This window comes from Cynocephalus volans, chromosome 3 (genome assembly GCF_027409185.1).
Source record: "Cynocephalus volans isolate mCynVol1 chromosome 3, mCynVol1.pri, whole genome shotgun sequence".
Classification (NCBI taxonomy): Eukaryota; Metazoa; Chordata; class Mammalia; order Dermoptera; family Cynocephalidae; genus Cynocephalus; species Cynocephalus volans.
Window position 1 is genome coordinate 144,099,064 of NC_084462.1, and position 72,089 is coordinate 144,171,152.

At 37.9% G+C, this 72,089-nt stretch overlaps 1 protein-coding gene across 1 annotated transcript; it reads left to right on the forward strand.

Annotated features, from left to right (window-relative positions):
- Positions 1–3,591: 3,591 nt before the first annotated feature.
- On the forward strand, positions 3,592–28,248 carry SNAPC1 (small nuclear RNA activating complex polypeptide 1). Its single transcript, XM_063091274.1, has 10 exons — positions 3,592–3,778; positions 7,486–7,645; positions 7,808–7,948; positions 8,628–8,732; positions 12,737–12,895; positions 14,316–14,384; positions 15,115–15,177; positions 17,988–18,138; positions 26,856–26,954; positions 28,055–28,248. Exons 1-10 carry the CDS (start codon positions 3,651–3,653, stop codon positions 28,087–28,089), a joined length of 1,110 nt encoding a protein of 369 aa, XP_062947344.1. The 5' UTR covers positions 3,592–3,650; the 3' UTR covers positions 28,090–28,248.
- Positions 28,249–72,089: the final 43,841 nt, after the last annotated feature.

Here is a 72,089-nt window from a genome sequence, read left to right on the forward strand (position 1 = left end):
GTATATATATATATATGTATATATATATATATATATAAATAACAGGTATATAACAAATTATACATATGGAAAATAAGTATATGAGGGTACTTCACAAAGATCATGGAAAGATTCATATTACCTTTTAATTCTACTTTTCCATGAACTTTGTGAAGTACCCACGTACATACATATGGTTATACATATGAGAAAAAAGGTGAAATGGATCCTTAATTTATACCATACATAGAAATCATTTTTAGATGGATTATGGTGGATTAAAAGTGAATGGCAATACTTTAAGATTTTTGGAATAAAATTGTGGCAGATATGTTGGCAGTCGGCTTTGGTCTGAATGTCACCCCAGATTCATGTTTTGAAACTTAATTGCCAATGTGATAGTGTTAAGAGGTAGCACTGTTAGGAGAAAATTAAATCATGGGGTCAGAGACCTCATGAATGGCTTAGCAACTTTATACAAGGGCTGGAGAGAACTATCCTGACCCTTTTTGTCCTTCCACTCTTCCACCATATGAGGACACAGCAACAAGATGCCATCTTGGAAGCAGAAAGCAGCCCTCACCAGGCACCAAATCTACTGGTGCCTTGGTCTTGGACTTTCCAGCCTCCAGAGCTGTGAGAAATAAATTTTCATTGTTTATAAATTACTCAGCCTGTGGTATTTTGTTATAGCAGCAGGACTAAGACATAGTCCTATAAAGATGTGTGCCCATCTGTCATAGATTGAAACTGTTGCAGGGAAGAGGTTGCCCAGTTAGGGACTATATTTCCCAGCTTCCTTTGCACCTGGATGAATCCATGTGACTGAGTTCTGGTCAATGGCATGTGGACTGAAATGGTATATACCAGTGGTTCTCAGACTATCTGTGTTAATGGACAATTTCCGTCCAATCTATTATGAACCGATACTTTTGTAATCTATAATAAAAATAAATTACCAGAAAAATGAAATTGAAAAAGTCATACCAAATACAACCCATTTTTATTATTAGATCCAACAGACATAAATTTACTGTATCAAATTGCTATAACAGTTTACAAACATTTGTTCCCAATTTCAGTACTACTGTGAGATGCAGAGGTAGTAAACAGTTTGCAGACCAGCAGCAGTCAGTGAACCACACTTTGAGTGCACACCACTTGCGGGCCTGGCCCATAAAAACCTCGTGCAATTTTCCACATTCTCTTTCTTCTCCTGTCTACAGGCTAGATGTCTGTGCATCTAGACTTTGAAAGCCAATGACTGAGGATGGCAGTGGCTTCATAAGACTGGGTCCCCTAGTTACTGTTTGTAGTAGAACCCTCCGCACCTGATCCTGTCATTAATTGGACTTAATGTGAAAAAAATAACTTCATTTGTGTTAAGCCACTGAACATTCAAGGTTTATTAGTTATACTATAGGTATTAGCTTAACTGATAATGAAATATAGGGAAAATATTTATGACCCTAAGATACAAAAGCCCTGAGTAGGAATGATTAAAAAATCGACTATGCTAAAAATAAGAATTTCTGCACATCAAAAATCACCACAAATAAGTCAAAAACTGGGAAAAGATATTTGTAATACATTAATACATATAACAAACATCAGTTTAATATCCAGAATATAAAATGTAAGCCTACAAATCAACATGAAAAAGTGAAACAACTCAATTGAAAAATGGACAAAATAAATAAATATATAAACAGGAATTTCACAGTAGAGGAAGTATGAATAGAAAATTACAATTTGAAAAGATGTACAACTGTATTAGTTTGTTTTCTGTTGCTTATAACAGAATACCTGAATCTGGGTAATTTATAATGAAAAGAAATTTATTTCTTACAGTTTTGGAGACTGGAAAGTCCAAGGATCAGGGGCACATCTGGTGAGGGCCTTTTTCTGGGTGGGAACTCTTTATACAGTCCCATGGTGACTCAGGGTGTCACATGGGGTTGTATCACAGGGTATATCATGGCAAGAGCTCTCTCATGTGCTCTTTATAAAGCCACCAGTCCACACCTATAATAACTCATTATTCCATGAATGTATTAATCTAGTCATGAGTGTACAGTCCTCATGATCCAATCAGCTGTCAAAAGACTCACCTTTCAAATATCATAATCTGATTTTCCACCCTCTTAACATTGTCATAGCGGGGATCAAATTTCCAACACATGAACTTTTGGGGGGCACATGTGATCCATAGTAGCAATCACATTAATAAACAGAAAAATTAAAGAAATCAAATTTAATTGGACCTTGTATTTTTATCTGACAACCCTGCAAATAAGGAGACATACAAAAGTGTTCAAAGTAGCGTTGTTGACGAAATAATGGATAAACTGTATATTCGCACAATGAGATATTAGACAGCAGTGAAAAGGAATGAACTATAGCTATGAGTAATTACACAAATGAATCTTAGAAACACTAAGTTTAAAAAGCAATTCAAAAAATAAATATTATGAATTGCAATACCACTTTCATAAAACTAAAAACTAATCACAACTAAAAAATATATTGTTTAAACATACATACACATGTGATAAACATATGCAAGAGAATGAGAAACAATTTTCAAGGCAGTTGATATAAAAGGTAAAGTAGAGGCAGAGGAATGGGTAAAGAAGGAACTCGCAGACTGATGTGAAGTTGTTGGTAATGTTCTGGTTTCAACACAGGTAGAAGGTACACAGGTGTTTGCTTAACTGCTGTGCTTCTTACCTAATACCCGTCACATAAGTTTTTCTATGCAAAATATTGCATATCATTTTAAAAATAGATCAATGATCAGGAAAGCTAAGTGAGTTGATTTTCCATCTACAGACATAAAGCCCAATGCTCTTCTATTATATCTCCCCTAAAGATACCTCCCCTAAAGAATAATAGCGTACTTTGCAATCAGAGAAATGGTCTAATGTACAAAATGCTACTCCATAGTTAGCTCCAGGGAGAAGCTAAGCGGTAAGGTACACGAAGAAAGTCAATTCAGCCAAAAAATAAAACTATACTAAGTAGGTACTTTCTGGTAAGTATTGTGGTACGTTGTAACATGGGGGTGCGGGCCACTTACAACAGCGTATGAACTAGACTCGCTCCTCTTCTCAAGAGTGGTTGCAAAACTCTCTAGAGCTCCAAAACAGCCACACATTAAGCACCATATTATGTGGGTATTGAGACTATTGGCTCTCCACTACCAGCAGAATGAGTGCAATCCATTTTCTAGTAAGCCCTCCTCTTTAGATTCTCTTTCCAAGGGGTGGGGAGGGTTGGGACTATTCTTATGTAGCTCAAAAGTTAATTTGCGTCACTCTAGGGTCACTTTAAAGGCGAGTGACAAAAGGGTGAAGCCACTTTCCATAAGCTGCGGAAAATACAGACCTAAAATCCTTTCTGGGCTCACGGGAGCCTTGAGATGTGAATCTCTTCAATGAAATTAAAAGGGCAGACTTGAGCACTCTAGGTAAGAGAGACCTCAGGGGATAAAACAGCGGGACGCTTTCACGCAGGTGCAGTACACCACGACCGCTAGCACGGGCCCGGATGAAGGCGGAGCTAAAGGTGCGGGGATACGTCACGGAGCGCGTGTGCGTCACGTCGTACGGGGTGGGGATTTCGGGCATGGTTTTCTCCGCAAGCATCGCGCGGGTGGAGGCCTTGGAAACATGGGGACTCCTTCGGGCCTGCAGACCGACTGCGAGGCGCTGCTCAGCCGATTCCAGGGGACGGACAGCGTACGCTTCGAGGACTTCACGGAGCTCTGGAGGAACATGAAGTTCGGGACCATCTTCTGGTGGGTGTTTCTCGTCCGCTACACGCCTCGCTCCCTGCCCGCGGGCGGTGTGGAAAGTGGCGTCCTTCCGTATTGCAGCGCGTGGGAAGGGCTGACAAGCGACGGCCTCCGAACGCTACCTCCCTCCCTCTCTCCTGCACCTTCGCTTGTGCTCAGGCTACTTGCCTTCCCTGGGCGACTTCATTGTGTTTCGGCTGCATCTTTGTGCGCCCTCCTCCTGACCCTGAGCCAGGCTACTCCCGTGGGCCCTCCTTCAGTCTTGTTCTGCAAGAACCCCATGTTTATAAACAAAGCAAATACACAGAGACAGCCATGCACGCCTGAATTCATTTTTCATACAACCATCAAAGTTGTTTTCTAAAATCACTCCCCTGCTTACCTCTCTTCAGTTGTCCCCATTGCCTTCGGGATAAAGCTCGCACTCTTTCCTAAGGTGTCCAGCAAGACCGTTCGTGGCTGGCCTGTGTCCATCTCTCCAGCCTCGTCTACCAGTCCCCTCCTTGCCTTCACTTGCTCTAGCATCTGTTTTTGGCTGTCTACAAGCGTTTTGTAAACCTGGAGCTTTCCCCCAACTCCCTTTTCTGCTCCACCTTGTTCTACACTCACGTTTAGCTCAAGTGACAATTCCTCAGGGAAGTCGTCTTTTTGCCATTCTAGAGTAAGTAACGTGTTCATGCTTTCCCACAACGCCCCGTAGCATCCTGCGCTTATTTTACCTCACCACTTAACCACATTTTATTGTAATTGTGTCCCTGGAAAGGCAGTATAGGATAGTAAGGGCACGTAGATTGTGGAACTCAGCTGTCTGAATTTAAACGCAGCGTCCACTAATAACTTTGGTCAAGACTTTGCTTGAGCTTCCTTATCCGTAAAACAGACACAAAGGTAATACCTGATATAGTTGTGAGGATTAAATGAGCTAGTATATCTTAAGTGCGTTCTAAGTGTTCAATAAATATTCATTATTACTACTTTTTAATCCCCCCATCCCCCACTTAATTGAGCTCTGTGAGGACAGCGACTGGATGAATGTGGTATTTCCATTAGCATAGTACACATAATATTGAAAAGGCTAAATAATCGAATGAGAATTTGTGATTAAAACTTTTCGAATAAAATTAAAAGTTCTCATTTTTCCCTCCTGTCCATGTAAACTAATTGTGTAGTTTTTAAATTGCAGAGGATGGAGAATGAAGAGCTGTTTATTGTTCAGTTAATGAAAGGAGAGAACCTGCTTTTTAAAAAATGGCTGTTAAATGTAATGCATTTATTATACCTTTTTTGGCGGCCGATACAGGGATCTGAACCCTTGACCTTGGTGTTACTACCACCACTTTCCCAAATGAGCTAACCGGCCAGTTCTGCATTTATTTATAGCTTAATTTGTTTAATACATAGGATACCTCTGAAAAGCAGGTATAATTATCCTTGTTTTATAGATGAGAAAATTAAGGCTTAAGGAGGTTAAGTGATTTTCCCAAGATTACACAGCTAGTTAAGTGGTGGAGAAGATATTGGAACCTATGTCTGCCTGTTTCTAAAGTCCATAACTTTCCATTTACCCGTTCTTGGGAATAAAAGGCATTTCAGGAAAATTTTGTTAGGATTACCACTATTTTTAGCCAATAGGGAAAACGTAAGATGAGAAAAGAAGCAAGGACCACTAGAGGAATGGTGGATTTTCTTTAGAAATTGCTTTGGTTATCAATACTATAGTAGGTATTTTGCATTCTTTTAGTGTGCTTATTATTTGAAGAGCAAAGGTGTCCTGCCCTCCCCCCTCCATTATAATCAGGTATAGTATAGCCCCAATTTACTGGCAACAAAGCTAATTTCTTTATTGTTTTATGCTGCTGTTTTTAAATGAAAAGTTCTGTATGTTTATGTTTGTATAGTTATCAATCACTTGTATCTGTTAAATAATACACTGTGAGACCTTTATTTTAGCTAAGGTTTTACTTAAAAATAGGCCTTTCTTATCTACTAATTTCAGGACTTACATATAGAAAACTGTCCATATTATGCACAAATTGTGCCTTCATTGTTTTATCCAAAGTTGTAAGAAGGAGGGCTGGCCAGTTAGCTCAGTTGATTAGAGTATGGTGCTGATAAGGTCCATGTCCAGGGTTTGATCCTTGTACTGGCCATCTGCCCCTGGTCCCCACCCCCATCCACCTGCCCCCCCAAAACAAACTGCTTATAGTTGAAAGAAGGGTGTTATACTGACTTTTTTTTTAATGGTCTTGCTGTTTTTTTTAAAGATTTTTAGTTAACTTAGTACAGCAAAACAGTTTCACATAGTTTATAAATTATGCTATTTATATCCACAGAAAATATATTTCCTATCTTGTTATATTGATTGAATGACCGACACAAAAGCTTTATTGCTGTGTTGGATATTTGAACAAAGCTTTTGGGAGTATGATGGAATCTGCTTTTCTACCCTGCTCTACTTTCCTATGATGAGCTTTGCAACACTGTGGAGAATTGGGAGGGTGGATTTCATTGTACAGTTTCTCTAACTTTTCCAACTAGGCTTCCCAAGGACAGAGTAGGTTTAGTGCAAATCTCTGAGAGTATTGGGGAAAATGTCTATTACATATTAAAATGCACATAGTTTTTGATTTTTTAACATAACGATGGTTATTTTAATATTAGATGTTTTGAATACATATCCAGTAGTAATTTGAAACCTCTTCCTCTTTACTCTCTGCTGTGGATTGAATATCTCCCCCAAACGCTTTGAAGCTTGACCTCCATTGTAACAGTGTTAAGAAGGTACGAAATCCAATTATGTATTTGAAAAGTAAGGCCTTTAAGAGGTGATTAGATTGTGAGGGCTGTGCCTCTTGAATGGATTGATCCATTCATGGAATAGTGGGCTTGGTTCTGGTGGCTTTGAAAGGAGAGCAAGTGGGAAGGTTAGCTCTCTTGCTCAGCCGGTTTGTTATTTGACATCCTGGTTGCCATGGTACCCTATAGACATATCCCACCCAGAAGAAGGCCCTCACCGGATTTGCCCTCAGAACTGTGGACTTTCCAGCCTCCAAACTTTGAGAAATAAATTTTGTTTTCTTTGTAAATTGTGCAGTTTCAGGTATTCTGTTATAAGCAACAGAAACGGACTAATAATGCTCTCCAATTTGGCCAGTAAAGTTGATGCTTTTGGAAACTGCATCATGTTTGTCTAGCAGTTGCCTGTTCCTCAGTGTGGGAAGCACAGCAGAAAATTACGTCTTTGTGCTTGAATCATGAAAGGATCAGATATGGAATCCCTGTCCAATGATTAGCAACTGCTATTTAAACAAGTATACAGTCGGCCCTCTGTAGCCATGGGCTCCACATCTGTGGATTCAACAAACTGCAAATCAAAATATTTGAAAAAATTGAAAAATAATAATACAACAATAAAAAGTAATACAAGTAAAAAAACCCAACAAAGTATAACAACTATGTATGTAGCATTTACATTGTACTAGGTATTATAATTAATGTAGAGATGATTTAAACTATACAGGAGAATGTGTATAGATTATATGCAAATACTACGCCATTTTATATAAGGGACTTCAGCATCTGTACATTTTGATATCTGGGGGTCCTGGAACCAATCCCCTGCGGAAATTGAGAGATGACTGCATACCTCTCTGGCTTTTGTTCATTACTTATTTGTTTAATGAGTCATATATTTTCTCTTTGTTTTCTAGTGGTAAAATGAGAAATTTAGAAAAGAACATCTTTACAAAAGAAGCTTTAGCTTTGGCTTGGCGATATTTTTTACCTCCATACACCTTCCAGATCAGAGTTGGTGCTTTGTATCTGCTATATGGATTATATAACACTCAACTGTGTCAACCAAAACAAAAGGTAATACTTGGTGAGTTGTTTTCCCCCCAGCAGAAATGTGAAACAGGTAACATATTTTTACAATAAACTGATTTAACTAGGAATGCCAGTGTTTTAAAATTATAATACGTTTGTGAAAAGAGATTTACATTTAATACATCTTTTTTACTCTTCTGTTTACAGATCAGAGTTGCTCTGAAGGACTGGGATGAAGTTTTAAAATTTCAGCAAGATTTGATAGATGCACAACATTTTGATGCAGCTTATATCTTTAGGAAGCTACGACTAGACAGAGCATTTCACTTTACAGCAATGCCCAAATTGGTATGTTGCCCAAGATCATTTGTTTTTTCAAAATGTAGTTATACTTTATTGCCCATAAAGCACCTTAATCTCCAGAAAATGGAAAGAATATTAATAGTGTTCAAGACTTGTAGCCTTTTTAAAATAGGAGTAGAAAATGTTTTCTGGTTACTTTTTTCTGCAAACAAAAATTTAGCCTCTGCTTTCAAATGCAGTGTGTTTCTGGATGCAAATTGTGTTTCTTATTAAGTGAATTGTTATGAGAGGAAAGTAGATTTGGCATCTGCATTTGCTCATGCCTTTATTTGAACATCAGAGAGGTTACTGAAAGAGGACCAAGGAATTTTTATAAATCATTTGGTGAAAAGTTCAAACTTTTAATAAAATATGTTATCTCTTCAGTCTTGTGACAGTTGAGACACTAGGTTGGAAGAGCACTAGTTTCAGTTCTGCCATTAGCTGGCAAATTAACTTTTCTGAATCCCATCTCAATTTGTAAGCACGTGGCATGGCATCTAAAGGGATAGTTCAGAAATCTAATAGTCTTTGGAAAACGGATATTTAATAAACACACATTTAGAGCTGCTTTTGTTTCATCCATGTTTACTGATAGGCAATTTTTATAGCTGGCTTGTATTTCACCACCTTGAAAATGTCCTTTAAAAGACATCTATTATAAATGACATTCATTATCATATAGCTGTCATATAGAATGAAGAAGAAAATTCAGCGCCCTGAAGTTACAGAAGAATTTAAGGATCCAAATGATCGTGTAACAAAACTTATTACTTCTGATGTACTAGAGGTAACCTTACTTTTATGCTCTTGAAGTTTTTTAAAAATTGTTTTATTGCCAACTGTATATTGAGGTTATATCTTCAGCTACTGGATATTGACAATTTTTCTAATGATTTTAAACAGCCATAGAATGCTATTTTTCTGAAGTAGCAGGAAGAAAACACGCTAAATACGTCAAGACTTATAAATCTTACCAATTTTACAAATCTTATCAAGATTTATAAATCTTGAAGCATAGTGAGAAACAAAGATATAGAAGACTGGACTTGGACTCAGGCTATGTGGATTCATATACTAAAATCACAAATTTGTATTTGACTTTAGATGGGTCATAAAACAACAGTTTAAAGTGACTTTTTAAAATTTCATTTCTTAACAATATGTATTTATTTCCTAAGTTCCTTTGATAACACTTATTTTAAAACCAATCATTGAAAACAATGAGCCTATTTTGGTAAAACACAATTTGAAATCGGGAGTTATGGATAAGAGTTACAGCCTTAAAACAGCTTTACCCTCTAAATATTTTGGTATTTTTGTTTGAGTTGTATGGTATTGAGAAAACTCTTTTTTTGCACAGCTGAGTAGTGGTAGTCACTTACCAACTCTTACAAGAGTGAGAAAGCATTTCCCTGAGGTTAAAACAAAATCTCACTATAGAGTTACAGCCTTCTAATCAATGACATTTCAAAAAAATATATGTAGGGAGGTTAGGGAGGGATACTTTAGTCATGTTTTTTAATCTCTGAACCTCAGTTTGTCCCTCATTAATATTAGGATTGCAATCTTTATTTCATCCAGTTGTTATCAGAATTGAAATGAGATGATGCCCAGATAGTGCTGAGTGTGGCATGTGGCACATAGTAGGCCCTTAATATGTGTTTCTTTTTTTTTTCCTGTCCTATCCATTCTCTTTCTATATCAGTAGTAAAAGAAGGATCAGATCTTTAATATGCTCAAAAGTTTTTCTAGATGCTCCCATATTCTAATAGCATCAGCTCGTCAGGTTACATATGATGATTGTAATACAGGTGGCAAGTTGACTTTCGAGAGTACTCTGGGCCTGCCCTGTAAAGTGACTATTTTTGGGCAAGATTCTTAATCTGGTGGTTCCTTGATGGCCTTCAGATGGTTTGTGCACCACCCACCCCCACTCCCACTGAATTGTATGAAAAATGATATCACACATGCAGGCATTTTGTCATGGTGAGTTACCATAACTATTCTTAAAGTTTCAAAGGTGTTCATTTCCCAAAAAAGGTTAAGAATTTTTTCATTTCAAATAAATTAATGTCTACTAAATGTCTGAAAACATATTATAATGCAGGAGGTATGTAAGGTATCTAGATTATTTTACTCCTACAACATTTCTGCAAAATAGGCATTTTTAACAATTGAAAATTATTTATTATTTTTTAAAGTAGGTGTTTTTATTGCTGATTTAAAATTGAGGAAACTGAGGTACAGAGATATTATGTTAGAAAGTAATGGAGCTAAGAATCATACTCAGTTCCGTATGGTTACAGTGCTCATTCTTTGAACAGCAAGGACATAGTCAGCTGGTACTGAGGTTAGAAATTTATTGTTCAGGAAACATTTGAGTGTCTTAAGTATAACAAGAACTAGGATCTTTTCACTCTTGCAGCTTAGCAAGAAAGAAGTGGGAGGGATTATATATACAAAAATGAATGCAGTAAAAGTCCATTACAATAGAATTTGTATTTTGTCTTTTTGGCAGAGGGAAATCATGAAAAAATTTTAGAGATTGGAGAGAGTTAAAGTATATATTAGGCATAGGGTAAGGAGCCAGCCAGTTAGAGGGAAAGATTATGTAAAAGAGAAGGAGCAGAGCAAGTTTCCTGCTGTAGAGGAGATGGGTGGGTCTATGATCAAGAGCCCAGTGAGGAAACTAGCCTTGAGCAAAAGAAGGCCTATTTCTTCCTTCGAAAATCAAGAGAAATGGGTGAGAATGGATTCCTTTAATTCTTTGTGTAGGTGAGAAATAATAGGCAAACAGACCTGATAGCCTGAACTTTAAGTGAGAGCCACGGGGGTTCAAGGAACTGAGAGCTGAGAAAGTTCAGAATAGCCAGTTGTGAGAATGCAAGAGAGATTTAGGGATACAGGTTGAGCATCCCTAATCCAAAAATGCAAAGTGCTCCGAATCTGAAACTTTCGAGCTTTGATATGACACTCAAAAGTCATGCTCAAAGGCAATGCTCATTGGAGAATTTCAGATTTTCTGATTAGGGATGCTCAACCAGTATGTGTCTGCAAATATTCTAAAATCCAAAACATCTGAAACACTTCTGATCCAAAGCATTTTGGGTAAGGGATACTCCACCTGAACCAGACAGGATTTGGTGAGAAATGCTGATATGAATCATGAAGAGAGAGACAGAGGATGTTTTAGAACAGGGAGACATTATTTTTATCAATATTCTTCTTCAAGTGAATAAGGATGATTTGAACTGAGTTGGTTATAATTTCTGACACTTGACTAACTTGGTAGTAGAATGTGAATATTTTTTCAGTGTACCTTTTAAACTGCTTTTTTATTTTAAGCTTGTTTAAGCTGGGGGTGATGCACAAAGGCCTACTCTTTTAGGGTGACTGGAGAGGAGGGTCAGAAGGGCGAGGGTGTGAAATGCCTAGAATCCTCTAGGAATGGAGTAGTCTATGTGAAGTCATCCTGCCTCTATCTAGGATCTTTGGCTTGCCATAGGTCTGCTTTGAGAGCCTTCTCCCTTAGTACCTTTGCTGACTCTCTTTCTCTTGTCCTAGTATAGCCTATGACCCATTCTTTCTCACTGATAATTCTTCAATTTAATACTTTCTGTTTTCTTTCTACTGCCTGTAACTGATATTAATTCTCCATGTCAGAAGACCTGAACTCTGGTCATTATTTTGTCACTTATTAGTTGTATTTTTTGTGGGTAAAGAGGCATAATAAAATGAAAAGAGAATAGGATATCAAATCAAAACATCTGATTTCCAATTCTAGCTCTGCTACTTAAATATGAATTTTAGCAAATTGTTTCATTTCTGAGTCTGTTTCTTCACTTATATCATTATAGTAATGGCCACTACATGCTGTACTCACCCTGTGCCGGGAACTATTCTAGATGTTTTACATATGTAACTCTGCAGAGGAGGTAGTATTTCCCCTATTCTGAAAATAAGGAATCTGAGGTTCAGAGAAGTTAAGTAGTTTGACTCAGAAGTTGCAATGTTCGTTTATGATGGACATGTCAGTAGTTCTCTGCTGGTCTCAGAGCCATATCCCTATGTCAAGTTTTATGTGGTTTTTAAGTCTGTCTGCAATGTGCTTTCTTTCTCCTTACCTCACAGACCTGCCCATTTATTTATTTTTTTCTTGGTGCCTGCCTGGTATGAGGATAGACCTGCCCATTTGGCTGGAGGTTTCTGGGGGAAGAAGGTCTAATGAATAAATGATGCCACAAATAGTGTCATAAATCACCCTTTATTTCTTTTAATCCTGAATCTTATCACTGGAGTAGTGGTGAAGCTTATGGGGATGGGCACACAGTCTGTGGGATTTCTGTGGAGGGTTGGGTGAGAGTAGTATAGGTATTTCCAGCAGAGTATAAAGAACGATGTAAATATTCTTGATGTAATATTATGATGTAAGATATGATCTTAGTTATCAGTAGTGATATTTAATGATACTTTATGCTACAAATAATTTTTGTTATATCCCAGAATGTTCTTTGTTAACTAATTGGTTTTTCCCCAGTGTCTGCCCGTAACAGTGTATCTTAGTTAATGCTTCTCGAGTTGAAATCAGTGAATCCATACCTCTGGAAAGCAGCCTCTTCATTAATAAGTTTTACTGTTTTGCTTACATGATTATGTTATTTTCAGTATACTGTAGCATGTTATTTCCTATCAACTCATAGTCACTTTGGAACATGATTTTATTTTGCACTGGTTTTGTCTGTAAGTTTCTCCTCAAATATTGAAATAAAGGACTCATCTTTTCACTTTCAGGAAATGCTAAATGTTCATGATCATTATCAGAACATGAAACATATAATTTCAGCTGATAAGTCCAAGCCAGACAAAGCGCTCAGCTTGATAAAGGATGATTTTTTTGACAATATTAAGAACATAGTTTTAGAGCATCAGCAGTGGCACAAAGATAGACAGGTATGTAATTGCTTGGTACCTCACCTTGCATTAAACGTGAACGTTTAGACATGGATGGGAATGTTGAGAGGCATCCTAGTTTAGTGGCTATATTCCTGTGGAGATAAGAGTTAGAGGGCTTTATTTTTCAAGTTCCGTCTTTGCCACTTCTTAGTGATGTGATGTTATTTAACCTTACATATGGAGTATACAAATATTTTTGTAGAGTAGTAAGTAATCTTGTTATACCACAGATTTATTATAATCTTTATAATTTCGCATTTTCCAGGGGTCGCACACTGGTGGTCTTTGGGCCAAATCCTGCACACAGATGTGTTTTGTTTGGCACAGAGTTGATCCTAACATTGTTTTTAAAATTTGAATTAATTACCAACATTTAAATATTTGTGGACTTCATCTAAAATTCCAGACATCCAACTTCTCTGAAAAATCAGAAGGTCTCATAACGCTGGTCCCACTTTCCTACATGGCAGCAGATGGACCTGGGTGGTGACTTCTCCCACTGTAGCAGGGCATGTGCTTCTCTGTTTACCATATTCCCTACCTGATATGGTTTATCCATTTTCAAGACTCATCAACATAAATCTTCAGTTTAGTTTTCTTAAACAAAAGTATTGATGCTAGAGCTGCTCATATTTCACACTAACCTTTTGAGCTACAGAAACATTTTACTCTGGAAACCTAAAGGCCAGCCTTGCTAAATTCACCTTTGAAACTACTACTCCATCTTATTTTAGTAAATTCTTCAGTAAAAAGTAAAAGTAAAAAATAAGCAATTTTTGTTTATTTGCTATATGTCTGATAATGTGTTAGTGTTTTCACAAATGCTATATAGATATCTATATATTGTCTTTTAGAAAAATTTGCCACATTTTGGCTTTCCATTATTTGAAGGAAGTTGGCTTAAAACTTAATTTTAAGAAATTTTCAGACAAAGAAAGTGATAAGAAGATGACAGTCTTGGGGAGAAGAAAATAATTTGATTCCTCTACGCACATTTATTTAGTGAGAGATAACAAGTTTTAGAATGTTTGAATACTTTAAGTGCTACAAATAGGTTACACAAATGACCCAGGCATTTAATGTAAAAATCTATTAGTGTTCTCTTTTAGCGTATAAACTCTCTTTACTGAGCATTATTAAGTTCTCTGAAAACCCAAAGGAAAGGAGAATAAACAGATTTTCACAGCATCACTTAAAGTGCATGCTTTCCTTACGTAGGAGGCTTTAAGCATTTTATTGATATATTTTAGAACTATTCTGAAACCTGACTGTGATATTAATGACAGGTGATGAACAATGTTGCAATAATGTGAAATGATCTTTTAGTTTTTCAGTAATTAATAGATTCTCATTGTTCTGAAGTTGAATTGTAAATCCATATATTTGTATATATGAAGTAACTTTTTTGCTCTTTTAGAATCCATCCTTAAAATCAAAAATTAAAGATGGAGAAGAAAAGAGGGAAGGAAGTTCACAAGAAACAGAGGTCAGAAAACTTTGCTATATGATTGCTTATTGGGCAGTAGTTTGGATAGCTTTTTTTTCATTTTATGTGTGGCTGTGAATCTGTATAGTAAGCATTATGACCCTTTGTCAGTATTATAATAAATATCAGAGAAAAATCAGAATCATGGTTCTCTGAAAAGGTAGTTTGTTCTTTACTGGAAACCTTGTGAAAGACCACATCAAGTGTAGGTTGGAAATGAGGGTGTTAACAGTTTTCAGCAGGGTAAAAGGTACGCTCACACCTTAGAGGGGCAGGGAAAAGCTTTTGTAATATGTCTTTTCCCACTTGTCAGCCTTTCAACCAGTGTGGAGCCCAGGCTACTATTTACTGCTTCCTGCCTCCAGAGTTTTCATCCCTCTTGGTGGGTGAAAGACAAGGAGCTGTTTTTGGGTATAGGCAGAGGAGGAGGGAATGGCAGTCAAAGGCTCTGCCTAATCACCAAGGCTTTCGTTCATTTTATCCTCCTTAAATCCTGAATGAAAATGATCAGTAGCTGTGGGGATGATATTATGGCACCTGCTATGTCTGCTAGAGAATGCGGTGTGGATTTATGTCTGTACTCAATATGTGCCCAATAAACGTTAGTTTCTTTTAAACCCTACCTTTTGTCTCAAATCTTACTTCTGATAACAAATACTTGGGTATTCATAATTTTACCTAACGTTTGTGTGTTTTAACTTTTTTTCCTTTTTATGTATTTTAATTCCAGAGATGTGAAAGGGCAGAATCATTAGCAAAAATAAAATCAAAGGCCTTTTCAGTTGTTTTTCAGGTAAGTTATTTCTTTAATAAAGTAATTTGGAAATTGACTGGATGCTTTTTAAATTACATTTTAATTTTTCATGTAAGTAATACATGTATATAGATTAGTAAGGCAAATAATACTGCACAGAGTATGTAGCCCAGCAGCTCCCTGCTCTGCCACATCCCGCTCTTGTGTTCCTGACCTTGGGAGGCAGCCCTCTTCACCATTTTGTCTTAAAGCTATTTCTTCTATTTACCTAGAATTTGATACCCTTTTCATTATTATCATCCGGTTTCTAGTATTCCTGATCCTGGAAGGTTTTAGGGTTTGCTCTCTATCCCTAGAATTCTGAAATTTCATGACAAGGTAACTTGGTGCAGATCTTTTTCATTCATTGTCCTTAGCACTCGTGGTGGCCATGCTTTCAATTTGATAGTCTTCAGTTCTGAGGAATTTTTTGTATTGTTTCTTTAATAGTATTCTTTACTGCATTTTCTCTTTCCTTGAACTTTAATTTTCTTATTTTTCTCTTCTATTTTCAGTCTCTGTCTCTTTTTCTGTTTTTAGGGAGATTTCTTAAACTTTATCTTATGAACTATTATATTGTTTTTTTAATTCTGCTGACTTTTATTACTAAGAATTTTTCTTGTTCTCTGAATGTTTCTTTTCTTACTTTATAAAATGTATATTTCTTTTTTCATAGTGCAGTGTCTTTTTCTCCTTAAGGATATTAACTACAGTTTTTTTGAAGTTTCCTTCTATTTCTTCTGAGTTTTTTTTTTTCTGTTTATTTTGATTTCTGTATTCCATTTTGTTGGCTTTTTTTTCAAATGATTAAAGGTCCTCAGATGTCTATTCATATTTAAGAGTGGTCAAGAGGTGATACATGTTTTTTAATTTCTACAGTTCTTTTTCTTGATCTAGTTATTTTTACCAGAGAGCAGTCTTCTGTTCCCTTGTCTGAGGGAGAAGGGTGGGAAATAAGCCTTATTGCCAATGTTTTGGGAGCCTACAGGAGAACCTCCCAAGAGGCTCACTATCCTTACGCTGGCTTCACTGTACCTCCGTATTTTCAGTAAGAGACTTCATCCCCTTCCTCAGCTGTACCAGTTTCCTTAAGCCTACCTACAGCCTCTCAGGTTTAGCCCCTCCAGAGAGCAAGCAACCTGTTTTCTACACAGGAGGTAGTTAGTTGCCTAACTTTGAGGCTGGGCAATGGGACACTATTCGCTATGTAGGTTTTCATTACATCTAACTTTTTTTAGTCCCATTTCTGATGACTTCAGTTCCCAATCCACTTGGACCAGCTTGTTTTTACTAACTTCCTCAGTGCAGGCAATTAGGTTTCAGCCTTCTTCATTCTGTTAAGTCAGCTGCTGCTGCTCACTTTTCCCTTTCCATCTTTATATATGTGTTTTATCTCTGTTTTTTGTTGATTTATGCATTTTTATTTCCCTACTGTCTTTTTAGTGAGTTTTCAGGAGGGAGCAGTAATAAATTCATGTGTTTAATCCCAGGTTTTTTCCTCATGACTCTAAGAATATGTTTATTCTCTTGGAAATAGTGTACTTTTATTTTCTAGTTGTAGAAATAAGAAGTGATGAATAAAAAAAATTAAAAGTGACTCTAGATTAGTTAGGTGTTACATATTTGGGAAATATATTATGTCTGGGAAGATTCCTATTATCGTTTAACTCTATTTTTTCATGAACTTTTTAAGTACTCTCATATAATGTGACACTAATTGATGTTTAACATATATCTTAAAGCATTATGAAATCATTTTTAAATCATTAAACAATTAAATTATGTTCCCCATAAATTGATATGTGTATGTCATTGCTTGGTTGTTGTTTTTTCCCTTTATTGAAGTACAATTGACATACACTACATGGTTGCTTTTTAAGAATTGTTAATACCTGTACTGCATATACATTAACTGAGAACTCTTTGCTTAAACAAATAAGGAAATTTATTGACTGATGTAACTAAAAAGTCCTTTGGCTAGCTGGCTTCAGACACACAGATTTCTTTAGGACTGGCCTTCCATTTTCCACCTTCCATTTGATACCTTCACTGACTCAGGGAAAACATGTAAGGCTGAAGCTGTTGTAAATAGCACTTAAAGACAGTGAAGAGGGCCGGCCAGTTCAGGAATTGAACCCTTGGTGTTATCAGCACCACACTCTAACCAGCTGAACCAACTGGCCAGCCCCCTTCACTGTCATTAAGTTCTATTTATCATAGATTCAGCTTTGTATGTGCTTTGGTGTAGATTCATTGGAGAGAATTTTTCCTTCCTAATAGATAAATAGCTCTAAATAGAGTTCTGTTATCTATGATATAGATCACATGCCCACCCTTGGAGAAATCACAGTGGCCATGGGGATGTACAACTCATTTTGGCCAGATCTGGGACATATGGTTATACTTGGAGCCAAGTATGAAATAGTCAGACTCAAAACACATAGTGGTGCTGTGGAAAGTAAAGTTATTATTAGAAGAAAGGGAGGATAGACTGTTAAGAATAGGATTAAAATAGTATTTGCCTCTGTACCTCCATTCCCAGCCATGCCAGGTAACAGAACCACTGTATTTTAACCGAGTATGAGTAGATGGTGGGTGATTAGAGCTGCAGAATACTTTTCATGTTGTAAAGACTATGTACATGGCACAAGTAATTATATTAAGCAAGCCAGTGTAGTAGTAAAGTACTTTATGACAAGTATTTCTGTAAATCTTTCCTCATCTTTGTGTATTTTGTCTTTGTGTAAATTATCTAACAGTTGAATTCATTTTATAATTAATTGTGATTAACTGGATTTTTAACTCTTAAGGCATCCAAATCAAGAAGGCATCGTCAAGTCAAACTTGACTCTTCTGACTCTGATTCTGCATCTGGTCAAAGACAAATCAAAGCAACTAGGAAAAAAAGAAACAAAGAAACATCAAAATCAGCAGGAAGGAAGATGTCTTCCAGAAACAAAGGTAACTTTTTAAAGTCTTACTCAACAAGGGAGAATGGGTCTTTCTTACAGCTTCCCCTTATCTTTATTTCTTTATCAAGAAGGATTAGAACTTGTTTAAGAACATTGTGAGATTTAATATTAAAAATAAATTAATTATTTTAGATTTTCTTTTTTTTTTTTTTTTTTTTTTTTGTCTTTTTGCGACCGGTAAGGGGATTGCAGCCCTTGGCTTGGTGTCGCCTGCACTGCGCTCAGCCAGTGAGCGCACCGGCCATTCCTATATATAGGATCCGAACCCGCGGCGGGAGCGCCACTGCGCTCCCAAGCGCTGCACTCTCCTGAGTGCGCCACGGGGCCGGCCCAATTATTTTAGATTTTCAAAATTTTTTTGCTGAAAGGATCTCTAGCAGTCATATCAAATTTATCATTTTATAGATGATGAAATTTAGGCCCATACAGATTAGATAACTTGTCCAAAATAATACAGCTAGATAGTAACAGAAACAGTCTATAGTTATCCAATGCATACTTTATTGGTAATTTTTGTGTGTGAATCAAACTTATGTATAGAATAAAGTATCATAAGTAATGTATTTTATAAACTATATTTCCCTTGAGCTGTATTAATTAAACTGCCACTGCTTTTCTTTTGAAATAGTGTATCTGTAAAATTACCTTTGGTATTTGGTATATCATTTAAAAGAAATGATTATACATTTTAATAGTTTGACTTTTAAAAATTACACAAATAATGTATATTCACCGTACATAAAGTTGGAATTTGATTAGTAGGCTTAACAGAAGAAAAAGGAGCATTAGAAACATGAGTAAATATTTATTGATGCAAATAATACCTAATACAAATCACATTCCTAGCTACTGCAGGAGTATATGAAGATAAGTTGCAGCCTTTAAGCGTTTTTTTTTTTTTTCTTTTTATGTTGCAGTGGAGGGAGAATTAAATTTAAATACCATTAATATATTCCCGATATGATGAAGGGCTGTAACAGGTGCTTCAAGTACACTGGGAATTCAGAGGAGGAGATACTATTATTTATTAAGGGTGATCAAGAAATAACTTCATAAGGAAAATTTTCTACTTCTTTTTTCAAAATTAGCAGATATTGTGAGGAGAATTGTTAGACCAAATTCACTTAGGTGTTACTGAAAAAATCATGAATCATGTATCTAAATCCCAGATATGAAACACCTTGATTAAATGTTATTCCAGGATGCAAGCAGGGTGCAGTTGTTTGGAATCTGTTAATATAATTTACCATTATAAAACAGTTAAAGTAGAAAATGTAAATTCATTTTAATACCTACCAAAGAAGACATTTGATAATATCCAGCATCCATTGTTGATTAAAAAAAAAAAAAATCCTCCAGATCAAGGAGTCAGCAAACTTTTTATAAAAGACCAGATAGTAAATATTTTAGGCTTTGTGGTCCTTTACAGTTTCTCTCACACTGTTCAGCTCTGCCATTGTAATGTGAAAGTAGCTATAGATAATACAAAAACAAATGAGTGTGGCTGTGTTTCAATAAAACTGTATTTACAAAGCGGGTAGTGGGCCACATTTCACCCAGGTGCCATAGTCTAAAAGAAACAGAAGGTTACTAATTTAATCTAGTTTTAGAAGTGTCTGTGTGTGTGTATTAGACCACAAACCACCTATGTTTAATGGTAATGCATTAAATATATCACAGTTTTATTTATATTGTTCTTGTAGAGCTAGTAACTGTAATTAGACAAGATTGTAAAATGAGATAATTAGATAGGATAGTGAAGTGAGATACATCAGAAAGAGAGGCTACACAGTTATCATGATTTGAGAATGATTTTATGCCTAAAAAATATTGTAAAGATAATTACCTGAAAAAAAATAGGAACAAAAAATCTGGTAGCGTAAGGGATACCACTATGGACCTTACAGAGATTAAAAGGTTAATAAGGAAAAATTGTGAATTATTTTATGCCAGTAAGGTAGCTTAAATAAAATGGATAGATTTATTAAAAGATACAAGTTTACAAAATTGACAGGGAAAAATAGAAAATCTGAATATTCCTATGACTGTTGAATAAATTCCCAGACAACTTCACTGGAAATTTTAGCAAACATTTAAGAAAGAAATAATGTCAGTCCTATATAGATTCTTTCAGAAAATACAAGAGGGTTATCATTGAAAGAAAAGAAAACTAAAGACCAATATCCCTCATGAACATACACGAAAAAAATCTTTACAAAATATTAGCAAATTGAATCTGTCAATACATTAAAAAGGCAATATATTATGAGCAAATAGGGTTTATCTCAGGAATATAAGGTTGGTTTAACACAAGAAAATAAACCAATGTAATTCATCATATTGGCAGAGTAAAGGGGAAGAACAGTGTATTCATTTCAATAGATACAAAATATTTGACAAAACCCAGCATCTATTCATGACAAAAACTTTGAGAAAATGAGGATTAGAAAGGAACTTCCTCAATCTAATAAAGAACTTCTGTGAAAAACAATAGCTAACATCGTAGTTAATGGTGAAATCATGCCTTCTTCCTAAAATTTAGAATAAGGGAAGAACACCCACCTGAATTGCTCCTATTGAACATTATACTGGAGGTCCTAGCCAGTGTAGTAAGGCAAGAAAAGGATTTAATAGACATTCAGATTGGGAAGGAAGAAGTAATACTGTGTCTGTTTTCAAATGAAATTAATTTTTATATAGAAATGCCCCAAAATCTACAAAATAGCTACCAGAACTAATAATGGAATTTAGCAAGGTCACAAGGTACAGGGTTAATATTTCTCTACACTAACAATGAGTAATTAGAAATTGCAATTTTTAAAAAAGTGCAATAACAAAACCACAAACTACTTACATATATAGGTAACAAAATATGTACAGAATCTGTATGCTGAAAACTACAAAATAATGATGAAAGAAATCAAAGAAGACCTAAGAAAAAAAAAATCAAAGAAGACTTAAAAAAAGAAATCAAAGATGACCATGGAGAGATACATGGTTTTTATGGATTGGAAGACCCAATATTAAGATGTCAACTTATACCAAATTGTTCTATAGAGTCAATGCAATCCCAGTAAAAAATCCCAACAAGGTTATTTTATATAAATTAACAAGCTTATTTTTAAGTATATATGGAAATGAAAAGCAAGTAGAGTAGCCAAAACAGTTTTGAAAATTAACTATAAGGCTTCAGAAATCAGGACATTGTGCTATCTGATAGACATATAAGTCAAAAGACAAAAGCTAGTGAGGATTTGGAACAAGTGGAACCTTTATATGATATTTGTTGGGAATCTAGTCACTTTGGAAAGCTGGCAGTCTTTAAAAGTTAAACATATACTTCCCATATTAACCAGAAATCTTGTTCCTTGGTATTTATTCAAGAGAAATGAACTTATGTTCACACAAAAATTTGTACATAAAGTTTATGGTGGTTTTATTCGTAATTGCAAAAATTGCCAATAGCCTAAATATCCTTCAACTGGTATTTGGATAACCAAACTGTGGTATATCCATACAATGCAATACTACTCAGCAATAAAGGAACTAGTAGTACATGTAACAGCATGGATGAATCTCACAGGCATTGCGCTGAGTGAAAGAAGCCACATACAAAAGACTACATACTGTAGGATTCTATTTACAAGTATATGATATTTTTAAAAAAGGCAAGTCTATAAGAACAGAAAACAGATCAGTGGTCGCTAGGCACAAAGGGCAGGGGAAGGTGTTGACCGCAAAGGGGCTTGAGAGAAATTTTGGGAATGATGGAAATGTTTTGTATTTTGATTGCAGTGCTGACTGTACAACTAAGCATTTGTCTAAAGTCCTAGATCAGTACATTAAAAATAGTGAATTTTATTGTTTGTTAATAATTCAATAAATCTGACCAACAACCAAACCAACACAAAACCAGAGGACATGAGGAAAAGATTGTTTAATTATAGTTTAAAAATTTTCTGAAGCATCAGAGATACTTAGGTTTAGAAACTCACACAAGCACTTTTATTAATCATCAATCTTCATACAGGCACAGCAGGGAAGTAAGCTGGTCGAGCTGCTCTCGTAAACACCTGAAAAACAGGTTTTTTAAATGTGGCTGAGGAACAAAGGAAGAACAAGTGCAAGAAAGGAAAGAAGAGAAATTAAATGAAAGTTCCTTTCTTCTTAAATGTTTGCCACATATAATTTATGAGCTATCACTTCCTTCACTAGCCGTATTTCATTACTTAATTTAGTTACTGAAAATGTTGTTTTGTAAACTCTGAAATTAACTTAAGTACAAGCTCTGTAGCACATCTGAGATTTGTTATTGCACTTACCTAGGGTATCAGGGAAGATTTAACCTATGAGAAAGAATAAAGTATAATAAAATACAATCTAAATTCAGATCTCTGGACATGGCTTAAGTATTTCAGCTGCCAGCTTTGTAGCTCATAAGGTATTACAGATACTCTGAAGTAGAGGTAATAACTTGAATTAAGATCCAAGTGCTTATTATTTCATAATTTGTCTTTAATCAAAAGTTTCTTTCCTTAAAGTGGAGAAGGTATTTTTGATTTCATGGGGTTTTTTTTTTTTTTTCAAAAAGAGGAGACATATTTTATAAAAGGCAAATGATGTCGCAGAGCCATTTGTGGCAATCATAATAATGTTAAAATTTGTAATTTTAGAAGAGCTCTTATAAATTAATAAGAAAAATGGGCTTAGGACATGAACAAACTATTCACAAAATATAAGCAGTCAATGCACAGAAGAAGAGAGATGTAATCGCAATAATTGAAGAAATGTGAATCAAAACATGATTTTGATGTAATTTATTATATTGGCAAATATTAAAGGTAACTGAACACCCATTGATAGTGCAAGTATGAGGAGATACAATCTCTGAATTTAAGTGGCAGAGTAAATTGGTACATCCATTTCAGAGAGCAGCTTGGAATCATCTGTCAAAATTTCAAATGTGCATGTCTTTTAATTTAGCCGTTCAATTTCTAGGAATTTATCCTGTGTAAATGACAGACACAGAAGGCTGTTTATTGCAGGATTATTTGAAATGGCAAAGACTGTAAACAACTCAGATGTATAACACTGAGAAAATAGGTAAAAAAAATTATTGTCAATTCATGCAGAGGAATACTTTGCAGTTATTAAAAAGCTGGAGAGAATTCTATATATCCTGACATAAAAATATGTCCAAAATAAATTGGTACATTGCTTAGTGAAAAAGTCTTTTTAAAAAAGAGTATGATCCCATTTCTGTTAATAAACATACACACACACACACACCACAAACACACAATAAATAGCACTGAAGAAACCTAGAAACTTTGAAGTCCATAAATTGCACTAATGTTTGAATTTTATACGAAACCATGTGTTACTTTAGTAATGAAAGAATCCAGAGACCTTAAAAAAATAAGATAAACATAAGCTACGACAAGTAGAAGGACTGGCATGAAAAAAGTCAAAGTAGCTGGGAAGTCTAGAGTGGGGGGGGGGGTCCATTTTGGCTGGAGGGTAAAGGATGTGTTGAGGAGTTAACTGTTAATAATGCTGGAAAAATATGTCGAGGATTGTATTGTGACCAGGCCTTAAATGTGGAATCAAGAAGTTTATATTTAATTTGGTAGGCAGAGGAGAGTCATCTGAAACTTTTGAGCAAGAAAGTGGCATGACCAATTTTTTTCTTGAAGAAAATTAATCTGGGAGTAGTATGGTAGGTAGGTGGGGGCAGACTGAAAATAGGAACACTAAGTGCAAGGCTGTTGCAGTAATTCAGGTTTAGGAGTAGTGAATATCTGTCTAGGTGGTTGTAGGAATTATGCAAGCAGGCTAACAAACATGAGAGCCAAATATGGAGGCTGATAGAGAGGGATGAAACAAGAGTGCTTAATTCCAAAGTGCTGGGAGAATGTTGGTGTCTTTAATGTTGGAGAAATATAGATGACATGAGAGGTTTTCATTTGGGGGAGAATTTGCTCCAATCTGCCTTTCTAGCCTCAATTCCTGTAGTAATAGCTGTCTGGCACAGCATATTGATTGAATTTACTTATTTGTATTTCTGAAGCTTCTGCTGTGTACATTCACCATTCCTAGAATACAAAATGCATCTTGTCGGAAGGACATCATTAATAGTAATGATATGATGGTGAAGATTATAGCAGTTACCATTTATGTAACACTTATTACCTGCCAAACTTTTCTCACGTGTCCAAGGTCACCTACCTGATTCAGTAACAGAACTGAGGCTTGAATAAGAGTTTGTCTGAACCCAAGGCTGAGTCTTTAACTGCTGTACTGTGCTCCTCTCAGGTAATTGGAAATGTGGATCTGGAGCTAAAATTAGACATACACTTAAGTAAGCTTATTCTTAGTTGTGTTCTAGCTGCATGTCTAGTAATGGTTTGTTTTGAGAAGAAGTAACGGTCTATTATGATAATCGCATCACACAATTAGCTTTGAACATAGTAAAGCTATCTACCTGAGACCCTCTGGGAATTTAGTTTTGTGGCTAATTGAGGTTAATGATTAAAATGTCAAAATTTACTTTTTAAAAATAATTGTTCTGGTTGATTTTGTTCTAAAATATGTTGCATTCTTTATATGTTTCTTGTTTTCTACAGTGTTCATTTATCACTTTTATAATTAGAAAATACTAGAGTAAAATTTATTGTGCTCTCTCATTTTCTAGAACACTGTATCCTGAATATAATTTAATTTTCTCCTGATGGCTTATGGTTATCATCATGAGCATATTTTACTGGGTTTTATAATATAATGATCTTATCAAGAAATAGCTTAAGTTTGTGGGACAGTTTATACTAAATGGCTTTGTGCTGCAGTACTATATCAGTTCTTATGTCTTATTTTTTTTTAAAGAGTTTCTGTGACATTTACTGTAAGTGGGTATCTTTCTGTTTTCAGTGTGCAGACTTGTACCAATATTTTTGGCCTTTTGCTGCCTCTAAACTGTAATGGTCTAGGAAACTGGTTGGTCATTCATTACATTTTTATGTACAATAAATGAAATTAGATTCTGGATAAAAGCCTGAGGATAAAAACACCTGTGACTAAAGTTCATGAGCTTTATTTAATATGTGGATTTTGAGATAAATGTTATAACATTTATGTGCTCACTTCTTGATTCCTGACTGCATTCTAGGTGGATGAAACATTATATTTGTTCTTAAGGTCTTTCAGAGAACACAGGTTCCCTTAATGTAGAAATAGATCTCTAAAATGTAGTTAATTGTCCTGTGACTAAACGAAGTTTTGTTTCTCAGCAGTCAGTTTTTAACTCAGAAATCATTTCCTTGTCATTGTTGGATAGATTCTGTTGGGTTGTAAATACAGACTTATAAAAAATCATTAATATTGATATAGATGGGCATGGCTAAAAGATTGTGGAGAATAATATTAGTAATTTTGGGTAGATGATATTAATTATAATTTTGTGAACAACTGAAAAAAAATTAAGTTCAAAGTATAAAAAAAAGATATATGATTAGCTATGGAAAGAGTTTTCCTAAAAGATTATCATATTAAAGACCATGTAAAAAAGACTTTTGGAGTTGCGGGTAAAGGTAAAATCCTATTTTAATGACTTATTGGGAAATTGGTATTATTTTATTAAACTTGCATTGTGTTTAAAATGGGAGCATATTGCTACGGTTTACTTAACTCTGTCTTGGAGCTCTCTGTTCATTCCGTAAACTCTGCACCCCATAAAGACTCCAGCATATATGCGTTCAGAGCAGAAAGCTTAAACTCATTTTTGTTTAATTTCTTGCATCCTGTGTTGACAGGTACTTATTAACATATCTGCTCTATGAAATATTGTTATAAAATAGTTAAATCCACATTTAATAAGTTATAAATACTTATTTATTAAATCAATGATAAGCCCCTACCATATGCCATGCACTTTTATGTGCCATGGTGCTGGGGATCATCATGTAAACAAACCAGACTCTATCCTTGTAGCCCTTACATTCTAATGGGAAGAGGCAGACTATAAAGAAACAAATTCATATACAACATATAGTGGTAAAAGTGTTGGGAAGAAGAAGGAATAAAGAGTGGATAGGGGTTGCTTTTGGGACATGGAAATTGTGTGCTGAGTGACACCTGATGTGACAGTGTTATTTGATAAATTTGATTAGGATATTTCTTCAGGCAACAGAAGGCTGATGTAGAAAACCTCCAGTGTTTTTGAAAATGGAATGTCAGTGACAAATTATGGCTAGAGGAATATATGTTATAGAGTTTATGTGGTGACAAAAAAAACTGTGTTTACATTCAGAAACAAGAATGTTAAACTTTAAAGTTATATTTGTGATTAATTTGATAAAGTTGAAGTAAAACACATGATTATTCCCTAATGTCTGTAGATATAACTCCTGTTGTGTGTGATATTGAATAAGGTGTCTGTGTTTGGCTAATTTTGTTTTTTCCTCTTTTCTCCATTTTCTTTATTTTAGTGGAAGAATTAGAGCCTATATTCAAAGCACAAATGCGAATATATTAATACATAAAAAAAGATGTGTATTGTAGATTGCATATTTCTGTTTACCATTATAATTTGTTTTTAAACACTTAATTTTTATGTTGTAATAATAACATTTGTGTAAAATGTTTCCTCAAAGATTAATATTCTTTGTTTTCATGTAAAATCATTTTTCAAATATTTCTAAATATTTTCAGGTAACGTGCAGAACGTACATAAGGAAGATAAAACTTTAAGTCTGAGTATGCCTGTAATTACAGAAGAGGAAGAGGAGAATGAAAATTTTAAGGAAACAGGTATAGATGAAATTTTGTCAAATTGATGAAGGAAACTTACACTCATAGAGCATCATGGTTCAGAACCCTCAAAGAGCATGGCAGTTGGCTATGTGTTCTTGTGATCTTTTTATCTTTGACTCATTGGAGAATTTCAGTATTAATCATATCATTCATTATGATACTTACAAGTGAATGATAATACAAGGGTACTTCAAAAAGTTCATGAAAAGATTCACATTATCTTTTAATTCTATTTTTCCACGAACTTTTTGAAGTGCCCTCGCATACAATGAATACTATCAGTTCATCTTTTTAAAGAAGTCTCTCCGAGATCTCTGGCCTGCTTTCCTCTGAATAATGTTTTATTGGCCTGTTGTACTGTTTATCCTGGCTGCTGCTCTCTTACGGGAATCTGTTTTCTTTTTCTTCTTAATTTTTTAATTTGTTTTTTCTCTTTTCCTTTATCTGTTGTTCCTCTTTTATTTTTCATTGGTGGGAAATATTCTCTTTAAACCCTTCATAATTTTCATGTTTTTGTGCCTTCTATTACTTTCTTTGCCTTTAGGTTCACAGCTGTTCCTAGATGGGTACTTACTTGAGTATTGGTTATAGCATCTGCTGTGGGAGCCAGAAATATGCATGGCACTAATGTTTTGGGTTGCATTTTCAGGTTTAATTGAAATGAAATTGAAATCTTAGTCACTTTATCTTTCTTAGCACTTTCCTAGATAGCTTTCAGATCTGGCACACCGGGTCCATGCTAATTTTGGGTAGGGCACACCCATATGAAACAACGTCAACATAACTTTTTAATTATTAAGCAAGATTTAGGATGACTAAGATCCACTATCTCAATAGATTGATATTGCAGTAAGATTGAGGTCTCACTATCTCAGTGTATAGTAAGTTTTAAACTGCAATATCATTTTGAAGAAAATATTCATGTATATGTCAAGTTTAAGATTTCTTGTTGGATCTTTGCTTCATCGGCATTTTTGTTGTATTATAACAGTTGAACATCTATATAGTTTAAATGTGTATTATCAATTAAGTATTATCATTTAAGTGTCAGTTGTTTTTTTAAAATCTGACAGACTTTTTTAACTTTGTGTCTTTAGAGTTCATTGTACCCAAGAGGAAAAGAAAACACTGAATGAAGAGCCTGGTGTAGTTTTTAATTTGGGGCTGACAGAAGGAAAGATTTATATATTTTGTGTATTGGACAAGAAGACTGCCAGTATTAAAAATAATTCTTCTGGGAAACTAGTTATTTCTTTGAAATGACAGCACCTTAACATAATTCTAGAATAAAAGTACAAAAAATTAGAGTAAGAATTTACTCTTAAAACTTAATTTTAACATTTTCTTTTATGAAATCTGCATAGAGATGAAGTTTGTATTTGGAATGTAATAGAAATAATTGTTATTTGCAGATTATTACTATTTTCTATAACTTTTCATGATGTAACAGTTCTGGTAACACTATTCTGTTCTATTTAAAATTTTTTTCTTGAAGTATTAATGTTTATTACATGTAAATGACTATTTTGTATCTGTAGTCTGGTAGATTTGTTTATGATGTGTATTTACTATTTTGTGTATTGTATGGTTAAGTCTAATAAAGTTTTTGCTTTATTTGCTTTATTTTTTAATATATGAAACCTCTGTGGCCAATAACTTATGTGACTAATAACTTAGGAAGTTCACAGCTTATTTTGTACTGCTGCACTGCACTTAATTAAATATTTTTTAGTGCTCGTTTTAAAACTCCCTTTGGTCTAATATATACTTGTATGTGTGTATACATGTATGTTTGTGTATGTGTAGATATATGTATTTGTGTTCATGTTTATACATGTAAGATTAGTCAATACATTATGTAAGTACAGTACTTGAATACTGATTATTTCTGATAAAACCTTAGGGGTTAGTAATGTAAACTTCAGAGTGTGTCTCAGGTACAGAATAATTAGTATGCACAGGAAAAATTCTATAGCTTCATGAATGTGCCTCTCTGTTAATTTCTCTTTGCATACCTTTAAATAGAAATTGCTTGAGCCATGTTTGAACTTCCTGCCAATAGCAGACTGTCTCCATGTCATGTGCTTGGCTCAACCTATCTTACTATTGATTATGCTTCATATAGTTTTCCAGTATTGTATTTTTGAGGGATTTAAAGTATGGGTTGAACATTAAACCCAAATCTGCAAATGTCCTGTGAGTGAAAATGTGTGATATCTATAATATATTTAATTTTTAAAAATCAAAATACTAGTACTGACTGACCCATATAAAACTTTAATTTATTCTAATTTATGCTGTCATAATTGCTACTGAAAGCAATTGTTTCCCTGAATGACTTCAGATGTCCATACATAGGGCAGTTTTCATAATATAGGCATTGGGTGAAGCTTCTGGGATTTAAACATTCTAGGGTTGGGTCGCTTGGAGGTGTACGTTTGTTATTGGCCAGTTGTATACCAGGTTATTTGCTAGAACTTTTCTGATCATTAAAGTTTACAAACATTGTACAGCTAACACAGTGAATTGCCCTCTATTTTTCCACAACAGTACTTATAAAACGCATGGTACCATTTCACTTGTACAATGAAGAAATGGTACCTCAGGATAATTGCCTTGCCCACATTCACAAAGTTAGTAAGTGATGCATCTGTGATATAAACACAGGGCTTAGGCGTATAATTTCAGTATCTTCTTACATAAGCCAACAAAAGTGGAAATCCACAGGAATACTTTTGACTGTAAGCAGTAAAACCCCACTTCAAAATTGGTTAAACAAGGACATTTTATTTTATAGCAAGTTGAATCGCAGTGCAGTATGGCTCTGGTCTGTATAGTACATCAGTTCTGTGATGGCTTCATATACCCAGGTTTGGGTTTTTAGGGAAAGCTTTTATGTCAGTATAGGGAACAGTTTACCAGCCAAGTTCCAGCTGCTAGCCAAAAGCCAGCCTTGCAAGCAAATCTTCCTAAGGATAGCATTCTCAGGCCTGCTGTGTTACCTCTATTCTGCACAGATTCATTTCATTTGTCACTATTTCCAACGATATTTCAGTGAGTTTTGTGTCTAGATGTTGGTTCAGTTGTGTATTTCAGTTGGATGAATCTACACACGAATTTGCTTGGTCAAACTGTAAAATTTTGTTGATTGTTGCCAAATAGATATTCACACTGTAAGTGACTTCACATCCCCATTATCAATCTTTGTAATTGTCAATTGAATACAGCCTGACTCTTAGAACTACAGATAAAAATTGTGTTAAGCAGATGTGGGTTGTTATATGGTAATCTGACAAAGTGCAGGGCTTAAGCCGTAGTGAATTTTTTCATAAGTATATTTTGAAGATAGGGTGTAAATTACATGACGGATATGCTTTAAAAGTGAATTTGACGCTTATTGAACAGATTTCAGATAGATCGTATTTGTGTTTAATAGCGGGTTTTTATAATTAAAACATGATGTCCAAACACTAGGACCGATTAGATTAGGCTATTTGTATTTCCAACTTGGTTATAATAACATAACTGCACCAAGTCATAAATACCTGATTTCAATATTAAATATTTACTAAATTAATGTTTTGTGAGGTAAAAGGGGTTGTGACAGTATATATAAAATAAGCTGTATTTTAAAACCTTACTACTTTAATTTCAGAAATCTCAATATACGAAAGTATTGTTCAAAGTAGAGAATTGGAATTATAGTAGTTTTAATGTTATATACCAGGTTTACTTGGGGTATCTTAAAAAAACATGAATAAAAGAATTAGAATCATAAAATATGGCTTGTATGAATGCTTAATTAGGGCAATATTACTTTGAAAATAATGTGCAATTCTCTATAAGAAATCATAATGTGTTGTCTTTGTTTTCTTTTGTAGTACTATTACAGGTTGTAAGCACACCTAAGATCTCATCTGCATTTGTAACCCCTTTCTCTTAATGCCTCAAAGGTTTCCTGTAAGTGGATATATTCAATAAGGGGTCATATACCTAGTCTCTTTAATACCCAATAAAGTGCTTGTTCCCCGAGACAGACACGGTTGTACCATTTGCAAACCAAAGGAGAGATAAAGAACCAACTTTCGGGCAAAGCTTTTGTCTCCTATAGTGATTTTCCAGAACAGTGAAATAACAAGGAAATACATTAAAAACTTGTACAGAACCAGTTTACTGACTAGTCCAAAAATATTAGGAACTGCATAGTGCTTTGAAAATGCAAAGAATGCTGAAGTTCAAAACAGTTACAGCTGGAAAGTGTAAGCTTGTATAAAGTACTTGCATGTCAAGGAAACAGAGTGGTTATTTAAAATTAACGTGGTGACTTTAGGAGTGATTTTCTTTAGTCATAATAATTGAAAGCTTATGTGTTTACCTACATCCTCAGATTGATATGAGACCAAGCTCTCATGGCTCAACTGACAACTTAAGGGTACCCTGGCTTTCCTTTCTTCAAGTTTAATTAGATACAGTTTATCCCCTTTTCCCAATAACCTATTTTGGTTTAACAAAAAGATTCACATGTACACAGAGGGTTAAAATATCTTTAAGAATGAGCTTTTTGGGCTGAAAAATTACTTTTGTTTGATGTAAAGAGCCTAGGAAAATAAGCATAGTTATTAATGCCTTCCTAACTTACCCTGCGTTCTTGAATTAAAATTACAGTTTGAAAAATGTTTGCTTTTTAAAGGGCATGGAGAGAACTCCGAGTGCTTAACTATTCACATTTTCATTCATCTTTTGCAACTTCGTAGTAGTTTTTCTTGCACATTTTTCTTATTCCCTATATTATAGTAAGTGTCAAAGCCTACACTTCAGGTTGTATAATTCCTTTTTATGTGTGCGTGTTTTTTTTTTTTTTAAAGCCTGAATTATTTGTTTTAGTGTGCTGTATATTGCAGGTCTGGATTATGTTTTAAGATAAATTTCGACAGGCTCCTTTAAGTTGTAAGGAGGCACACTCACATCATATTAAATGCTGGAGGCTTTTAAAAATACAGAGGCAAGTAAGGCAAGGGCCTCTCCTCATCAGAGGCACAGCTTCTTGGAGACTTAGAAAAATGGCTCTTGGTCACGCAGTGAACACCAGCAGCTCAGATGGCTGGATGTGTGCTCACTTTCGAAGTGGAGGTCCGTTGCTGTGTAATCACAATATGTGTCCTCTAATGTGCTCTCCAGCTTCTGTCTGCCCACTTCCGTCTGCTACTTCTGCTGTTCTCTACTATTCCTGAAAGAGGATCTGATTGATTCTATTAGTTATAATCCAAAATAAAGCCCCCTGATTGGGCAGAGATTATTCAACTGGATCATTCTGGCCACTGGCCTTTCTTATGTCCAGCCAAAAGTATGGTTGCCCTTCACTAGAGAATAGATACCTGATACAATCACTTGTGGCCAGTGTAGCAGGGTCACACACCACAGGGCACAGCAAATTATGTGGAAATACCTATTTTCTCATAAGAGGTTGTGAGCAGGGCAGGACTTCAGAATCTCAAGAATTTCTTAGTCCAATCATGGATTTGACTGAAATGATGATGATGCTATTACATTATTCTGAATACTGTAACTTCATGACATCATGAAGTGGTGATCAAATTATGTTCACTTAAGAAACAGCAGCTTTGCATAGTGTTAAAGTGCACCAGCTCTGAGGCCAGAATGCCTGGGTTTGCTCTGGGATTACACTGTGCATCTGTGCCTTAATTTACGGATGCATATTTTTAACTCAGTGTAATTCCATTTGGGCCCCTCCCATCCTTTGTGATATTGTTGTTATACATTTTACATCTATATTATAAACGCCATTATACATTTTTATTCTTGCTTTAAACAAAGAAAAAAATAATAGTCTTACATTTACCCACATATGAACCTTATCTGCTACTCTATTCCTTCATGCAACTCCGTGCTTTCATCTGTAATAATTTTCCTTTAGCTTGAAGAGCTTAATAACTTCTTGAAGCCCAGCTCTATTAGAGACCAATTCTATCAGATTTCGTTTGTCTGAAAATGTCTTTATTTCACCTTTTTTTGGCAGCTGGTTGGTATGGGGATTTGAACCCTCGGCTTTGGTGTTATGAGCACCATATCACCCTCATTTTTGAATGATATTTTTGCTGATTTGAAACTCGAGATGGAGAGCTTTTTTATCCCTTCTGATAAGTTAGTTTTCATTCTTACGGTTTCCTTGTATATAATGTGTCCTTTTTCTCTGGCTGCTTTTGAGTTTTTTTCTTTACTTTTGGTTTTCAGCAGTTTGGTAAGATAAGCCTAGTGTGGTTTATTTTTCCAGCATATTATATGTTTTTCTGCATGTGCTGTTACTTGCTTCTCTTTCTAGGGCTCTAATTACATGACCATTGACTGTGTAATACTGTCCCATAGGTTATTGTGACTTTTGTTCAATAGTTTTTCTCTCTGTGCTTCAGATAGGATGATTGCTCTTGACTTACCTGCAAGTTCATGAATCCTTTCTTGTATTCAATCTGCTGTTAATCTCTTTCAATAACTTTTAAATTTTAGATGAACCATTTTTCAGTTTTAAGATTTCCCATTGGTTCTTTTTCATGGTTTTCCTATCTCCACTAAATGCCCCATTTCTTCACCTATTATAACCATTTTTTTCCTATAGAGTCTATAGATTTATACTATGGTATAGTATAGAGTCTATAGATTTATACTATAGACACTATAGATTTAACATATTTATCCAGCTATCTTGAAGTCTCTGCTATTTCCAACACTGGGTCATCAGTGTATCTATTTCTATTGATGTGACTGTGGGTTACATTTTCTTGCTTTTCTCCCTGTCTAGTGATTTTTTATTGTATGGTTATACATGTTAGGACTCTGGATTCTATTACCTCCCTCTGAAGAGTATAGTATTTTGACCTAGGAGCTATTTAAACTATTGACAGAGCAACTCGTAGAGACTTGATTGTAGCCTTTGTTAGAGTAGATCTCTTTCAGTTTTGTCCTTAGTTTTGGGCCAAATCCTTTAGTCTTGGTAAATGGTCCTTATTTCTAAGGGTTGGCCCTTTTGAAGTTAAACAGAAAGCATGAAATGTTTGTTACATCACTCCATCCTGGTGGGACTTGAACTTTGAACTCAGGAGACCCCTGAGTGGGCCGCTGCTGAAATACCTGCTCAGTACTTTCAGACCTCCAGCTGTTTTTTTGCCCTGCAAGCATTGAAGTTCTTGCCTTGCTTGCAGCCCGAGATGTGAGCAGATTTTACACTCAGATTTTGGGGGTTCCCTCTCTGTGATTGCTTCTTTCAGGGATTTTCCATCTTGATTTCTAACTACTCTGACATCCAAACTTCATTCTCTGACTCCTCTTATACATAAGTCTAGAGTGTTCTGCCTGAGTCCTACCTGCCCAGTGCCATGGATGGGTAGTGTACCCAGGTAAAGCTGTATAAACATCTCTCCTTTCAAGGCTTGAAGCCCCTACAATTTCTATCACAGAGAAAAATTAGGTGACAGCCTCCTATTTACTCAGAAGTTGCTGAACCATCCTCACTGGATTTGTGCCCTGTGTGTCTCCTAGGTTACCAAAATTCCACTTAGCACTCCTTGGGAGTATATTAACTCATTTAGGTCATCCAAGGGCTATTTGATCTTACTTTTGTGTCATATTAACCCAATAGCTTGAAAGAAGTTGGTGCCTTCTGAAAATATGTGGAAAATCCCTGTTTTTTTAAGGAGGTTATATCTTTTCAAAATGCTAAGCACTGCAGAATCAAATTGTGTCATTAATTTGCTTTTCGTTGCAAGCTACAAAACCTGATCATCAGGCTAATTGCAGATTATGCTATGAGGAAAATATTATATTCACCAGTGTTCTTTCAAGCACTTTAATATGAGGTTTTAAAAATACAAAGTCTTATTTTATTTAAGATAAATAAAAACAAAAGGAAGAAAGCCTTCATGTAATTACATTATCTACAGGCTGATTTAAATACCTTATCACCACAATACTTAATTAAGTGGGCTATGTCAGCTTCAGTTGATTTTTTAGAGAAGGCAACTCCCACAAGGTTTGTTGAACCTGAACTTCTTATGGTATATATAATTTTAAATGAAATGGATTTTGCTAAAGTCTCTCAAATTGTTGACTTTTCTGCCTTTGTTAAATGTTTTAAATGGTCAATTAATCTTTTTTTTTTTTTGCAGCATGATTAATATATTGCCTCTCTTGCTAACTTACACACCATTTTATTATACTTTATTAACTGAATGTATTCTCTCTGAAGACTTCGACTAGTTGCCCATAAAATTTTCTCAGCAGAAACTTTTTTCTGTTGCATTTAAAAACTAAATACCCTATTCTTTGTTTGGAGACCCTATGTCTGGAATATCATCCCATTTGTAATTAAAAACAAACTAATCAATCAAAAGATATAGCTTGTTTTCTTTAGTTACTACAGACACCTAACAAAATATTGAATTGCTGGCAAAATTACCCATATACATATTGTATGAGTAAATAATCCTATTACCCCTTTATTATTTTCTGAAAAATCCCTTATGTTTACAAGTATAATTCATTCACAAAACTACTCTCTACAGAATTGGGACTAAATCTCTCTGTAATGTTTCTGGAGCTCCATAATTGGGACTCAATTGCTTTAGAGAAAAAAATGAAAAATGTAGAATGACTCTTCAGAGCTATAAAGTCAGAATCCATTTGTTCTTTGGTGGATTTGTGTACTATTTCTGACATAAACTTTTAATAAAATGAGGAGAGTATCTCTGGCAATTTGTACGGTTTGGATGATGCAGGAAATGAAACAAGGCAGGCATGAACTTCCAGCAAGGCTCTTTAGGCCTGGATCTTGTGGGGCCAAGAGGAGCTAAGTCCAGGGCAGGTCACAGCTCCATCCATTCAGTTTTTAATGTCTACTTTTTATTTATTTTATATCTTGGAGTTTTATTTATATCTGCCTAGATATTTTTTATATTCTCTGTTCTTTGGTCAGTTTTTCAATTTCATCTTTATTTCATTAAATATTTCAAACATAATTATTTTACATTCTGTGTCTTGATAGTTTCAGTATCTGAAATTCAACTAGTCTATCGTGTGTTGTTTTTGCTAACTCTCACGTATGGTGGTTTGTATCCTTACTATATTTGGTTATTTTTTTTTTATTTGAAGCTCAAATATTCTTGAACTGAATCCTGTGGACCCAACTTGGGATGCTTCTCTTTAGAGAGGATTTATGTTTGCTTCTGCTATGAGCTAGGAATACTATTGTTCTGGCACCTCTAAAATCCTGTGAGTCCTTGGGGTCTCAGGTTAGCTCTAAATTTGGTCTCTTAATTGCAGGAATTATCAGGTCTTTACTTCACTGGTCTATATTTCACTTGCTCACAACTTAACTGCCTCTTGCTCTGGTTTCAGCTCATTGTTTTCTTTTTCCCCTTGGAGATTTTCCTACTTTGTAATGAGCATAGGAATGCATTAAACACTATTTTTGCATTAATTTATTCAGGAGGAGTAAGAAAGCCCTTTCAAAGTATCTGATCTGTCATACTGCCAGAAATTGAAGTCCTAGCAGGTGTTAATTTATCAGAAGAGGACACAAAGGCACAAAGATGGTATGTAACTTGCCTAGAATCACAGAGCTGTGGGTGGTGAGGCCATTATTGGAGCCTATGTGGTCTGGCTCTGGAGCCTACACTTTTAACCACCACACGCAGGAGTCTGAATCTCAGGGGATATTGCATAGGTCTTGCAAAGAATTGCTTGTTGGGACCAGGAGAAATGATTGGATTACTAAGGGAGTGTATAGGATGGAGTACCAAATATAAGGTGATCTGGAGGGGAAGAGGAGCCTTTGGAAGAGGACTATCGGTGATTATATGAAATGGAGGAGGAAGTTTACAAAAATGAAATGACACAGAGCCAAGGGAATAGAATTTTGGGGAGTGATGAGTAGTATCGACAAATGCAGCAGTATGATATGATAAAGAAGGAAAATCACTCTTTGAGTCTGGCAGTTAGGAGGTCACTGCCTTTACTGAGGGAAAATTTTACTAATGGGTTGAGGATTCAGTTGGAAGTGATGCACTGTGGATGGCAAATGTGGATTGTTCTTTTTCCTATGGGAACAGAATGGAAAGAAACTGAATGGACCAGTGAGAGGTAAAGCACGAGACCAAGAGGTCAAGATGTTTAAAGGTTTAGAAAATAGAACTAAGGAGAATGATATAAGAAATGAATTATTAAGACCATAAATTTTATTCTAGCTTTGAAATATATTCATGTTGCGAATCAATGTTTTAAAACTTACTTACATTTCCTCTTATAGTTACTTAGCTCTATTCTCTGTGTCAAATGGAAAAAACAATTTTAAATACTCAGAGGTAAAGTGGATGTTTTATTTCCTGACAGCCATAAAGCCCTCTGGGTCCAAGAATTATTCCTTAAATAAAACACAACTTTGAAAAAGTATATCCAATTGTTTAGCTAAAACAAACACGTACTTTGACAAAGAATTGAAGTTACTGAGCCTGAAGAAAAGAAAGCAATTATGTGGTCCCGTAACTCACGGAGCTTTTATTACTGCCATGGTCTGAATGTTTGTATGCCCCTAATATTCATGTGTTGAAACCTATCCCACCCCCTGGTAAGGTGATGGTATTAAGACGTGGGGTCTTTGTAAGGTGATTAGGCCATGAGGGCTCTGCCCTAATGAATGGGATCAGTGCCCTTATTAAAGAGGCCTTGGAGATGTGCTTCACATCTACCATGTGAGGTTACAGGGAAGAATCCGACACTGAATCGGCCAGTTCCTTTATCTTGGACTTCCTAGCCGCCAGGACCATGAGAAATAAATTTCTGGTGTTTTTATGCACCCAGTTTATGGTATTTTGTTATAGCAATCTGAATGTACTAAGACAATTACCGTATGAGGACTTAATTATTGAGAATTGTGACCAGTTCTCTATCTTTATGGAGGATAAAAAAAAAAGAATGGACTTTCATTTTTAGATGGATGTCATTAATTAGATATAAGAGCCCTTTATTGAAAAAGTTTGTTAACACTGAATTTGCTTCCTAGTGGCTGGATTTTCAGTATTTAGTAGCTCTTCGTTGCAAGCAGAGAAGAGAAACTCTGAGGTTTGAAAGTCCAGGTCTCCAGGCAGTTTTATTACCAAGTAGCTAGCTGCTATTACCTGGGCCAGAGGTTCTCCAACTTCAAGATGTACTAGAAACTCCTGGGAGCTCATTTAATATGCAGATTATAGAGTCCCATTGCCAGCTTCTGATCCAGTAAGTGTTGGTTGGGGTCTAAGAATCTTCATTTTTAACAAGTCTGCAGGTGACTCTGGACCAGGTGGTCTGAAGCCCATACTTGGTGAAAGGTGGCCTAGGCTTGCCTTTGGCAAAAATAGAGAACTATTAGGATGCGTTTCTTGGCCTCTGCACTCTCCCCCCTCCAAGCATACTTGACCCCAGGGTGAGTGTGTCTTGCTTGAGATTTTTAGTATTATTTCTATAACTCTGCAATTCTGAAATGAGGTGGTCATATGTTTTTCAACTTTAAAAAAAAATGACTGCTAAAAACTACCTAAAAAAAAAAAAAAAAAAAAAAAAGGCTGCACTTAGTCACTATTAAGAGAAGAAAATCAATACAATATTCACACATACAGAGTTCTGAACAGCAGAGCCATCATTTTGACCTATTTGTCTGCCTAGTTGCCAGACTTACTTTTCCCTGAGACTCGTTATCCCCCCCTTACTTCTTCTAAATTCTTATCTTATAGATTCCTTGAATACTTACCATCCCTGTAAGTATGGACAGCTTAGGGGCAAACTGCAGTGGGAGATGGGTAACCATAAACCCTGGTTTTCTGGGGTTAGGTTTCAATAACTGTTGGACTTTAACCACCAAACTGCAGGGACAGGACCCAGGCCCTGCCTTCCACCTTCCAGATAGAATTCTACCTGATTATCCCTGTTGCTGCTGTCCATTCCTCATGTGACTTGCAAGAGTTAAATCAGAACATAAACATTGAGGTCAAGGGTTTGGATCCCCAGACTGGTCAGCTGCCAAAAAGAAAAAAAAAAAAAAAAAAAAAATCAGAACATAATGGCAATAAATAGGTAATAAATAACCTAATGCCATTTTTAAAAATGTGTATTTTTTAGTTACCAAAATCTATGTCATATTTGAATGTTCTGAAGTATTTGAGTTCAGTGGCTTAGTACAAATGCACAGACAGCTTTGCAAAGAGATACAGACACCTAATGAAAATCAAAGGTAAGTTCTACAAAAACAATCAAAAGCTCCTCTCTTCCAGTGTCAGATAAAATACTCAGTGGCTCTCAGGCGACCTGCACAAATCATAGTTAAAATAATTTTTCTATTTTCATCTACTGTGACAAAGAGAAAAGGCAATAACTATTTCAACCAAAAATAGTCTCCACGGTGACGCAGCATGTGGCTGCAGCCCTTCACCCATCCTTGCTCTCGTTTCTTGTTTTATAGCTAGACTGTTGACAAAGTCAACAGGATGTGGTCATAGGCCAAGGGTCAGAGAGCCTATATGGTGACTTCCATGCAGGGTTTGTAAGAGTTATTTCTCCTGCCTTATTCTGGAAATGAACTCAATGTGGATGGTGACGTCTGAACCACAGTTATGGCAAATAAGAAGTCAGAAGAGTCCTCCGATAATTGTAAATCTCCTCAACTAAAACATTTGAAATGCATTGCTCGGTTGTGCCCTTCCTCTATCCCAACCTCCCTTTTGTATACACAGCCCCAAGAGCTAACGTCCTCAGACCACCTGAGCCTGTCCTCTTGCTCGTCATCCTCAGGGTCTCCAGGCCCTGGGCCCCTCAGCATTCTCTCAGTTCCTCTCCACTCTTGCTGTGGCTTCACCCATCTCGCCCACCCCCCTGCGCCCTGTGGCTGGCTATTTCAGGGCCACAGTGACCCACAATCCATGACCCATCTGCTGCTGTTACCTGTGTTCCCCAGCACTGTGGGAGAAAGCTTCCAAATGGCTGCCTTACCTCCTGTCCTCCTAGGATCTAATTCCAGGAGGGCCCTCGCTGCTGGCTGGAAGTCCTTCTCTTCTACTGATCCCTTTCATTCCCTCTCACTTTCCTAACAGAGACAGCTTTAAAACCTTTTCCCCTCTCCTCAGTTGCCAGCCTCACCTCACTCCCTTCCTTCTTGGCAACTAAGCTTACGTCCTACTTTATAGAGAACATTGAACCACATCGCAGTCCTGAGCTCCTTCGACCTTCCTCTTCCAACCATAAAATCCTTGTGCAGCATCACTCTCTTTCCTCAACTTATGTTTCTGAGGCTGAAAATGCCCCTTTCTCTCTAATGGAGACTCTGGCTGTGCTGTCAATGCCACTCACTCCTTACCCAACTTTATATTTTGGATCTTTGCTTTCCAATGGCTCTTTCTTTTCCCTCTCTACTTAAAAAGTCCATTAGAACCTTAGCTTGATATCAACTTATGTATTTTTTATTTCTATTATGTAATTTCATTTACCATGTGGGTATCCCTATGTCTATTTAGACTTTGGTATCTTTGGCCTTAAGTTGTGTAGAGAACCAAAGGAGCCAAAATCTTGACCTTTGAATTTCAAAAGGTCCAAGTACAAGGCACATAGACATGCAAGAACACAGGATGTTTTAAGAGTTACTTTTCCAGCCTTTAGGAGACAGATTTCCTTAGCCATGGAGAGAGGAAGGGTCACGAAGGGGAGCAATGAGGTGAGACTCTGCTGTGGCTGTGAGAAGACAATGGCAGGCACTGATGGTGCCCAGCAGCCATTCCCTAGCCTACCCCCTTCTTCCTTGCTGGCAGAACCCATCTTGTGCCATAGAAACTGAAAATAACGAAGTTTGCTTTCCCAGCCTCCATTACAGCTGTAGTGATGGAGAAGGCCTTTGAGGTCTTTTGTAAAGATTTTCTTCTCTGATAAAAAGAGAGAGGTGAGGAGGAATATCTCTCCTCACCCCCCCTACTTTTGGAATGTTGTCATATAAAGATATGAGGTTTTGTGCTGCAGTAGCCTTATTGTGATCATGAAGGGAGATGCTGCTGACAAATTGAGAATGGCAGAGTAGAAAGATGGAAGGAATCTGAGTCCTCACTGACATTGTTAATATGCTAAACAAACCATGGGGCTACCTACCTTTGGATTCCTTATTGTAGGCGATAAAAAGATGGGCTTAATGTTTAAGCCACTGTTAAGTAGTTACATGTAGCTCAAAGCATCCTATACCCCATTTTAAAAGAGTCCCATTGCCAGGAACCAAGGGCAGATGGTAGAACTTCCAGATCAGGTTCGGGAAATTGCAACTTAGGGGGAACTTTGTCTCTTGCTTGTTAGCCCACCATGCACTGTTCCCCTTCCCCCCATGGTAAGGGAATACTAGGAAAGGAATGGTTGTGTGACCTGTTAGAAAAGGGCTGAGGCTCTTCCACAGATTTCCCTGCTTACTCAGAATGGCATGGTCGAGTAGCCACAGTGTTCCCTTTGAGAGCAATGGGGAAATCAGGGAGAAAAAGCCAGACCTGGAAGGGCTGTGGGTGTGGATGAGAGGATACGTGCTCTGGACTCATAACTTCAGACCATCCAGGACTGAGCAGGCCTGACAAGCTCCAAGGTCCAGGCAGAAGAGGTACCTTCCACTGAGGACAGACGGTCCCTGCTACCTCTTAACATCCCCAATGCTGCCCAACCTTTTCCTCCAAACTTGGATGCAACCCCAAGAAAAAGTGGGGAGCGGAAACTCTGAACTGCCTGAGAAAAAAATGAAGTGATGGAGTTTACCCTGAACTGAGGAAAAATTAAGCTTCCTAACAATAGGTGGAATAGGAACTTGGACCAGAAAGTTAACTTAGTTATAGCAAAGTGAAATTTTTTTCTTTTGTATACTTGAACATGTGGACAGAAATATCTTTCCTGCTGAACAATCCTCTCACTTAAAGCAAAACAAAACAAAAAATCATTTTATCACAATCTCTCTTCCCAAAGCTCTCCATGCCCTTTCATTCCTTCACTGCCAAACTTTTTCAGATAATTATTTATACTTGGGGTGTCCACCTCTTTGAAATCTACTTGGTCCTTAACCCCTCTCTCTGACATCTGGCTGCACACTAATAAATCTGCTATTCAGCAGGTCAATCATTCAGAAAACAGTTATTGAACATATACATTGAGTTGTCATTTTTCCTCTTTCTGATTTCGAAAAGCAGGTTTGATTAATGAATAAGAGCATCACAAATATTCTACTGACTGACCCTTCAAATGAGTCCAAAGCCAACTCACCATCTTCCCCCTCAAACCAGCTTAGCCTCTTGGTTTGCGAACTCCACATAGGTTCAAAACTACAGGATCACCTCTAATTTTTTTCTTTCCTTTTCCCAATCCAACTCATGTCAAGTTTTTTGGCTTTTGGGCCTTCTGCAGAGGGTTGTTGTGAAAGACAAATGAACCAGGTCTCTGTGGTTCCTCACCTGTGTTTAACCTGTGTTCAAACAGAGATTAAACGTGAACAAAGAAACAAACAACAAGCCAATGCTCCTAAGTCACACTCCAAATGTACTGAATCTGGATGTGGAGGCTCGTCAGAGTTTGTCTCCCTCACCTATGCTCTGTGGACTGGTCAGAGGGGACTTCTGTGCTGTAGTCTGGCAGTTTCTGGTGTCCACCTAGTCAAATAGGAGCTGCTTCTGGACCTGCCTTACTCTTGAGTCTTCTCAGTGCCCTGTCCAGGGCTGGGATGATGCCTACTGCGGTCCTCACTGAGTGGGTTCAATGTGCATTCTCAAATGCATCCAAAGGATTGTGTCTGTACAAAGAGCCCACCATGTACTCTAGGACATGTGTTCGAGCCACTTGCTACTTTACATAAGGGATCTGGTGATGGTGGGGTTTCTCATGTATCACCAAACCCAAATGCACCAAGAATCCAACAGAAATTGGTTCTGAGACTTCAAGAAGATGTATACAACTTTCACAGGCAGCCTCAGTCAGCGCTCCTGAGCCCTGATGGCCTGTGAGGACTGTGCGCTTACTCAAGCATCCACTCCTAGTCTTGTGGCAGGGCCGTGGTTTGGCCCATGGTCACCTGTCAACCAATTGCTCATCTGGACGGCATCCAATCAGTTAGTTGGCCATTCATTCACTCATTCATGCTGGTATCCAGTTGTAAAGTCATCCATTCACCCACTAACAGACATCTATCTACTGAGAGCCTACGATGTGCCGGCGCTGTTTTCACAGTGGAGACGAAACAGCCCTTGGGTTCCACCGGGATGGTGCTGAGCGGGTTTGGCAGGCGCTCTCTCGTCCTGGAGGATTAATGCCTGGCACCTGGCTGATCGTTGCCTCCCACACCCAACTCTTTATCTGTTTTGCTCCCTCCAGCTGGGGCTCAGCATTGACACTTGGGTCCCAACCCCACTGGTAAGAAGCTGGAGGCAGGGATGCAGTGGCGACCGGGAGAGGTGACAAGAAAATAAGAATGGAGCAAGGAACACGGTGGGAAAGGTAGCCTGGAGATGTGACCTGGCGAGGGGACCTGGAATGGTCGGAGCGTGTTTCCAAGTTGCCGTATCATTGTCTTTGGTGGAGAGAAAGGGAGACAAGCGGAGGAAGGACCGATGCTGGGAGGCGTATGTCCATCCGCCGGGGCCAGGCTCTGTGGGCGCGGCTGGGGCGCGCGGCGAGGGCGCGAGGCTGGAGGGGCGGTGCGCGCGCGGCGCGGCCCCTGAGCGCGCGGGGCCCGGCGAGGAGCGCGCGCCCGGCCGGGCTCGGCGCCGCGTACCCCAGGCGCGGGCGGCCGCCGGCAGCCCCTCGCGGGACCATGGCGACTGACAGTAAGTGCGCTCGGGCCGCGGAGGCCCCGCTAGGAGGCCGCGGGTCCAGGGTGGGGAGTTCTCCTGCGTCAGACGCCTGCCTTTGTGCCAGGCTCGCGGGAGCAGCGGCCCGGTCCCCCCTCTGCTCATCACCCTTGGCTGCCTGGCAGGACCGGCGAGGGCAGGTGGTCCGGGCAGCCCGCCCCGGGAGAGATGTGACAGGAGGGCGTCCGCCGGGCGCCGAGGTGGAGGGGACACTTGGTGCCGTGGGCAGCCGGGCCTGCCGTCGCAGCCCTTCGGGGGCACTGCCCCCAGGCCCGGAGCCAGCCTTTGGAGACCTGGGTCATGAAGGCGCCGCGAGTTTTGGCTCTAAGTTCAGGGTTCGCCTCCAGTTCTGGGATGGGGTTTGCGCGCCTGTCTTCTGGGGACCAGGGTGGCTTGAACTGTTCGGGTGCCCGATGGTCCCACCGGGGCTGTGTTCCCAGAGGACGGCGGAGGGCCGGCCAGGGACCGCATCTGTTACCGTGCACAGGGCATGGAGATAGCGGAGACGGCAGGCGAAAACTACAGAGCGCAAGTGCTGGAAGGTGCTGCGTTGGCCTGCACTTGGCATCTGCTGCTTTTGTGGCTCGGTGCTGTTGGAAATGGGAATCACGTCTCTGAAAACTGGTTAAGTTAGATGTAGCTGAAGCTAGATACGTATTAGTGGAGCCTCAAACGGAGTTCAGAATAAAACCACCAAGTCACACCCGCCCCATAACTAGCATCCAAAGCCCCTAGCACAGGCCTGGCACATGTTAGGGACTTCATTAAATGAATGAATGGTGTGCTGGTTGATGGGAGGATGAGGGTCAAATTTTCCGCAATAAATTATTATTTTTCTTTTAAACAATTATCCCAGCCAAGAACACAGCTTTGGTATAGTACAGAGGGCTCTGGTTTTGTAATCAAACAGACCTGTATTTTAAATTCCTGGGATTCTCTAGAAGTGGGACCATGGCACTGTCCTCAGTTTCTCTGTCTCTAAACCAGGACAAGGCTGTCATACCTCTTGCAAAGTGATGGACACGGAGTTGCTCTCAGCAAGTGGCGGTTGCCCTCCCCCTCATTTGCCACCATTTTATATGTGTGGAGATACCAACATGCTCTCCCCTTTTTTAAAATAAAAAATGTAGATCAGGTATTTACAATAAAATCAGCTGATTTGGGCCAAGCCTTTTTCTCAGCTCTGCTCATTTATACAAAGTGTAGTCTGGGTAGTTTTTTTTTTTTTTTAGTCTAGAAAAAGAAATGATGAATTTAGGCTTTAATTAACAAAATAAGACTCAACAAAGAGAGAAATCATTAGATTTGGCCTTATTCCTGTATTTCTTAGAAAAAGCAAAGGCAAAGGGGCTCAAGGTGTCTACTGGCAATTTGTGCATCACACAAATACAACTGGGACACTGTTTTATTATTTATTTTTTATTTTGGGTAAAGATGATACATTTGGTATCCTAGAAAAACATTGGCCATACTCTGTCCCAATGTATTTATGTGAATATTTATTCTACTTCCTCATATGGTATATTCAACTCTACTGAAGAATCAAACTTTATTCCATTGGTTTTGTTTGTTTATGGAAAAAATTATGATATTTGACCAGATTAGCTCTTGACCTGTTTTTTTAGGACAATCTTATGTTCATTCTCAGCTGGGATGGAGCTAGAAATCTGAAAGGTTTCCAGAGGGTGTAAGATTGTTTTTGTTGTTATTCAAAAGTAGTGTGAGAGACTTACTGTGTGTTCCTACTGTGGGAATGAAGAGAAGGGAAGTATTCTCAGCCAGTGTCTTGAAAAATTCCCCCCCAAATCTTGACCACGTCTGCAGCTTCAAGTCCCACAGCCCTGGTTGGCATAGAGGTGATTCTGTAACTGTAGAGCCCAGGGCTTCTCCCAGACCTAGAGTTCTTTAGTTAGCTCTGGTTCCCAGCCCTGGCTGCATATCAGAATTACCCCGACCAAGAGAAAAAACAAGAACAAAGACTTGCCCCCCAAGAACTTTAAAAAATATGCTGGCATCAGTATTTTTTTAAAATGTAGTCTTAGACTTTGAAGTATATCAGAATCACCTGGAGGGCTTGTTAAGACAGATTGCTGGGCCCCATCCCTAGAGTTTGCTTCAGGAAGTCTGGGGTATGGCCTGAGAATCTACATTTCTAAAAAGTTCTCATGATACTGAGCTGCTGTGCTCCCCTGTCCTCCTCACCTCTGCAGGTGAGGGAATGAACAGGTGAGAGGCAGGCGCGAGCACACCGCGTTGAGCAACTTCAGCAGTCCTGTCTTCTCATTGTGCTGTGAGTACGTGGCCTCATTAAGATGAATCAAACTGGGCACAATATTGCCTTAGGGCTATAGCTGAATGCTTTTTTCTATTTTTCTTCCCCCTCTCCCAATTCCCCTTGAGGGAAAAAAATGATTCGAAAGCTAGGCGAAATCTCTACTCCAGTCATTTCTAGAAGGAATCCAGAAGGACCTTCTTTATAATGTGGTATGTAAACATATTCATATAAAATATAGAAATATTTTAAAAACATTTGCCTGGAAACTTATGTTCACAGAAAAGAATGTAGCCAATAGAAAATGTCCTTATGTCCAGACAGCATGCTAGGGGCAGAATCCAGAGGAGAAATGGAGAACCTGAGAGCCTTAGCATGGTTTTTAGTAAGTTTGCATACGGGTAAGGAACTTTGAGATCCCAGTTTGTTAAAGTGGTGGTACTAAGGTTTTTGATCTATGTTTCATGATTTTCTTGGTAACACGTATTCCAAATAATTTTGTGTTTCCAGAATACAAACATAGTGAGGTATTTTTCTTTTCTTTTTTTTTTTTTTTTCCATTTATGGCATTTGTTGCAATATTAGTACTTATTTTTATGGGTCTTTATTTTTAAGGTCACTTTAGTCTGTTTATAAGAATAATTTCTCAGGAGCAGCCAGGCAAGTTTGGGCAATGTTGGAAATGTTTAACTACATTATGTCCCAGATATCTTGGGCAGTTCTCAGGTGGATGGGTCTTTGGGGCAGTTGTTGATGGGCATTTGGCATCATAAGGGAGAGATCTGGTCTCTGTTTGGTTGGTCCTGGTCTACTGGTTGGTCTTGTGTCATTTTTGCCTGGTCCATTCACAAGCTGATTATTGCCACCCCATGGGCAATCTCCACCAATAGCCCTTCTTTCCCTTCTGCTTTCTTGTTGGCAACCTGCAGTTTCCTTTCTCCCCATCATACCTACCCCATCAGCAATTTTCACTCGGAGCTCAGTCCTGGAGGGATAGAAGGAAGAGAGAACAGGGAAGGGAAAAATCAAATGTATGCCCTCAGCAGATAAATGTTAGGAACCACTGCCAAAGAGTTACTTGAAATGTTCATAATTTAGGACATTTAGAATTTAATAGGAAATTGCTTGACATTGAGTGAAAATGGACTGAAACTCCTGAGTAAAATTATTTGTAATCATAGTAATTATTAAAAAGTTTACAAATGATGCCAACTAAAAAATATAGACAGACTAAGAGAATTAGAAAATTACTACTTTGCAACCATCCTAGTAATAATTGATTCAAGCACGCATCATCCATGGATGCTGAAATATTATGTGAAAATTTGAAAAGGAATATTTGCCTTATCAGAGAATTTCCCCACAGTTTATTCATTGAAAAATGGAAAATGATAATTTTATAGTAGAGAAACCTGGGGCACACTACCTAAACAAAATAATCAATGTTAACATCACCAATAATGGGACAAACTGATATCCTATACTTCCTGACAGGAAGCACTGAGAAGGACATGATTCTACTTATTGTGCCAAAGATGTACAATCTGGTCCTAATTGTGAGGAAACATCAGACAAACCCAAATTGAGAGACATTCTACAAAAGTCATTGTCATGAAATATGGTGGAGGCACTGTTCCTGATTGAAGGAGACTAAAGAGACAACTAAATGCAAGGGATGATTCTAGATTGATCCTATTTCAGGGGAAAAATGTTACAAAAGACTATATGTTGTGATGATTGAGACTTCAATTTGGATTGTATATTGGATAATAGCATTATATCAAGTTTCTTGAATTTGATATTTTTATCATTTTTGAAAGAGAATGCCTTCCTTCTTAGGGAAAACTAAGGTATTTGAGGGTAAGAAGACATGATGTCTGCAACTAAATCTCAAATGCTTTAGGAAAAAAGTATGAGATATGTGTGCTTTTTTATGCATATGTGTATTACAACAGAATGAAAGAAGTAAAACAAATGCAGGCAAATGTTAACATTTGCTGAATCCCAAGAGTTCCTCCTATGGTTCTTGCAACTCTTTTGTAAATTTGGGGAAAAAAGCTTATAAATGACAGGACTAGGAAGTCAATCTAGTATTCTAGGCATTGTGGTCTAATATTAGTGAATTTACTTTTTGAAAGAAATAATGTAAAAAGACTCCCAGTTATGGATTCCTAGTTCTGATTTGAGATTACAACATTAACAAAACTTTTTATTGTGGAAAATTTTATATACACACGAAAGAAGAGAGAATAGTTTAATGAACCTTCATGTACCTGGGTTATCCTGCTTTAACAAATATCATCATTTTACTAGTATTGTTGCATCTTTCCCTTCCGCCAAGCCCCCACTTTTCTGGAGAAGGCATTTTGAAAGCAAATCCAAGCCATCATGTTATATTAACCATTGACATTTCAGCGTGCCTCTGTGCACACTTCCCCCTCCCCATATTCCTCATGCTGTTATCACACTTAAGAAAAAGCACTTCTACAATGAGATGATAACATTTAGATATTATTAGTGTTATAGAGTTCTGAGAAATGCATTGATTTGACATATATGGGTTGTGCACTTGTTTTAAGTTTGGAAAGCTGACTAAGTCTGGGCAATTATAAATGGTATAGAAGAAAAGGTCTGAGAAACTGCTTGTTCTTGTTTTGTTTTCTAAACTTTTCCTCCTGTTTTTATACCAAGAATTAAATTCTAGAAGAAAACAAAAAGATGGGTATGGTGACAATATTCTGGACTGATTTACCCAGTCGATGCTATCCTAATGAAATATTCTGAAAGTAAGTGAGAATGAATAATTTCATACTATTTGAGAATTCTTATGTTGTAATTTCAGCATGGTATCTTTGAGTTGCTTAGCCCAGTGAAGTGTTTTCTTGATCGACATTACTGTCCAAATGTATGTAGAACTTGGTCTAATGTTTTATAATAGAAATGGGACAGATCTCTTGAGTAAACCTCTTCCTGAGTATGGTAGATTTGGATGACATTTGTTATTTTAGGCCACTAGAATATCATGTAGTCATAAACTGCTATTATTTAGCATTATGGATTGATAAAAAGATGCCCATTATGCTGTTTAACAGTGATTATCTGTACATTAAAATGATGATGAAACTCAGTGACAGCTCTCATAGATTAGAGGGGTATCTGAAGCACATTTTACAAATAAAACTCTTATGCACTGCTGTCATCCTTCCATTAAAAATTATACATATCTGATTTTAGGAAGTTTAAGTTTATGAATGGATACCATCCCTTTAGAATGGATTTTCTTATTGCCAGAGTATAATATTCTTCTGGGTTTTAATATTAGGAATGCAATAAGTCATATTTTATAGTTGGACTCACATGGAGCAAAGATTAAGAGATGTAAAATGATTTTACCCAAGCTTTGTGAAAATTCCCCTGGCTTACACACTTATTTCAAGAGAGCACCATAAACATAATCTATTATCAGTCACTATTAGGTTTTCCACTGGCTTTGCTCAATAAAAATTTCAAAAGATTGCTTGAGTGTGGTGTGGTGGAAGAAAGCAGACACTTGGTTTCAGAGGTGCCTGAGTTGTGAACTCTGGCCCTGCCACTCAATGGTGGGTAACAGGTAGACTGTTTAACCTCCTGGAAGTTTGGCTTACTCCACTCTGAGGAACTGCAAGAAATAAATGAGACGATACAAAGTTCTTGGCACATAGTAAGCATTGAATAAATGGCTGTCCCTTTACCCCTTACAAGATCATTCCCATAGTGTGTACCTCATATTATGAAAACAGTGTGATATTCAGCCTAAACATTAAATCTGACATTCATTCCATTTTTCTCTGTGAGGAATATAAAATTAATACAAAACTGTCTGTTTAGAAATGTAAGACTCTAGGGAAGAGAATCTGGGACAAATCACCTAAAGGCACAGAGCTCAGATTTTAAATAGAAGTATTCATCATGAAGTTTTCTTCCCCAGAGCTTATTATTTAGTGCAAGTGTGTTCATAGCATATGAGTGTATGGATTTGTGGTGCATGTGCACACACAGATTTTAGTAACCTTGGTGGAGTTCAGTGATAGGCTCTAAAAGGAGTTACAACAGCTGCCTCTTGTATTGAAGGTCCAAGAGGATTCTGGAACTTCTCTGCTGATTTGCATTTGGTGATCTCTTTGGGCTTTGTAGCCTGCCCCTATCTTGGGTGTGACTGGTGGGTGGCTGTAGCACTAGATGAATGTTGCTTCTGGCTGCCGCCTCAGATACTCTCCTGGCTCTAAAGTCTTATAAAAGACTCTCCAATGATGTTGATAAGCCTGAGGAATTGCTGGTCTTCGAGTAATGCCCACACGTACACGATCTTGTCTGCCTGGTGTCTCTCACTGGTACTGACCTTGGCCATCCAAGTCTTGCTTCTAAGAGTAGCCTATCTCTGTCTCAGACTTCTGCCCTGCAGAGGCCTCCCACTCATGCTCTAAGTCTCTGTATCTGCCAGTCTGCTTTTTATTTCGTTTCACTTTTTCTTGAAGGTTTGGCCGAGACACACTGGCTCTATAAATCTCAGATTTGTAGAGTCCTCAGCAGCCAGGCTGCCTTTCACCAGTCCTCCCGTGCTTCTCCACCCTTCGTCTCTTACCCCCACCATCCTTTTCTTCAGGCTTCTTATTGCAGTATCATTCCTAACTGCTCTCTGTTAGCATAAAATCAATTGTTAGATTTTAGTGGTGATAATTAAAATCATAATTATAGTGTTTTTGTTTGTTTGTTTGTTTTTTGCAGCTGGCCAGTTTAGGGATCCGAACCCTTGACCTTGGTGTTATCAGCACCATGCTCTCCCAAGTGAGCTAACTAGCCAGCCCTTATAGTTACATTTTTCTAGTGTCGTTTTCTTTGTGCTCCCCCTGTATTTGTTATCTATCGCTGCGTAACAGATTATCACAAATTTAGCAGCTTAAAACAACACCTGTTTGGGCCGAGCCCGTGGCGCACTCAGGAGAGTGCGGCGCTGGGAGCGCAGCAACGCTCCTGCCACGGGTTCGGATCCTATATAGGAATGACCGGTGCACTCACTGGCTGAGTGCTGGTCACAAAAAAGACAAAAAACAAACAAACAAAAAAAACACATGTTTGTCATCTCACAACTCTGTAGGTCAGGAGTCTGGGCAGGGATTCTGGGGGTCAGAAGTCTGTAAGGGTGCAGTCGAGCTGTCAGCTACCACCAGATTCTTATCTGAAAGCTTGACTGGGGAAGGATCCACTTCCAAGCTCACATGGTGTTGGCAGGATTCAGACCCTGGCTGGCTGATGGACTGAGGGCCTCAGTTTCTTACTGTCTGCTGGCTGGAAGCCACCCTCAGTTCTTTTCTATGTGAACCTCCCCAATATACCCACTTGCTGCATCAAGACCAGCAAGGATGAGAGTCTTCTAGTAAGATGGATGTTAAAATCTTACATAACAGAATCATGGAAGTGACATCTCAACACCATTGCTGTGTTCTCTTGGTTAGAAGCAAGTCATAGGTTCTGCCTAAACTCAAAAGGAAGGAATTAAACAAAGATGTGAGTACTAGGAGATATGAGGATAATTGGAGGCCGTCTTAGAGTCCATCCACCACACTCCTCGTGAAACTTTTAGCATCTACTTCTTCAATTAGATCTTTGTTTGGAGCATCACATTCCTCTTTAAGACTTTAGGTAACAAAGAGGTGGTAAAGCCTGAAATGATTGCCTTGGTCAGAGAGGAAATTGCTTTCCTCCTTCCCACTTGAGAGCTGTTGCCCTGTAGGATGATGGTGGAGGGAGGGTAAGTTTTGGTGTCTGAGCTGCTGCTGGGAAAGTCTGTCTGAATGAGATGCTGAAGGAAGCTTTGAATAAGCAGACGACAGCAGCTTGGTGAATTAATTTTATGGAAACATTTTACAAATTTATAAAAATTGAAACGCTCCAAAAGTCTCATTTTGGAAAAGTTAAAGCACACAGGAAGTCAGGATGAAGCTATGAAATCAGGGTTGAAAGTGGGTGAAGGGCACAGAGTGAGAAAAATGCAAGGGAGGAGAACAATGTCAAAGACAAACTGTTTTCTCATGGGGACAAAGGGGTTTTATAAGGTACTTGTCAATGTGTAAGGCATTACATGGGGATATGACATTAATTAAAGTGTTAAGGCTCTATATGCATGTGTTATATACCATTATAAAGCTCTATATGCTTGTGTTGTACACCCCTAATGATTTTATCCAAATGATTGCTCTTGCTTTATTAAGAAGGTGACAGATATCTGGAAACTGGACAGTTCCGACTGCCTCATGATACTGTTCTGTGTGACGACAAACTGTTGATTGAATTCTATTGCATAAAAATTAACAACTTAGAAATTAAAATATGAAAATATTCTAAAGAATTTTCTTCATGAAAAATATTAATTTTTGATTGCACGTCCTTTTTTTGAAACTCTGAACACACCTTGATTTTTGGTTGCTGCTTATCAACCTGAAAGCTATTCCTTAGTACAAGAGTTGTAACCCAGGGTCATTAGCTACTTGTAATCAAGATAAGACTATCTTAGTCTTTATAAACTCACTTGGATCCTGGAGACAAACACTTTCATTTTTATCTGATAGAATTGGCCTGTATAAAATGAATAGAAAGGGAGGAGTCTGAAATATTTTATTAAAAAGGGTCCTCTCCTCCATTGTGGCCCAAATCACGTGCTATGTTCTCTTTGAAATCTTTATCAGCCCTCCCAATCAGAATCCATCATTTATTTTATTCATACATCTTAAATGTTTTTCTTTTGTGGCCTTGAGGGAAAGATCTACTTTTATGAATATTTCCTCAATTTTGTCATTCTATTGAATAAACATGGTGGCTTTCATGTGTAACCACTCAAATATTTGCCAAATTCAGTCTCTTTATCTGCTGTCAGGCTCCTCTTTTTCCTGGACCTCATCCCCTACTCCAACATTTCTCAAAGCGTGGACCTTTGAGAACCTAGAGAGTGTGGACCTTAGAGACCCTGTGAACCTAGGGTGGTGGAGGATCTGCAAAGTTAAAACCACTTTAATAATAATAATAATATTGTATTAGTTTTTGCACTCTCATTTTTATGAGTGTACATCAAAATTTGCAGAGGGCACATGACGATAGATGACATTGTCACGCTGCAGCTCATAGAACGTGTGCTGTGTATTCTCCTGTTTTAAAAATTTCTGTTTTAATTTTGAATATGGTAAATATTGATGAATAAAACTCACAAAAACTAAAATACCTTTGGTTCCTTAAACTTTCAGCGTATGAAAGGTCCCTAAGACCAAAATGTTTGAGAACTGCTGTCTTACTCTAGCGTAGGTTACGCTGGAACAAATCCTCTACTGGCTTCTTGAAAAAGAAGGTATGATCCTAGATTGCCCTTTTACCTTTGAGAGTCAGGCACTAAAATAGTTGTTTGTGAGGGCAGAGCAGTGGACTACTTTACCTGTTTGTGTCAGGTTCAGGTGATGGTTCAGAAATTCATTTCGCTGTGGGCCCTCAGCTCTATTTGCAGATATTTCTTCAGGGCCTAGTAATTTTCTTTACAGATGAATATTCCAATTTCCCATCTGTGTCTCCCTGCATGAGAGTGCTCCTGTACATAAGCCTCGCTATCATCATGTTGTGTGTCCAGGAGGTGAAGAGGCCTGGAAGTCTTCCCTTCATTATGTGGCCTCTTCCCGAATAATCTTTTTTTCTGTACAGAACCTCATCTTTGCCACATGAGATGCCTGATTCTCAAACCCAGAGCTTCTCTACTTTAGTTTCTCCAGAGATCAAATAGAGATCACCACAGACTTAAAAGATACCACTGGGGCCTGCCCCGTGGCTCCCTCAGGAGAGTGCCGTGCTGGGGGTGCAGCAGCGCTCCCGCCGCGGGTTCGGATCCTATATAGGGATGGCCGGTGCACTCACTGGCTGAGCGCGTGCGGACAACACCAAGCCAAGGGTTGCGATCCCCTTACCGGTCACAAAAAAGAAAAAAAAGATACCACTGTCTAGGAGGCTTAACAGAAATTTATTTATTCACAGTTCCGCAGGCTGTATGTCCAAGACTGAGATGTCAGCAGGGTTGGTGTCTGGTGAGGCCTCTCTTCCTGTCTTGCAGATAGCACCTTCTCTGTGTTCCCACAGGGTGGAGAGAGAAAGCTCTGGTGTTTCTTCCTATTCTTGTAGGGCCACCCACCAGCCCTATTGGATTAGGGTCCCACCCTTTTGACCCCATTTAACCTTAATGACCTCTTTAAAGGCCCTGTCTCCAAATACAGTCACATTCTGAGGTACTGAGAATTAGGGCTTCAACATATAAAATTTGGGGGACACAATTCAGCCCATAACACTTAGGAAGGGCATAGTCCTCTGGCTTCAGCTAGTTTTTCAGTTCTTCCTCCTCTCCTTCTTGGGTTCTGATGACACAAATGCTAGGTCTTTTGTTATTGTCATGCATGGGCCACGGCTTTCCAAGTCTCTGTTCACCTTCTCCCCTCCCCCAATCTTTTCTCTTTATTGTTCAGACTGGACAATTTCTATTAAAATCCTTGTCATACAATTCTGGTGTTTACGCCACTTTGGCTTTGGTGTCTGTTGATTGTCTTGAGCTGAGATTTTCCCTATTCTTGGTATGATGAATAACTGGATTGTATCCTAGACATTTTGGATATTACATAGTGAGACTTTGGTTTCTACTTAAATGTTATAGTTTTAGAGGCAGTCAACCTGCTTAGGTTCAAAACTCATGTTCTCAGACACTTTTGTGGGCTGTGGTTTGAATGTCAGTTTAGTTTTTACAGCCTTTGCAGTGCTATTCTGGTCTGTCCTGATTGTGTGTTACCCACAGACTAACTTGAAATCTAAGTTGCATTTCTCACCATAGTTCAGCTCTCAGAACTTTCCTGTGTTGATTCAGGTTGATTTCATGCACGGGCCATTTAGAAGTGTGTGCAGGACTTCATACACAGAATGGTAAGATTCCTTCATCCAGCCCTCTTCTCCATATCCTCTGCCACTCTCTGGGAGAGTACAGTGCAGGGTGACAAATAGTGCTTTTCCCTACACTCCACGTGGCCTCTGTGAAGAGGCCAGTGAGGGGTTGGGGGAACTGCTTCTTTACTGATGTTATTTTCATGCAGGGCAGTGAGGAGGGGAAGACACGCTGCTTGTTCTCTGTTAGTGGAGGGCAAGGAGGGTCAACAGGGCTCCTCACCCCCACTTTGGTCTCCACGGTGGCTGCCGAGAATGTGGAAGGATGCGGCTCTCTCATGGAGTTTGCCTAGAGTAGAGTGGGTCTGTTCAAAAGGGGTCTGTCCTGCAGGGCTGTCCTCTTCCAAATCCTTTGGCTAGAGAGGATGGTTCTCAACTGGGGGTGATTTTATTCCTCCAGGTGACCTTTGGCAACGTCTAAGACATTTTTGGTTATCATAACTGGGGAGTTGCTACTGGCATCTAGTGGGCAGATGCCAGGATGCTGCTAAAATCCTGCAGTACAGAGAACAAGCCCTTACAGCAAAGAATTATCCAGCCTCGAATGTCAGTAGGGCCGAGGCCGAGAAACATCGAGCTACAGAGAGTGGGCTTGCTAGGAGCTTTTTGAAATTTGAAAAAATTTTTGCACTTATTCCATCTTGTCCTGAAATGGAATTCCCTTCCATATTTTAACGTATTATTTTTTAGCGCTTTGTCATCTGTCACAGAAATGTAACAATTTATTTTTAGGTAAGCTATCTTTCCTCTGTGGTTGATTTTGAGAGTTTCTCTTTTTCATTTATTTTCAATTTAATCACCATGTGCTTAGGTCTGGATTTGTTTTTCTTCAGACGTTTTCAGTCCTAATTTTCACCTCTCTCTATAATGCTGGAAAGTTCTGGGACATTATCTCTTTATTGCTTCTTCCCCATTCCCTCCCTTCTCTCCTCCCTAGACCTCTTTAGGCTGACGTGTGTTGAGGCCTCTCTTGCTGTGTTTCAGATCTGCCAACCACTCATCGATGCATGCTCATGTCCCTTCTCTCTCTCTCCCCACCTCCTTTCCCCCCACTTTCTTTCTGTAATTTCTTCAGATTTCTCTTCCTCTTCAGTAGTTCTCTTTTAAGTTAGATCTATTCTGCTATTTAACCCATGGATAGTTTTTCATTCCATGGATAATAGTTTTTATTTATACATTTTTATTTGGTTATTTAAAAAAATCTGTTCCTTTTTCATAGTACCTTGTTCCTTCATTATGGTTTCTAGATTTCTTAAAAGCATGACTATTTTGTAGTCCGTTAGATTCACCTATTGTTCCCACTGCTTAAGGTGTCCATTTTGGGGTCTTCTGTTCACCTCCTGTTGTCTGTGATATTTGATTTGGCTAGTTTGTCTTCACTGAGCCCCAAGCTGTGAGAATCTCTAAGGACAGAGATTTTCATGTTATGTTTACTGGATCCCTGGGATTTTAGTGGTCCTGGATCACTTTTTCTATTCACTGTTCATCTTGAGGTTCTTAAAAATTACATAGAGAAAAAATTTAGACCCCTGACCCTCTACAAGCCTAGAATTTCTATTTCTCATGGGTAGTTTTTTTTTTTTTTTTTTTTTTAAGCTCAATGTTCATGACACTTAGCAACTTCCTGCCTTTTTCTTTGGGCTAGTGAACAGGATTTGTATAATTTCATTTTTACTTAAAGACTGTTCTTTAAGGTGCTGGCTTTATTTTTGCAGGGAGTTGGAGGTGGAGCTTCAAATCCTGTTCTTTTCCCTTGTGTAGGTCCATAACCCCTATGTATGAGACTAAAACTCTAGTGTATTACTAAGTCTCTGGCTTTGATTTTTTTTTCCCCCCTGGAGTCTGGGAGATATTTGTCCTTTGGAATTAAATTTAGTTTATTGGTTTTATTTTATTTAGAATTTCCACGTGTTTGTAGTGGGAAGGGTGCGTACATATCATCTCTGTATCCCACTTGGCCAGAAGTCCCGAATTCACGTTTGCTGTAGAAGATCACTCATTCCCATATCCAGTTGTGTCGCCCTACAGATACACCTTGCTGCTCTGCTTTTTTCTCTCTTGAAATTACTGATTAAACATTACTGTATTCCAATGGCCTATTGTTTGAGAAGCTGTCTGATGTTTGCTGTATTAATATATGGTGACGGGTAGCCTAGCATCCCTATAAAACTGGGCATGTATTTGGTAATATCTTTCTGTTTTCAAAGCACTTTTTTAGTTTCATTAAGGCCTTGAAGAAACTTACTTTTTATACATCCTGATCTTTATCCCTGTTAAACATATGAAGATCTTGCGATTAAGAGAAATTGTTACATTATTTGCTATGATGAGACATTTTCAATGAGTGAGGCAGTGTGTTGATTTATATCTTGACGGATAGCAAAAAACCAGTTAATCGACTGGTACCTTGAGTCGCACTGATTAGTACAGTGATATGTACTTTACCAACCTGCCCTCTTGCTGAGTAGTACATTGTGAATGTTCTCTCATGAAAGGTGATTCTTTTATGATTTATTTTATCAATCATCTTTTAATGGCCATTTAGGGTTTTCTTTTTAAAGATCAAAAACGCTACTGTGAATATTCTTGAATTTATCTTTTTATACAGGCTTACTATTTACTTCTTGTAAGTATGGAACTCCTGAGCCAAAGGATACACTCGTTTAATATTTTGATGTTACCAACTTTCCCTTAAGAAAGATTGCACCAATTTGTACTTTTATCAGCAGTGCATTGATAACAAAATCTAATATATAGTTTGATAATACATTTCAAACTATAACTAATAAAAACTTTCCCTACCTGGGTCACAGGCATATGTCCTCCCTTTCTCAACTTATAAGTCAGGTGAGTAAGACTTACTTTTATTGGTCTAGGACAGTGGTCTGCAAAGTGTGGTCACCAGACGAGCAGCATTAGCATCACCTGTAACTTGTTAGAAATGTAAATTATCAGGCATTATGTCAGAACTGCTGATTGACAAACTCTGGGAGGAGCCCAGCAGTCTGTGTTTTAATTACCCTCCTGGTGATTCTGATGCCTTCTAAAGTTTGAGAACCGCTGGGCTAGAAGAAGCTTATCCTTGTGGAACCCAGAGGTCAGCTCAATGCTTTTACTCCCACATCCTTTACATAAATCTTGGAAACTGAATTCCTGGGGCTTGATTTCTCATGATCTCTTCCAACTCTTTGTTCCTGCTTCCACGTGTCTCTTGATCACTCTACTGCTGATGGCTGTTCTTGTGTCTACTATGCAATGACCCAGATGAGGAGCTGAATCATTTTTCCAATTTACACAAACATACACAGTTCATTCACTTGGAAGCCATTTGAAATATGTAGAAAACCAATTGATGGTTTGGAGGGATGGGAGAAATTTGTATCTTGGTAACAGCTTACAAATGACTATCAAATATGCTCATTTTAAAATCCTCCAGCCGTTCCACTACATTCCTTTCCCAACCCTTCCACATTTTCTTCTCTACTGTACATCTTATTGATTTTCTTTTTTTGTATAGAGTGATTTAGCAATTCTATTTGTTTCCTGGTCTTCTGTTATAATAACTATGGTTTTTTATTGCAGACAATAGAACCCACTCAATTAGTTTAAGAAAAAAAAATTTAATTATAGAATATACGGCAGCTTATGGAATTGACGATAGGGCCAGGGATACAAGCTCATTAGCAGCTCAGTCATAGCTAACATATCTCTCCCTTTATTTATGTCTGTCTTAATTTCTTTCATTAAGACTCTCTAAATTGCTTTGAATACATTTTTTTGTGGCCTCAAGTTAATGTCCAATCAGGTTTCTATTTTCTCTCATGAATTCATGGCAATTTTCTGGTGGCTGGCTGTGGATTTTCCAATCTCCTCTACCTCCCCTGCAGAAGGTATGCTAGCGACCTTACTGCTAGGAACAAGGGAAATGACTTGAAGATAGTAAGGTCATGTATAATTGAAAGGCAGTTCTCCCTTGACGGAGGCAGTTGAGCCTGCATTTGATGAAAAGTTTGGCATTGAGCTGGTCTTCCTGTTTGAAGACTCTACTAGGACCTTGACATCAAGGTGGTTTCAAATTAGACCTCTGTTTAGTGGTAACTTTGTGCTAAAGAGCAGGGCCAGGCCTCATCACAGGTGTCGATCCTAATGGAATTCAACTGATCCTCCACTGAGCGTGGCAGGCTGATCTTGGAGCCTGGGGCTCAATACTGGTATCTCAAATCTGCTCAGGGCTCATTAAGTCTCTTGGAGGGCCCGCCTCTATAAAGCAGGTACATTAATAATATGAGAATCAGTCATTCAGCAGAAAAGTCCTGTAGGAACAGCCTTTTCAACTATTAACCTACCTTAACTGTCTCCTGGAATCTCTAACAAACCCTAGGTTCTGAAACAGTTATTCATTGACGATATGCTTCTGGTGCAGTCACCCTGCCACCTTGTGGCCATACCTGGGAACTGTACTCCCCCCCGATGTCGGCTTCCTTCCTACATCCCAGTATCCACAAAAGCTGGATACAATTGGTGACTCTGGGTTGTTGCTGCCATTGGCTTTTTGAATTAATGTGATTTGAAGAGATATGTCACAGTACATACCAAAAGAAGACTTTCCAAAAGCTTTTAACAGAAATGTATGTATAAGAAATATCATTGCCAACACTGGCATCTTGGCATATTAGATAATGTGTGTTCAAAGCAAGAATGGGCCACTGTTATGTTCCAAAGCTGTTTCAAGGATGCTCCGAGAGATCCTGTAATTTTCCTGCGGATTTGAATGAGCATTGCACAGTAGGTATTATTTTAGATCACAATTCTATTTTAGGTCACTTTCCTTTATTTCTTTAAATTAAATTGAATTAGTTGCCTGTCTGGAGAGGAAATTCAATCTTAGTCATTGCTGAGGCACCCTTTCCCACTGTATGGGATAATATAAGAATCCCAGGCTAATGCAGTGCCATAAATTTTTGAGTGGGGTCCAGTCCACTCTCCCCATTTGGGCCCATTGTGACCATTGCACATTCTGATATGCTGCAGCTGAAGACTGGAGTCCCAGGATCTAGGCACTAAGGTGACCCTCCCAGCTGTTCATACTGCTGACCACTCTGAGAGACAGTGCACAGTGTCCATCCACTGTAGTATTTCTGGAATAATTCCTCCAACCCCACCCATCCAGGCAAAGGTAAGAATGAGGCCTGGGTTTCTGACTGAACACAACCCCTATAACTCATTCCTTTCCTGGTCTTGGGAATATTTATGTCCTTTTCCTTTGGAATAGGCTCTTTTTCACAAACCACTGTCTGAATGGGAGCTTTTGTGGGTACCTTGAAACTTTCATTTATCTCCCCAGAATACACAAAACCATTAAAAAATCTAGTGTGACTCTTGCCATGGAGTCCAGAACTACACACATAAAGTTATGTACCTTCTTGGGAGGGAGGAGGAAAAATGCTGATAGCAGCAATAGCAGCAGGAAGGAAGCTCAGATTAATATCTCAGTCAACCATCCTGCTCCATTGTGTTTGGTGTAGGCAACACCTAAGGCCTCTGCAGGGAAAAATCATCTGTTTTACTTTGGGCATCTCTTGCAGTTGAAAAGGTATTTATTTGTTGAGTTTCTGATGGTCTGAGCACTGTACTGGGTTCTCGCAAAATGAAGATAACTTACAGTCACAATTACATAATGGTAATCAGGAACTAAGTGCTAGAAGAGGGGTATATCCAGAACTCTCTGGAAGTGCTCAAGGAAGTTGCTGTGTTCCAAATGCATTCCCCCAAATTCATGTGTTGGAAACTTGGTCCCCAATGCAGCAGTGTTTGGAAGTAGGCCCTAATGGGAGATGTTTAGGTCATGAGGGTGCTCTGCCCTTATGAATGGATTAATACTTCTCTAAAAAGGGCTTGTAGGAGTGGGTTCACTTTCTTCTGTCATGTGAGCACATAGCGTTCCTCCCCTTTTTGTTCTTCTGCCTTCTGCCATGTAAGAATGCAGCAAGAAGGCCCTGACCATGTGCTGGTGCCTTGAACTTGGACTTCCCAGTCTCCAGAACTGTGAAAAATAAGTTTCTGTTCTATGTAAATTACTCGGTCTGTGGTATTTTCTTCTGCAGCACAAAATGGACTGACAGCAATAACTCCACTTAAAGGTCAGGAGATGAACTTTAGGAGATGACATTTGAGCTCTGCCTGGAAACAAGAGAAAGTACCTGGTTGGTGGGAAAAAGTGAGGTACAATGTGTTCCAGGCTGTGGGAACTGCATGAGAAAAATTATGGAGTAACGAAAGGGCATGGTTGATTCTGAGAATAATCTGTGACTCAGTGTGGTGCATGTGTAGGAATTATTTGGGGAAGTGAGTAGAGGTGAGCTGAGATGAAGCCTAATCAGAGAGGACCTCATTTAATATACTCACAAATTTTAATTCATCTTTTAGACCAGCAAATCACAGTCCATTTTCTGTTGCATTATATTCCTTGGGTTTAGAGAAATGTGCCCGTCCCTTAGGGCTAACTGTATTTCTATGTTTTTTTCCTCCTAATCAAGTAACTGTCATTAACCTGGGAGCTCTGTGGAGGGGGAAGGGAGAGAAGGAAAAAGAGGAAGGAGAGATGAGTTAGCAGTTATTAGATTAGGCCAAGCAAGAGGTGTTCAGGGGCTGAACTCAGGTAATGCATGGAAAAAGCATGGATGTAAGAGACATTTTGGAGATAGAATCCAGGGCTTGTATATCTTAGATTAGACATAGGAGGCAAGGAAGGGAGAAATAAAAGAGTATAAAGTTTTCAAGTTTAGACAACAGGTTAGATGAAAATCGTGTTGATTGACACAAAAGGTAAGAGAAGAAGCAGATTTGGAGACGAAAATAATGAGTTATTTTGGGGTACATGTAAGATGCACGTGAAACTTCTGGAGAGAGAGGCAAGGTGGGCTGTTAGATTTGGGAGACATCAGTGAATAGGGGTTAGAGAAGCCTCAAGAGTGAGTCAGATCACTCAGGGAGAGGAAGTAGAGTAAGAAAGAGTTAAGGCCAAAGCTGTAGGGATACAGATGCTCATGTGGATAAGGAGGGTATTGCCATATGACACCAGGAAAGAGTGGCCAGAGTTAGGAGAAAAACCCAGTTAGAGTGTGGTCATAGAAGGCAAAGGAAGACAATTTTAACATTGTAAAGCAGAGAGATCCAAAAGAATAAGTAGTGAGAAAGGTTTTCAGCATGGCAGTGACAAGGCGGCTGGTGACTTGTGAGTTAGTTTTAGCTGAGTGGTATAAAGGTTGCTGAAGCATCTGGGTCATAGTAAGTGAGGTGTAAAGGGATATGAAACCTCATGAATACAGTTGTTCCACCAAGACATTTGTGGGAGAAGGTAAAGAGATGAGAGGGCAGCTTAACATTCCAGTGAAAGATTTTATTTAAGAAGGGAAGACTTGAGTATATTTTTAGGCTTAGGAGAAAGCCAGTGGAGGCGGAGAGATTGAAGATGTGAAAAGCAAGGGATAATTAATAGGAGAGTCACCCAAGTGAAAGGAAGGCAATGGGATTAGATTCAATCTACAGTTCTTTGTCATTGGAGCCAGTTTTGGGGACTAGTGACCCAATTGGCTTGCTTGAAAATCTATTGAAATGGGATAGAAATCCTCCGGGATCTCTCCGGGCCAAGACATAGCCAGTGTAGGAAGTAACCAAGAGTCTCCTAGGGCTATCTGGAAATAGCAGTTTGGTCTCCCAGAACCATTGGGATGCTTTTGGAGGGAGCCATATTTAATCAAGTTGGAAAAAAAAAATCACAGAACATTCCATGCTTAGCAGTCTTTGTGTTGGGACACTTATAGCTGCATCCCAGGCTTTTGTCTCATGTCACAGAAAGTGCTGGCAGCTCCCCAGCTCACTGGGTCTGATGATAGGAAAAAGGAATGATTTTATCCTGTGTCACTGCTTTACATTCAGTGGCATGTGACTAGAAGCAATGGGGAATTCCTAGATTAGCAGTTTTTATTTAGAAGTTTTAAAAGAATATTTGTGTCTGGTTAATTTGAAATTCCTTAATTTTAATTGATTATCTTTAAAATTAAAATTAAATATTTTTCTAATTTTATTGTGTCTACCCAGTAACTAGATTGTAAACATTTTGGAGAATGGGATTCTTTTATGTTTATCCCTTCGGTGCCCTGCACATCAGATGCATTTGACAGAAATCTATTGCTTTGGCTTAAATGAGAAATGCCTCCAGTCCTTCTGTTTGCCCCTGTATATGTTGGTGATAATGAGTGAATCAGAATGTTCTTAGGATTACACTTGAAGCCAACATTATGTCTTCTTGAGTTTTGACTTTGTGAAAGAGTTAAGGGGCTGAACTGGCTGTTATGAAAACAACAGTTGGTCTGAAGGATTATTTCAAAGCGCAAGATAACTTCTTCATTTGAAAGAAGGTTAATTAGGATTCTTTTTTAGTCAAATTGATACTATAAACATAGAGGTTTATTGCCTGTTGTATTATAGATGATCTAAAGTGTGGAGTTTGACTTTTTGTTGTTCTTGCTCTAAGCAAGCAGCTTTAAAATCAGAAGGATTGAAGTCATTTTGGAACCTTGAGTCTCTGGGGCCCTTGAGATGCTGAGTACCTATTCTCTGTCGCTATATTCAGGGTGAATTTTTAAATCCTCAATGAGAAGCCTACTGCTATGGTCTGAATGTTTGTGTCCCTCCCAAAGTCATATATTCAAGTCTTAACCTCCAGTGTGATGATGTTGGGAGATGGGGGCCTTTGGGAGGTGATTAGGTCATGAGGGCTCTGCTCTCATGAATGGATTTAGTGCCCTTACAAAAGGGGCCTGGAGTGGGGGGAGGAAAAGTGGTGGACTAACAGGTACAAATCTATGCCATCTACCCGAAGTGAGTCATTGTGTAGTATATGCATGTATTGAAACAACATAGTATACCCTGCAAATATGTACAAGTAAATGTTAAAATATGTTGAATAATAGTAATAAAAAAGGCCCAAGGGGGCTTGTTTGCCTCTTCCACCGTGTGAGGACACAGAGAGAAGGTGACATCTATGAACCAGGAAACAGGCCCTCACTAGACACTGAATCCGCCAGCATCTTATCTTGGACTTCCCAGCCTCCAGAACTGTGAGAAATAAATTTCTGTTGTTTATAAGCCACCCAGTTTATGGTATTTTGTTATAGCAGCCTGAATGACTAAGATGCTTACATTTTGCAAATGGGGAAACTCAGGCACTGGGAACAAATGAGTTTTTAAGGAGTTTCCAGGAAAATAGTTGGAGTACAATTTATTTTAAAAGGTCTTTCACTTTGTGATTACCTTTGGAAGTATTAGGATTTCTCATGGACCTCTTATTTATGAAGAGCATAAAATTTGGACTTTTGATCTTATGTCCAAATGAAGTTGGTATATATAGGTATGTATGTATGTATGTGTATATATATATATTATATATGTGTGTATATGTGTATATATATGTATATGTATATATGCGTGTGTTTATATACACACACACACTCGGACACTGGATATTTATGAGGGTACTCCAAAAAGTTCTTGGAAAAATAGAATTAAAATATAATATGAATCTTTCCATGATCTTTTTGAAGTACCCTTGTGTGTGTGTGTACATATATATGTATATATATATTTATGTATTTCCCCCAGAGATATATTCAAAAGATTGAAAGAAGGTATTGGTATTCATCATACAACTTTAAACTTGGGTTCCATGTCACACCACTGTAAATTAATGTACTTATAAATCTAGTGATTGTCTTGTAAATAGCAGAGTTTTGCCCCATTTTTTCAAAAGGAGCTAATCGGTTGAATAAAAAGTTTAAAATATTCTCCAGTAATATTTGTGATATGTTTTGGCATTTCCTAGTTTTTTACTATTTCATGAAAGCGTGCACACACACACACACACACACACACATATGTGCACACATTGGCCTACACCTCTCTCTGAGAGGCCCTTGTCATTATTGCACTAGTAAGAAGCAGTAAGCTGATTGGCTTATGCTTGTGCCTTTCCTATTCACATATTCAATGTTTACATCATCACTGCTTTGGTTTGCCAACCCAGCAAGTGAGCCCATCTGGGAGTTGCTCTTGTGGACTTGTTTAAGGTGAAAACTGGTTTCCATGGGCTCCTTTGACCAATTTTTTTAGCAAGTGAGGAGAGAGAGGAACCCAAATTTGATTGCCTCCCTAGGAACATATGCATCACTTATGGTTATTATATCATGTGTACGTATGTGTATATACACTCGCACAGAGCAGCAGTTTTCTGCAGCGTGTTTTTCTTCACACTTACCTAAGTTTATAAAAACTGTTAACTATTATTTTTTTTCCATTTGCACAGCCCACACCAGCACCTTGTATTTTTCTCTCAGTACACTTGCTTTTATAGGAAATGGGGGAAACAAGGTTATATGGATGCTTTATCTGCAGGGTCCTAGATAAATTTATTTATTGTTAGCTTGGTGTCCAGGAAGCTTTTCTCTTTTTATAAGTCATTAACTACAAATCAAAAACAAAGGCCTTCAAGTCAAGAGGTAACACAGGTAGAGAAGCATATTTGCACTGCCAGACTCTATTCAATGCGATCTGAGTCCAAGTTTATTTCCTAAGGAGGATTAAAGAAGCAAGCATATCTTATGCCTGTTGGTGGATTAATTAGACAGTAATTTTGCATGAAACTACAGATGTGCATGTGTATACAGTAGGATGATTATTATGCTATTAGAAACTATTATGAGAAATAATTTACCATAAGATTAGAGTGGTTTTTATGTTGTTATTTATTTATTTATCAAGTATAATACCCAGAAAAGTTTTTTTTTTCTACTTCTTAGAGTTTTGGGAGCAGAATCCAACAGATCTATGGAAGGGGGACCGGCACTTGTGTGATAATCCTCAGTGGTTTGAATAAATCTAAAAGTGATATAGTTGAAAAAAGACTCTCGCCGCTAACATTTCAAATTAACACATGAGTTTTATATCTTCCCACTCCAATGTTTTCCCTGAAGTCCTTACAGGAATATGAGGAGAAGCCAGGGAGGGGCGTGCCTGGCGTGCTTGAGGATTGGCCGGGAGGTCAGTGCACCTGAAGCAGAGTGAGAGAAGGGCAGAGGAGGAGGAGGAGGTGAGGATGGGGAGGTGATGAATAGCCACCAGGGACAGGGACCCGGAGGCCAGTGTGAAGTCTGGAACTTGCTGAGTCTGAGATTCTAAGCTATGAAGGACTTTGACAACAGAAGTGATGTGATCTAACATATATTTTAACAGGATTGCTATGGCTGTTGTTTTAAGAATAGAGTAAAGATGGGTCCCAGGTGGTACCAGTAGGTAGAATGTAGATAAAAGGGGATGGTAGCAGGAGCAGTAGAGACGGTGAGACTGCTCAGATTTTGGAGATAAACACACTTATATAATATAATTTTTTTATACATACACACACTATTTTGAGGATAAAACTGACAGGATTCTCAGATAGATTGAATATGGCGTATGAGCAAAAGACAGATACCGGGGATCATACTAAGATTTTCACCCTGAGCAAATGGAAGGAAGCAGAGACCACGAACTCAGAGGGAAGGCAGTGAAGGGGCAGGTTCGGGCAGGTGAGGGGCTGGAGATCAGGGCTTTAGTTTTGGTAACATCATGTCAGAGGTGTCTAGTACACATCTTAGTGGAGATGTTGAAAAAGCAGTTGGGTGTGTGAGTCTGGAGTTCAGGAGAAAGATCAGGGCTCGATATAAAAATATGGGCGTTGTCAGCATTTGGGTGATATTTAAGGCCGTGATATCGGCTGATGTCACCAAAGGAGTGAGCATAGGCATGAAAGAGAAGTGCCAAGGACCCAGAGGTCAGGGAGGAGGAGATAGCAGAGATGAAAAGGAGCAGTGAGGTAGGAGGAAACACAGGATTTAATATCCTAGAAGTCAAGAAAACCTGTTTCAAGGAAGAGAATGTTCAACCATGTCAAATGTGGTTGATGAGTTAAAGTTTCTCCAAAGGCAGAGCCTGTGGACAAAGTCTCAGGTGCAGGTATTTATTTGGGAGGTGATCCCTGGAACAGGAATGACAGTGGAGAAGTGAGACAGTGGAGGAGAAAAGCCAGTGAGGGGTGTATTATTGAGGACCTTGCTCTAGATTGTGAGGGTCAGCTCCACTGAGACGTCTGAGAAGGATGGAGAATGCCACCAGAATTTTCTGCTCAAACAGCGGGAAGCTGGGACATGAATCTGGTCCCCCACTGGTTGAGGGTTTTCTAGGGAGTGTTCACTCCCCTCTACTTCTCGGCTTCGCAGGCTCCTGTGGGAAAGCCTTGAGGCAGAAAGCAGAGAGAGGTGAGGTGGGTGCTTGGTGAGGGACACTGTTAGCGAGTGTGGAACTGTCCACCGCAGCTGTGGCTGAAGTCAGAGGTGGGCCAGGTGATGTGTGACACAGACCATTGAAAGTGTCTGCCTCAAAGACTGACAGCTGATGGTCAGATTTTATAAAGTGGTGTCATTGGTGACCTTGAGAAAGCAATTTAACAGAGCGGTGGGGCCAGCCTGATTGGAGTTGCTGAGGAGAGAAGAGGGACTGAGAAAGTTAAAAGAGAGCACTAATGGACAGAGGAGTAAAAGCGGCTGGAGGGGAAGTGGGAGCAAGAGAGATTTATTTTTTTTTAAAAAATGGGAGAAATAATACTCGTATGTATAGTGATAGGAACGACTCAGCAGAAAGAGAAAAATCTTTGATGCAGGAGAGAAAAAAGAATTGACAGAACAGTGTCCCGGAGTAGACGAGAGGGGGAATCCAGTACATACATGGAGGATTCGGCCTTAGATGAGCAGTTCATCTGTTGTAAAGGGACCGAAGAAATATGTGGAAGGTTGATCCCTTCTGATTGTCTTTCGTTCCTTCTCAGTGAAGAGGAAGCAAGGTTATCAAGTGAGAGTGAGTCCGGGGGAGGAGGTGCGGGCAGTTGGAGGAGAGAGGAGAAGGTCTGAAAGAGTCATGCAGGATTGCGGTGCACGAAGTGACCAGTTCGTGAGTCCTTGGGTGCTGACCAGCGAGGAGCCGAGTACAGAAGGTGAGTAGGCCTTTAGAAACGATTATAGCACTTGACATTGCTGTAACATTTTTATTGTATTTTATACAATTTTGGTTGTCTAATGGATTGGAAATAAAAACATCTGGTCCTTCACCAGTTTGAGAGGTACAGGGCTAGGAGAGTGGGAGAGAGTGGACTAGGGAAATGTAGAAAGATTGCTGCATGGCCCTGAGAGTCCACCTGAGGCTGTGGCCATGAATGTCATAGGAGGCCGTTTGGCTCATGAAATGTTGTTCAGCTGTGTTGATCCAGGCAGAGTTGGCAGAGTTGGATTTTTTTTTTAACCAGGGCGTGGTTTAGCTAAGTGGGTCTGATGTCGTGGGAAGAATGAAGTGAAGTGTACAGAGACTGACCATGGCATCTTAAGCTGGGGAAAGAAGGAAGTAAATTATGAACAGGGTGAGAGGCAGTGAAAACGTGGTAGGATTGATGGAATGCGGGACCCAGAAGAATCAAGGATTGCTGGAGTTGGAGTTCTGGGAGGAGTGAACTAGAAATACAGAAAGTGGTGATCAGAGAGTGGGATTCTTGATAATTAGATTAATCACAACTCTGCTTGGGATAGAAACTGAATAAATTATTTTGCATGTATTCAATGGACTGTTTTGGAGCCACTAGAAGTCACGTTGTTATTCTGTTTTATTTATGGACACAGAAATGTTCAGGATATGTTAAGTGAGAAAAGTAGGTTATAAGCAATTTGCAAAATTAAGTTGCACAATTTCTAAAGATAATTTTTTAAAATAAAAATATAAACATTCTAATGCACAGAAGTCTTAACCATGGTAATAGCTACACGATTGAATTACAGGTGATATCTATTTTCTATTTGATAGTATTCTTATGTTCTTATAACTTTATTAAAGTATAATATTCATGAAATAAAATCCACCAATTTTAAGTGCATCATTCTATAAGTTTTGACAAATGTATACAGTTTTGTAATCACCACCACATTTATAATATAGAACATTTCCCTGACCCCCCCAAAGTTTTCTTATGCCTGGAGGTGTCTTAAAAGCTATGAATTCAATTTCTTTAATAGATATGAGGCTTTTGTGTTATTTATTTCTTCTTGAGTAGATTTTGGTAGTATGTGCCTTTCAAGAAAATTGCCATTTTATTAAAGCTTTTCAAGTTTATTGGCATAATATTGTTCATAATAGTCTCCTGTTATCCTTTTAACATCTTTAGAATTCATAAAAATATTCCTTCCCTCATTTCTAAGAATGCTTAATTTGTGTCTTCTTTTTTCTTTTTTCTTTCTCTCTTTTTTATCTTGATCAGCATTTTAGAAGTTTATCAATTTGATTGCTTTTTTCCAAGTATGTATTTTTTGTTTTGATGATTTTCTTTATTTTTTAAAAATTTCATTGATTTCTGCTTTTATCTTTATTATTTCCCTTAATCTGCTTACTTTTGTTATACTTCGCTCTTATTTTTCCAATTTGTTAAAATGTAAGGATTGGTTATAAATCTTTGCATTTTTATAAGTACTGCGTTAGCTATATCCCGTGAATTATGATATATTTATCTTCATTTTCATTCAATTCAAAATATTTTCTGATTTCTTTTGTGACTTCTTTCACTCATGGGATATTTAGAAGTGTGTTTTTTAGTTTCCAAATATTTGGGGAACTGTCTAGAAACCTTTTTGTTATTGATTTCTTATTTAACTCTGGTTAAATAACATACCTTGCATGAGGTGAATCCTTTTAAATTTACTGAGACTTGTTTTATTGTCCAGATTATGGTCTTGATAAATGTTCCGTATGCACTTGATAAGAATGTGTGTTTGGGTTTTGTTGGCTGGAGTATTCTGTAAATGCCAATTAGATTAATTTTGTTGTTAGTGTTTTTCTAGTGTTTTATATTCTTACTGAATTAATGCCTATTTTTTCTATCAACTATTGAGAATGGGTTATTGAAATATTCAACTATGGTTATGAATTTGTCTTTTTATCCTTCTAATTCCAAGAGTTTTTGCTTTACACGTTTTGAAGCTTTTTTATTATCTGAATCAACATTCAGGGCTGGCTGACTAGAGCATGGTGTTGGTAATATCAAGGTCAAGGGTTCAGATCCTGTACAAGCCAGCTGCCAAAAAACACTTTGATTGACTTGTGTTCCTGAGGAATTGATTCCTTTATTATAAAATAACCCTTTTTTTGGTAATGTGCTTTATTCTGACATTTACTTTGATCTTAGTGTAGCCACTCGGCTTTCTTTTGAAAATGTTATCTTTTTAAAATCTTTTTTACTCATAAGCATTCTATCTCTTTTTACTTAAAGTGAGTTTCTTGTAGATAGCATACATAGTTGAGTCTTCCTCTTTTATCCAATTTTGCAATCTGTTTTTTTGCTGGTGAATTTATACCACGAGGATTTGCAATTAAGGTGATTGTTGCTATGGTTGTATTTAAACCTACTATTTTACTACTTGTTTTCTGTTTGTTGTATCTGTTCTTCGTTTGTTTTATTTTATTTTCTACTTTCTTTTGAATTAAATGAGTATTTATTATGATTCTATTTTAGCTGGGGTTTTTTTGCTTATTAAGTATACCTTTTTTGTTTTAACGTTTGCTCTAGAATTTATTGTATAACTCTTTAATTTATCACAGTTCACCTTCAAATAATTTTACAGTGCTTCCCATAGAGTGTAAGAATCTTACAAGTGTATACTCCTGTCTCCTCTATCTTGGTCTTTGTGCTTCTGTTGTCATACATTTTACTGCTACATATGTTATATACCAACTGCTATGAACTGAATGTTTGTGTCCCTCCAAAGTTCATATGTTGAAGCCTAATTCTGTATGTGATGATATCTGAAAGTGGAACCTTTGGGAGGTGATTAGCTCATGAAAATGGAGTCCTCATGAATGGGATCAGTGACCTTACAAGAAGAAATACAAGAGATTTTGCTCTGCCATATGATGATACAAGGAGAAGATGGCCATCTGTGTACCTGGAAGCAGGCCCTAAGCAGACCCCGAATCTGCCAGTGCCTTGATCTTGGACTTCCCAGCCTCTACCATTGTGATAAATAAATATTTGTTGTTTAAGCTACCCAGTCTGTGGTAATTTAGCATAGAAGCTCCAATTGACTAAGATATACAGCAATGCATTATTACTATCTTTGCTTTGAAATTTATCTTTTAAAGAGATTAAAAATAAGAAAAAAATTATATTTACCCACCTTTTTACCATTCCTAATGCTCTTCATCCGTTTGTGTAGATAGAAATTTCCACCTGATATTATTTGCCTTCTACTGAAGAACTTCATTTAACATGTGCTGTGAGGCTTATGATATATTCTTTCAGCTTTTATATGTCCAAAAAAGTATTTCACTGGCATTTTTGAAGGATGTTTTTGGTAGGTATAGAATTCGAGTTTTTCAGCTTTTTTGCTCATTGCTTTAAAAATCTTGTTTCACTGTTGTCTGGCTGGCGTGGTTTCTGATTAGAAGTTTCTTGTCATTCTTGTCCTTGTGCCTTTGTATGTAATGCAGTGTCTTTTTTTCTGCTTGCTGCTTTTATGTGTTTCAGCAATGTGATGATGATATACCTTAGGCTGTCTCTGCTTGGGGTTTATTGAGCTCCTTAGACATGTAGCTTTATAGTTTTCTTTACATTTGGAATTTTTTTTGGCTTTTGTTTCTTCTAATATTTTTTTCTACTTTCCTCTTCTCCTGTTATAAATATTCTAGGCTACATGATGTTGTCCACAGCCAGAGTCTCTTTTCTTAAGCATTTTTCCTGTGTGTTTTATTTTGTATAGTTTTTATTGCTATGTCTTCATGTCACTAATCTTTTCTTCTATAATACCTAATCTTCTGTTAATCTCATAAGTGTATTTTTCTTCTCAGGTATTATAT

Excerpts from the sequence above, each read along its gene's own strand:
- SNAPC1 (XM_063091274.1), top strand. The coding sequence starts at position 3,651 with ATGGGGACTCCTTCGGGCCTGCAGACCGACTGCGAGGCGCTGCTCAGC. Across the intron at positions 7,949-8,627 it reads TTACAGCAATGCCCAAATTG|CTGTCATATAGAATGAAGAA; the intron begins GTATGTTGCCCA and ends ATTATCATATAG. Across the intron at positions 8,733-12,736 it reads TTACTTCTGATGTACTAGAG|GAAATGCTAAATGTTCATGA; the intron begins GTAACCTTACTT and ends TTTCACTTTCAG.